The sequence below is a fragment of the Schistocerca nitens genome, chromosome 1 (assembly GCF_023898315.1).
Source record: "Schistocerca nitens isolate TAMUIC-IGC-003100 chromosome 1, iqSchNite1.1, whole genome shotgun sequence".
In the NCBI taxonomy this organism is placed as follows: Eukaryota; Metazoa; Arthropoda; class Insecta; order Orthoptera; family Acrididae; genus Schistocerca; species Schistocerca nitens.
The window spans coordinates 1,029,262,598-1,029,334,686 of NC_064614.1; the positions used below are offsets into that span (position 1 = coordinate 1,029,262,598).

Here is a 72,089-nt window from a genome sequence, read left to right on the forward strand (position 1 = left end):
CTCTGCATATCAGTGTACTGCATTATTTACAAGTAGTTTGCAGGTCTGTAGAGTTTTTACTGCGACCTCAAGCACGTCAGGGTGATTGTTTTGTATCAGCGTAATAAATATACTATCAAGTCTGTCCATAAATAAAGTGTTCCGAAATAAATAAAGTACACTCTTTCCTCTCTTCAGCAGCCCAGCACAGGCTGAGTCTTTTCCCTGCCATTTTCCCCTCCAGACTGCCATCTTGGATTACGTCACGGGAGGGGCGATGGCGCCCTCTGATGGCAGTACTGTGTACTAGGTCAGTGGACTCCAGAAGTCATGGTGGACACACTGGGTGGCAGTACTGCCTCAAATTGTTTAAATAAAGACTGCCTGAAAAATAAAGACTTATGTCTATCCTATCCAGCACAGGCTGAGTCCTTTTCCTGTCAATTCCTAGGAATAGGTAGCAGTTGGATGACTTAGGTTAGCGGAGGTAGCTCAAGTAACCTGTTTTTCCGCCGTTTTCTTAGATTAGTGGATGTAGCCATGGTGTGTTGCATTGTCCTGCTGGAATTTGAACTTCCACTACTTTCTGGGGGAGGTGGGGGATTGGGTTAGGTTTAATTAAACAGTTAATCAAATTGATAGGAAAAGTGTACCTGTATCTGCGAAGGGGGGGGGGATGGGTTGGAAGTTTCCTTGGGGGAATGGTGCGGGAAGGGGTGAGGGGGACAATAGGTTAAGGACCTGTCAATCAAATTGATAAGAGTGAGAGGGGCTATTCCAGTAACCCAGACCTGAAAGCGTACCTGTAGCAGTGATGGGGAGGTGGGGTTCCTGAGGGGGGAGGAGAGTGGGAGGGGACGTGGGAACAATAGGAACAATAGGTTAAGTGCCCTCCAATCAAAAGGAAGGATCCTTTTAGCTGAACAATAGGTTAAGGAAGTGTCAATCAAAGAAGAACAATAGGTTAGCCCCTGAGTGCACACCTGCCCTTGATGTAGGCAGTCCTGACTAACAAAATTGGGTTTGTACAAACTTTGCCCTACTACTGATGGCGATGACAACAGCGACGACGCTGAAGGACGACAGTGGCAGCATCGGCTGCGGCTGCGACGGTCACCAGCAGACAGCATTGGGCACCAACAGCAGGCAGCGATGGGCAGCAGCAACAGGCGTCAAGGATCAGCAGCAGGCAGTGGCGGACACCAGCAGCAGCCAGTGATGGGTAACAGTAGTGAGCAGCAACACGCAGCAGCAGCCCCCGACGGGCGGCAGCAGCAGTCGACGGGGGGAGCTTCCAAAACGCCGATTTTGCACTTGCGAGTAGCCCAGGCAGCGAAAATCCTCCAGCTTGGAAGTCATGGGAATCCACACCACAGGATGTCCGGGGCTGGCACTATTTATCGCTTATATATCTACGATTAAGGCTGCTGGCATCAATCAGAGAATGCCGAAATCCCGAGCCCACAGATGGTGAGTTGGGCAGCCCATAGCAGCTCTGGCCCGCCATGCGACCCAGAGACGTTAGGTGACGTAAGGGGCCAGTGGCACGTTTGAAACTGCCGCTCCCATCTCCCAACAAGCGTTAAGCCCCCATTGTTGCTTCCTTTTGACATCCAGAGCCTGACCCACGCGCTACTCAGTGTGTACCCGTGGTCTCTGTTGAAATTGTTGCTGTTCATTCTAATCTCAGCTGCCTCTTTTATAACAGAGTCCCAGTGTGACACATGAGCCAAGACACTCGTGTTCTCAGACTATTTCGTGACCGTTTTCGAGTCAATGCCCACCTGTGGCCGACTTGGCGAGCACCCTTTACTTAATATGTCTCTCGTGCTCGGTACAATGGTTTGCAACTGTGCGAATTGTCTGGCCTATATAGATACTGCCGCACTCGCAAGAGACACCACATACACGAAGCACACGAACAGCTATGTCGTCTTTAACAGGGCACAACACATCTCGTATCTTGAGGCAGGCCAGAACACTGGTCTCAGGCCATGTCTCTGCAGTACACGTCCTACCTTGCTGCTCATTGTTCCACAGTATGCCAGGAAAGCGGCCGGCTTAACTTCTTCTGATGATTCACAAGGCGTCCTTCTTCGGTGACACCTGAAAGCGTTTGAAATGTCTCTACTGATGTAGCCATTCTCCCTAAACGTGTGGCACAGGTGCTGCAATTCAGACTGTAGGTAGTCGTCATCAGAAATAATTTTGGCTATGTGTATTAACGTGTTCAGAATCGCGTTCTTGTGTACAGAGTAGTTAAAACTACTGGCGTTCAAATACCGATATGTGTGCGTGGGTTTCAAGTACACTGAATGGCCAAGCCAGCGTCCTGCCACCCACTCAACTAAAACATCTAAGAACCGTTTTGCTTCCTTAGGTATGTCGATGTCACCTCATGGTGAAATACACTGTAGCAATTCGTGGATCACATGAACGGTGTCCGCACCAATATTAAATTTACCATCGAGATGGAGAAGGATGGCAAGCTACAGTTGGTAAATGTTTTACTTGAGCGTTGTACCGAGCATTAGAGAGATATTAAGCAAAGGTTCAACGAGTCCGCCATAGCTGAGCATTGCCTCGAAAACGGCCACAAAATACAGTTTGAGAACACGAGAGACTTGGCTCATACTTCAACATACAGGGACTCCATTATAAAGGAGATGGATAAGATTAGAACGGGCAGCAACAGTGTCAACAGAGACCAGGGGTACACACAAAGCAGGGAGTAGGGAGGGCTCTGGATGTCGAAAGGAAGCAACGACGGATGCTTAACGCTTGTAGGGGGGCATGAGCGGCAGTTTCAGATGTGGCGCCTGCCCCTCGCGCCACCTGACGTCACTCGGTCCCGGGGCGGACTGGAGCCCCTATGAGCTGCCCAACTCACCTTCCTCACACGCGTGATTCCGGCCCTCTCAGATTGGTGCAAGTGGCCGTAATCATAGCCGTACAAGCAGGAAATAGTGCCAACCCCGGCAGTTAGTAGTTTTTCTCCTGACCACAATGGCAGGCCATCGAAAGCTCGAGAATTTTATTCGAATTGATGCAACTTGAAAATCGAGAAGAGGTTATTCAGAAATGACGCCTCGAAAGACTGCCAAGAGACATATGTTTCCCCTACAGTGAGGATGTAATGCGCAGTGTGAGACTTCTGAAAAAACTGCGCAAAAAATCACATCTGCTGAGTTCGTTACCATTTTTGAAACGATACATGTGACAAGGAGGTAGTTGCTCACGTTGCTGTAGTTAAGCACCACATGCTACAGTGGAAAGAATTTTGAAGAGGATAAGTCACGCCATACTGAGAATAGAGGATACGGCAGATAAGATATGAACTTGATCTTAATGCCAGAAATCTGTTTGATTGTCATCAATTTTTGTCATCAACTCTGTCGCTATTCCACTGGGAGTAGGTGGACGTAGCGACAGCACGACAACAGTGTGCTAGTTAGTGCAAGACAACGTCTAAACAATGGAACAAGTTTGACTACTTAATCATGGAGGAACTGACATGGCCCACAGAACAGTTGTTAATCTCTCCAAACATGAACTGGACGACGGCTCTGTGGCAGCGCTGAGTCAAGACCTTAATTTTTCACCAATCCCACGGCGTCTGCCAATTTTGGAGATTGTTAGCGGAATATAGGAGTACATTAGGCATCTGTCGCTCGAAGCATCTGAGGACGTGAGACTAACTGCCAGACATATACTATCGAAAGCCAAGCTACCAAAATCAAATATTAGCCAGAAGGATCGACGTGGCGTATGCCTATTGCATGAGAACGAGGACCTGGTTGTCTTGCCACCCAACAAAGGAAACGTCGTCGTGGTTCTGAACACCGAAGACTACCACCTGAAGGTGCTACATTTATTAGAAGATGATGCATACCGGAGGCTTAGTCACGATCCGACATAGGCCATAGTCAGGAACAGAGAAGTTATTAAAGGAATCTGGTTTACCAGATGAAGTAATGAAGAAATTAATGCCTCGCGTCAACAGATCTCTCAGGCTTTATGGACTGCCGAAGATACATAAGAAGCATGTTCCTCTTAGTCCCATTGTTTGTGCAATCAGCTCGTTCACGTACAGACTGGCAAAACATCTTGAAGGATTGTTAGTGCCAAAATTGGGTCACTTTGAACTCGCAGACATTTCTTGAAACGCACAAGAAAATGAAAATAGGTCGAAACGATGTAATTGTTAGTCCGGACGTGGTGTCACTTTTTTACGAGGTTGCCAGTACAACACATGCTGGATCTTTTGGCCCAACAGTTTCCACCCGGAATTGTCAAATTCGTCCCTCATGTTCTAACGACAACGTATTACTTGTAGCGCGACGAATATCAGGAAACAACGGATGACACAGCAATGTGTGCACCACTGTCTCCTGCAGTAGCGAATTTCTTCATGAAGCACTTTGAAGAGCAGCCTCTGACCTCTGCGGTGTTGCTTCCTTCTTGCTACCCTAGGTTCGTTGATTATACCTTCCTTATATGGTCTCATGGCGAAAATAAACTGCAGCAGTTCATGCATCACATGAAAGATGTCCATCCCAACGTTAAATTCATCTTCGAGATGGAGAAGGATGGCAAGCTATCGTTCTTAGACGTTTTAGTTGAGCGGAAGGCAGGAGGCCGGCTTGGTCATTCAGTGTGCAGGAAACCGACGCATTCTGATTGATGTTTGAACGCCGGTAATTTTCACCAGCCCGTACACAAGAAAGCGGTCCTGAACACGTTAATAAACAGATCCAAAGTTATTTCTGACGACGACCACCTCCAGTCTGAATTCCAGCAGCTGAGGCACATGTTCAGGGAGAACGACTACAGTAAAAGAGACATCGCAAACACTTTCAGGTGTCACCGAAGAAGGACGCCTTGTGAATAGGCAAAAGAAGCCAAGCTCGGGGCTTTCCTGTCATACTGTGGGGCAACGAGCAACAAGGTAGGACGTGTACTGCAAGACATGGACTGAGACCAGTCTTCCGGCCCGCCCCCATGATACGAGATATGTTGCGCCCTATTACAGGCGACATAGCTCTTCGTGTGCTTCGTGTGTATGGTGTCCTTTGCGAGTGTGGCAGCGTCTATATAGGCCAGACAATTCGCACAGTGCAGTGAGCACGAGAGACATGTCAAGCAAAGGGAGCTCGCCAAGTCGGCCACAGCTGAGCATTGCCTCGAAAACGGTCACAAAATACAGTTTGAGAAAATGAAAGTCTTGGCCCCTTGCGTCTACATGCTGACACTCCGTTATAAAGAGGCGGCTAAGATTAGAATGAACAGCAACAATTTCAACAGCTACCATGGATACACACTGAGTAGGGCGTTGGAGCGGAATTTAGATGTCGAAAGGAAGCAACAACGGATGCTTAACGCTCGTTGGGAGGCGGGAGCGGCAGTTTCAAATCTGACGCCAGCCCCTCGCACCACCTGACGTCATTCGGTTCTGCAGCGGGTTGGAGCTGCTGTGAGCTGCCCAAGTCACCTTCTGTCATTCTGGCCGTCGCTGATTGGTGCCAGCGGCCGTAATCGTTGGTATATAACCGGTAAATAGAGCCAACCCCGATCACAAAACTCAGCCCTGTGATCACGGAGGCGGAGGGGTTGGCGGAACTGTACGCCCACCCCACCCTGGAAATCCGCTCTGCCCACCGTATTTACAACTCCTCTGGCCCTACCTTCCTCATGCGTATCTTTACTGACTCCGCTTGCTCCATCGATCACCTCCCCACACAGGGAGCCCTAATTTTCAACCGCCACCACCCCACTGACCCGTCCATTCCCCTCCTCAATCCTACCGCTGCCAGCGCTGTCTCCTGTACAGAGACCACCTCACCCAAAACTGCATGAACCCCCCCCCCCCACACACACACCTGTCCCCATTGTAAAACCACCCCCTTCCTTAAACAGTGTCCTAACCTCGCCTCTCCCCCTTCCTGCAACACGTGCAAAAAAAGCCAACTCCACATACTCCTCCAAATGCAAAGCATCCCCTTTCGCCCCATTTACCTGCCCATCCACCCCAACAATTCCCTCCACCCTCGCCCTATGGCAGAAGACATCATCAGTTCCTAACCATCACCCTGCACAACATCCACTCCTTCCAGCACCCACATACCCTCCACCAATTTCCCTCGCTGCCCACTCTGTTTACCATTTAAATACCTACACCAACTACTCCCAAAACCAGGCCTACTTTACCTTCACATGCTTAGACACCCTCATTTAAGCCCCTCTCTCCTCGCCTTGTTTCCTTCCCCCATCCCATCACCTGGCGTATCACCAGTCTCCTCTATCTCAACATTTGCTACCACCCTGCCAACAAATACCTCCTCATGCACACCCTTTCCCAGCACCAGGTCGACTCCTTCATCCTTAATGAAACCCTCCAACCTCACCATGCTGTCTGCTCCTCTCCCTATCTCCTTCACCACACCAACAATCCCCTTCCCGTCGCCTGAGGTGGGGTCGATATTGGCCACCTCAAGTACCTCCCTGTCAGACCACAACCCTGATCAGTGACTTGACTGAACACCTTCTCCTCAGCATCATTTTTCCCTTCCTCACCATTACCTGTGCCGCTATCTATATCCGTCCTGCAGCTCCTCTGCCATGCGACTTCATTTTCCATGTTGACCATACCTTCTCCACCTATGTCATTGCCACTGACCTCAACAACCAAATTCGTAACCCTGCAATTCTTTGGCAGTGGCATCAGTTCCTTGCCACCCTCCATGGTGGCCTTGTTCCTCTCACACAACACACCCATCCAAGAAAGTAACTCCACCCCAGATGTTATCCACGCCTCCCCAACCTAGTTGGTCGTATCACTGTGGACATTCTCGATCCTATTGGTAGTGACGACCTCCCCATCCTTCTCACCATCTCCTCTGCCCGTGGCCCCCCTACAGCCCCCTGCCCAACTGCCTCTCCAAAGTCCTTCCATGACTACCACCACACCAACTGGGATGCCTATCGGGAATCCATTGCCTCACAGGTCGCAAGCCATCCCCTCACCTTTCACCGTCCCGCTGACATCACCCATGCCTCTTCTTTCCTTCAGAAGACCATCAGTGATGCTGTGGATGCTTAACCACCCTACGCTTCCTCCACAGGCCGTCCTTCTTCTTTGTGCATCCAGAGGCTCTACCACTCCTTCCTCTGCACCCATGACTGGGATGCACACATCTGCCACTGGAAATTACAGCAACACATCCGGAACCTCCTTTCTGCAAAGAAACACAGGCACTGGCGCCAGACATGCACACACCTCAACTCCAACCTCCCTGTCAAATCCTATAAGTACTGGTCAGTCTTTCACCACCTTACTGGTAGCCATCCCACCCCACATTACCCTATTCTCCAGGACAATCCCCCCTTCCCTGACAACCTCAGTAAGGCTACCCATTTTGCTTTCCACCTCTCTGGGGTCTTCTCCATTCCTGATGATCCCCATACTGATTACTCCCTCTTCCTCACTGTCCTTGACTACACTGATACCTCTGTCCCACCACTCGCCCCTAGTTTCCAGTACTTGGATCAGTTACCCCTCTCAGCCATCAACACTCCCATCACCACACACAACATCACATTTGTCCTCCGCTCCAAACGCAATGCCACCACTGGTCATGATGGCGAAACCTAGCACCACCTCAAGGAATCTCCACCCCCCCCCCCCGTCCTTCCTGGCTGTCCTTACTACCCTGTACAATGTTCTCCTCTCCACTGGCTTTTACCCAAAGCTGTGGAAGACTTCCCGTGTTCTGCTGTTCCCTAAATCCAACAAACCCCCCTCTGATACCTCTTCCTGTCCTCCCATCTGCCTCACCTCCATTTTCAGTAAGGTCTTCAAAACCATCCTCTCCCACCGTATTCACCACCATCTCCTTCCCATTACCCAGTATGGCTTCCGGCCTTCCTTCTCATTTGACAACTAGCTCCTTAACCTTACCAGTCTTCTCTCCCTCCAACTTAACTCCCATCATTCCACTATCTTTGTTTCCCTTGACCTTCAGAATGCCTACAACTATGTCTGGCATCCCCAGCTCCTCTTCAAACTCCAGACCTATGCTCTCCCTCTCAATTTCGTCTGTCTTGTTGCTTCCTTCCTCTCCTGTCGTCCCTCCTATGTCACTCTCCACAATTCCAACTCCCATACTTTCTATCCCTCCACCAGCGCGCCCCAAGACCCCATCCTTTCCCCTCTCCTCTATGTACTGTACACTGCTGATATTCTCAAACCTCCCCAGCCTATTTATCTCCTCCAATTTGCTGATGACACTGCCTTCCTAGCCCTTTATCCTACCCTTCAATGGTCCCAACGTACTCTCCAAACCCACATTAACCTGTTCACTACTTGGTGCAACCAGTGGTTCCTTCATATCAACCCCTCCAAGACCCAGGCGATCATCATAGGCCACACCACCTGCTCCTTCTGCCTCCACGATTTCTACCTAACCATTTATGGCCATCCTATCCACCTCATTCCTACTCTCAAATACCTTGACCTCACCATCGACCGCCACCTCACCTAGACTTCCCATCTCTGTTCAATCCAACACAAAGCCCACAACAGACTCCACCTCTTGAAACTCCTGTCCGGCCGGACATGGAGACTGCATCTTTCCACCATCCTTCACACCTAAAAATCCTTGATCCGCCCCATCCTTTGTTATGCCAGTGTATCCTGGATTTCCATCCCTCCCAGGTTCTAAAAAGCCCTCCAAATCCTAGAACACTATGCACTCTGCCTCACCTCTCATAACCGCCTTCCGCCCCCACATGCATCCTCTACAACCTCATCCCCTTCCCCCACCTTCTCCTTTTCCTTGAACACATCTATACCCTGTATATTGTCCACTGACTCGATCTCCCACATCCCCTGGTGTCCCCCTTCTCTAGCCCCCAGCTCATTGCCACACCTTTACCGTTGTGTCTCACCCTCTCCCCATCACCACACCCTCCATCTCCTTTGCCAACGCAACTTCCAGCACCTACTCCTCCCAGATGATGAGCTTTGCCCTGACATCTACCCCTCCTACCAACTCGAACCCCATCTTCCTCCTGCCTCCTCCTCAGGGCTCCCTCTCCTAACCAGCTTTCCCCCTCCTACACCTCCTCCCTCTCCCATGCTCCCCTTCAGTGTCTCTGCACTCCCTCCTTCCTTGTCTTTCTTCTTCATCTCCCGCCCTGCCCGTCTCCTGCCTCTTGGTCCACCTCCTGCCCCCTTCTGTTTCTTTTCCTCCCACCCCCCAGCCCCCCACCACACTTTCCTCCCCTCTTTTTCCTTCCTCTCTAGCCTCCAGTCCCTCTGCAGGTCCCTACCAACAGTTTTTTTTTTATTCTTCATGAGTGCTCTGTCATTTCCAGAGTTTTTTTAAGTGTCTTGCTCTGTGTGATTTTTATCCTGTGCCCAACTTTTAACTTGTGTTTGCTTCCAATGGTATTTAAGTGCACTTTGATTTGCCAGCTGTGTTCTTTTAACTTTATATCGACTTTTTAACTGTCTGCCAGTGCCTGTCCCCATCTTTGTGTATATTTTAACTCCCATCATCTCCATTTACTGTGTTTTCTTATGTCCCCCTTTTGATGTAATTGCCCTTCTGTATTTTTGTAAAGCCAACTGGCTGAAGAGCAGTGGACTGTGGCACTGCCAGCCCTCTCCTGCCCATATGGGGCAGGGGAATGAAATTACAATAAAGAAAAAAAAAAACAACCCTGACAGTCAATAGTTTTACTGCTGACGACGATGACCGAGCTAGCCATCAAAAGCTCGAGAATTTTATTGGAAATGATACGGCTTGAAAACCGAGAAGATTTTAATCACACATTCCACTGTGAAAGACTGCGAGGACACAACTATAGCAGCAGTTTTCCAGGCGCCATATTTAACTACGCTGGCAAATTTGCTTCAGATCTTAACACATAAACATCACAGTGAAAAACCGGTTTTCGTCTTCTGGAAGATGTATCGCAGGTAAACATTATCACTGTTGCTGTTTACTGCTCCCCTAATTTTTTCTTCAGATCTTAACAAGTAAACACCACAGGGAAAAACCGGTTTTCGTCTTCTGGAAGATGTGTCACATGTAAACATCGTGATTGTTGTTGTTTACTGGTCCCCTAACTTTATCTTCAGAGTATTTCTGCTCACGCTAAAGAGGAGTCTTGGTTCAACTTTATAGGAAGTACCAAAAATTAGTTGTGTGTAGTGACTTCAATATTAATTTTTATTCATTCTTCATTACTAGACGGGCATGCTGTTAGTACAAGGGTGAATGGCTATTCAGACCATGATGCACGAATTTTAACACCAAAAGTTTCTTGTACTCGAACAAATGTGATACATAATAACAAATTATGTAGAACAGCTAATCTGCCAATGGCATTATAGAATTTCTCAAACCACGTTAAGGAACAAGAGGGCCGGATGTTTATAGTGCTGATGACGTAGATGACAAATACGTATAATGCTTTCCTTAACACATTTCTCATGCTCTTTGCTTTCCATTAGAACGTTCTAAGCACAGTAAAAAGCAGCCGGATAGCTGACTAGTGGAATAACGATATTATGTAGCAAAATGCTGGAATTATATAAAAATGATCGAAGTAGTCGCAATCGAGCTGCAGTAGCCCATTACAAACAGTACTATAAGGTGATTAAAAATGTTGTTAGGAATGCGAAGGGTATGTGGGTGCAAATAGAACAGCTAATTCACAGGATAAAATTAAAGTCATCTGGTAAGCTGTGAAGAAAGTGTCTGGTCACCAACACAAAGTCAAGGATATAAAGTCAGTATACAGTAAACATGTTTGTGTTACTAAGATGCCAGATATATGTAAAATATTTAACAGTCGCTTTCTGAACATAACTGTTGAATTAAACTGAAACTTAGTTTCTACAAGGAAACATATAACTCTCTTGGAAAGTGCCTTGCCAAGACTGATATCTGAAGTACTTTTCTGTGATACTGACAATGGGGAGACTGAGTCAATAATTAAAACACTGAAAACTAAGGACTCTCATGGACATGATGGTGTATCTACCAGAATACTAAAGTACTGTGCTGCATATGTTAGTCCTGTACTTCCTTCAGGATTGGTCAGTTTCCTGAAAAATTAGAGTACTCTGTAGTAAAGCCACATTATAAAAAGGGAGAAAGGGATAATGTAGGCAATTTTACACCTACTTCTATGCCGCCAGTGTTTGTTAAAGTTAATCAAAGGACCGTGCATGTAAGGATAATTGATCATTTCATTTCCCATAATTTGCTGGCAAATGTACAGTTTGGTTTTATAAGTGGTTTATCAACTGAAAATGTTATCTTCTCTTTTCTCTGTGGGGTATATTATGGGTTAATAAGAGGTTTCGAATGCTAGGCTTCTTCTTTGATTTAACTAAGGCTACTGTGTTGGTTACAAAATATAGCTCCAGAAGTTGGACCATTATGGAATATGGGGAGTAACTCATAATTGCTTCACAAAAAATGGCTCTGAGCACTATGGGACTTAACAGCTATGGTCATCAGTCCCCTAGAACTTAGAACTACTTAAACCTAACTAACCTAAGGACATCACACAACACCCAGCCATCACGAGGCAGAGAAAATCCCTGACCCCGCCGGGAATCGAACCCGGGAACCCGGGCGTGGGAAGCGAGAACGCTACCGCACAACCACGAGATGCGGGCAATTGCTTCACCTCTTACTTTAACAACAGACAGTAGAAGGTCATTCTTCACAGTATTGAGAATGCCTATGATGTGAGGTCAGAATGGGTGCCCCAGCGATCAGTGCTGGAGCCAATCCTATTCTTTATTTATGTACATGATACGCCTTCTAGCATTACAAGTGATTCTAAAACATTTCTGTTTGCTGATCACACTAGCTTGGTAGCAAAGTATGTTGTGTGCAATGTTGGCACTGATTCAAATAGTACAGTTCAAGACATAAGTTCATGGCTTGTAGAGAGCAGACTAACGCTAAATCACAGTAAGACTCAGTTTTTACAGTTTCGAACACACAATTCAGCAAAATCTGAAGTTCTAATTGCATAGGATGGGTATATGATTACTGAGACTGAGCACCTTAGATTTATAGGTTTTCAGACAGGTAGTGAATTGTAATGGGAAGCCCATATTCAGGATTTTGTTCAAAGTCTTAATTCTGACATTTTTACTGTTAGAACAGTATCTGAAATAAGTGATAGATAGTTCGGCACAAAAAGTAGTCTACTTTACTTATGTTCATACGCTTATGATATGGTATTATATTCTGGGGTAGCTCTTTACATGCTCAAACGGTATTTTGGTTCAGAAATGGGCAGTTCAAGCAATAAGAGATGTAAGTTTGCGAAACTGTTGTCGATTCATGTTCATTAGTCTGGATACCCTGACACTGACCTCCCAATATATACGTTCATTACTGTCGTTTCTTGTTAACAATATCAGCTTATCTCTAATAATCAGCAGCTGTCACTCAGTTAATATTGGGCAGATATACAGCCTGAATTTGGATCAGACTTCATTGACTCTTGTGCAGAAAGGCTTGCAGTATTCTGCCACATCCATTTTCCATAAGCTACCACAAGAATTCGAAAATTTTGCAAGTAATCCGCATGCTTTCAACTCGAATCTAAAAAGTTTCCTCATGGGTCACTTGTTCTATTCTGCTGAGGAATTCCTTGAAACATTGAGCTGATTCCTAAGTTATATTTTTAATCGCGGTTTATGTAAACAGCTCGACGTGTTTTTAGGATTCATAAACATTTTATTTTATCTGTTATTACTTTTCTTTGCAATTTCATGTACTAACACATTCTGTGACCATGTAAATTTGCTCCTAAATTTCGTCCTACAGAACTAGATGCCTAAAATAAAAAATTACTAAATACCTTCTCTGAAAACTACCTAGAAAAGATAGTTCTGAACACCGCTCATGATGGAAATACAATATAATGGCAACAAATAGACCTTGCCTCTGTGAGGATGTCCACATCGAAACTTGTATCAGTGACTACTACACAGTTGTGGCAACAATGTTTACGAAAGTACAAAGGACTAAAACAAGCAGGAAGATATAGATGTTCAGTAAACTAGAAAAGAAATCAGTAATAGAGTCTTTCAGCACAGAGTATGAGCATGTACAGGAACTATGGCTCACGTTTAAAAGAATAATTTACCATGCACTGGATAGATAAGTACCCAGCAGAACAGTTCATAAGGGGAGGGACCCTCCATGGTGTACCGTCACTGTAAAGAAACTTCTACAGAAACAGAGATTACTGCATAATAGGAACAAAACAAAGCATAGGGCTATAGGTAGAGAGATTCTGAATGAATCGCATTTGGCTGTCAAGCTAGCAATGCATGAAGCCTTCAGTGACTACTGTAGCAGAATATTGTCAAACAATCTTTCACCAAAGAAATTCTGGTCATATGTAATGGCTATTAGTGTCACCAAAGTTAGTGTCTAGACCCTAGCGAATGAGACAGGAATTGAAACTGAGTGTAGCAAAGCCAAAACTGATGTGCTGAACTCTGTTTTCAAAGGTTTCTTTACAAAGGACACCCAGGAGAATTGACCCAATTTAATCCTCATACCGTTGAAAAGACAAGTGAAACAAGTATTAGTGGCAATGGTGTTCAGAAACAGCTGAAATTGTTAAAACTGTACAAAGCTCCATGGCCTGATGGAACCCCTATCTGATTCTATTCTGAATTTGCGGCCGAGTTAGTCCCTCTTCTAAGTATAATGAATCGTATATCCCTCCAACAAAAAACCACAGCCAGTTCTTGGAATAAAGCAGAGGTAACACCCATCTACAAGAAGGGTAGTAGAGGTAATAGGGTAGTAGAAGTAATACACAGAACGTCTGCCCAATATCATTGAAATCTATTTGTTCTTGAATCTTAGAACGGTTTCTGAGCTCAAACATAATGAGATATCTCAAACAGGCTGCTCGATGTCAACCAACATGGATTCCAAAAACATCGATTGTGTGAAACCCAACTCGCATGCTTTTCACATAATTGAAAGCTTTGGATCGAAGTATGTAGGTAGATGCAGTATTTCTTGATTTCCAAAATAAATTTGACTCAGGACTGCACCTATGCTCACTGCCAAAAGTATGATCATTTGGGGTATCAACTGACGTTTGTGACTGGATTGAGGGCATTTTGATCGAATGGATGCAGCTTCTCATCTTGGATGGAGAGTCATCATCAGGTGTATAAGTAACTTCAGATGTGCCCCAAGGAAGACTGTTGGGACCCTTATCATTAATGTTGTATATTAACAGCCTTACAGACAATATTAATTTTGACCTCAGGCTTTTCATAGATGATGCAGTTATCTAGAAAGAAGCTCCATGAATATTCAGTCAGATCTTAATAATATTTCAAAGTGGTGCAAAGATTGGCAACTTGCTTTAGTGGGTGCGCTGCAGTATTGACTGCCCCATTGCCGAATTTCACTGCCTTGTGATGTGGCAGCTCTAGGTATTTGTTTATCTGACCCTCTTTCCCCCTCCTTCCCTCTACCCTCTCTCTGTGACTCAGAGCCCTCAATACTGCATTGTCTCACAAGGAAAACGCTAGTGGGGCACTTCATATTGTGAACACCTGTTTGTGTTATACTCGTTTCTTTCTGACAATTTTGAATGTTTGTCCCATTCAATTCAGAACCTGGGGTTTTCTTCAGAAAAGAGAAATGTCCAAACTGGAGTAAAAAACCAGCCTCTAAAGCAAAACAAAAAATAAGCACAGTAAATTATAAAAGTTTCACCTAGTATCGCAAGCTATTCAAACATTATTTCTGCTGGCCGCTGTGGCCGATCGGTTCTAGGCGCTTCAGTCCGGAACTGCGTTGCTGCTATGGTCGCAGGTTCGAATACTGCCTCGGGCATGGATGTGTGTGATGTCCTTAGGTTTGTTAGGTTTAAGTAGTTCTAAGTTCTAGGGGACTGATGTTAAGTCCCATAGTGCTTAGAGCCATTTTGAAACAATATTTCTGACAAAATTGATGCATTTTTCAAGCTTTTTGAAACTGATATGAAAGCTATGATAGCATCCAATAGCAAAAAATGTACTGACAACCTTAGAACAAACTACAAGGATACTAGAGGTTTTAAAGTTACAGACAAATATGAAATGATGGCACTAGATGGTGTTTTATTTTTGATCTGTATAACAGAAGGTCAAGATGTATATGTAAAAGAACTGTGAGTGTCAATGATACATGTATGGATATCCTGAGGGCCACAATGAACATAAACATTTAACTGATTCCTAAAGAAACTATACCTTATCATAAAAGATGGGGTAGTGAATATCACACATGCCTACTCATGGACACCGGTGTCCACTTGTAGTTTAAATGTTCAAAAAATGTAAAACTAAGCACTTCACAAAAAAAACCATATTATTGTATGACTAATATCAATGAGTCACTGATGGAATTGGCCAACTCATATCAGTACCTGGGTGTAGCCCTCTGTGGGGATATGAACTGGAATGTCCAGTCATGGGTAAAGTGGGTGATATAATACAGGGAAAATGCAACCACCTTACAAAAGAGATTGCTTAAACATAACTTATGCAACTGGTTCTCAAGTATGTGGGACTCATATCAAACAGGACTAAAGGCCAATTTATACTGTCCATCACAGCATTATCACGTCACGGCACCATCACATTGAGGTGTATTCACACTATCTGTCATGTCATGGCACATCAAGTCAATTCAAGTCATATGATCTCTTCTCGCATTGCTGGCCTCAACTGTTCTTCTTGCAGGAACTGCGATCTTTGCAAGATGATTTTCAACTGATTTTGTGGACTAAGTGCACATACACAATGCGGTAGCTTATATCCATGGGTTCTGGAGTCAAAATTTGTATGAAAATGAGATTTACTTTACACAAATGGTTCACAGCTTGCTTATAGAGAAGGGAGACAGAAGTTCATAACGACACAAAGAAAGTGAGTGGCTCTGGAAAAATGTCATTATATGGCACAGAACGGGAATTTCACACCTTATACAAGGACCTTGAAGAAAAAGATTCTGCATTTTACGTTTTAGAAATTTGGAAGCATCAGTTTTTTATTTCTTACATCAAATTGCAATAAATACAAGGAACATGGTATCATGAGCTGCCATCACATTCTGTGTACATTTGGTTTAATGTTAAGTTTAGTTGCTAGTCCAGTACAAATTTTTGTGCAGTAGTCATGTCTTCCTCAATCGCTTCCCTTGAAGGTATATAGGTTTTCTTTATATGTTGCATTTGGCTTGTAGCAGTTCAAGTGCCTTATTTGTACTGGAGTTAGCTAGTGAAACCACATAAATATTGGTGAATGTTGCTTGCAAAACCGTTTCACACAAAAATTCAGAGAGCTGCTTAAAAATTAATAGCTACAAATACATATTGATACAAACAATTTGCAGTGTCTGAATGTTTTCAGAGCATTTCTTTATGTAAAAATGCAGTTCCACATTTTTCACTGTAAATTGCAGCCATGTTCTAATCCTTTTCGTAGTGAAATGCTAAATACGGTAACACTATTTATAAAAATCCACTTTATAAATGTAGAAGAGGGCAAGTAATTTAGCACACTCGTGTCGTATAATCCAGACTGCTTTCTCATTGCTTCAATTGATCTGTAATAATTTATTATGAATTTCAACAAAAGAAATAACGAAACAAAACAATTTAAAGCAAATAACGAACAACAAATGACTGATATCAAAAGCGAAAACCAGGATAAAACGAAATATGGAAATCATCCTGAGGCCGTGTATCAGGAGGAAATGTGCTTGTGGGTAACATGATCAGAAATGGATGGATGACGTCAAACGTCAAAACTTTCCTCCTCAGAAAACCTGATGGTGCCATGATGTGATGCGACAGGATAGCCAGTGTGGATGCTCCCATTTGAAATGCATTGCAGAATGTTTTGGTGGGACAGGATGTGACGTGACATGATGTGTGAACTGGCCTTAACAGAGGTTACTGAACATGTACAGAGGACAGCATGAATGGTCACAAGTTTGTCTGATCTGTGAAAAAGTGTCTCAGAAATACTGAAAAAAGGAACTGTCAGACTCCTGAAGATAGACATTAACTATCCGGAGAAAGTCTACTAACAAAATTTGAAGAACAGCCTTTAAATGATGACTTGGAATATACTACAACCTCATACGTATTGCTCACATAGGTATTGCGAGGATAAGATTATAATAATTGCTGCGCACATGGAGGCATGCAAACACATCAACGGGAGGGGAGGTACCCACTTCCAGGTGCTTCACAGTGTTTTGCAGACTAGAAGTGGCAAAAAATAACGTAACTGATAGAAATAACCAGTTACTGAGAAGTAACGGTTAACTGTGATAACTGCTCATCGTATACTACCTGTTATTCCAATGACTGCCAACAGTGCATCGCACCATCTGTTGAGCAAATATTGTACTACACTTTTGCGTCAACTCATCAAAGATCTAACTACGAAGGAGAGGGATAGACCATTTGGAGGGTATTCTATAGGTTGCGAAAATAACTGTGAGACTGCATGCCGTCTGTTGATAGAATGTGTACTCTTTCGTGTGCCCTCGCTACTTTGAGCACAAACAATTAAATAAAGTTACTGTCAGAGCAGTGGCTGATAGGAGTGGCCATACAGGTATTGCACATATATGGTCGTTCCCTTGAGCCATTGCACTATTTGTCAGTTTAGTTTGGGCAGGTAGTACAAATACAGTTACTATAAGGAATTCGAGTGATGGTGGAAATAGCTCTCAGAGATCTGTATTTTCTCTGGCAGTTATTATATTTGCTCACAGGTCTCGTTCTCTGGCAGTTAACATACTACCACTACAGGTAATCTGGAAGCTGATAACTGAGTAACTCTGTTGCTGTCTCCAGTTAAAGGTCGTAGACCCTGATGATATTTCCAGAGACAATAGTTACAGGGGTGAACAAATATTTTAGTACTGCTACAGAACTAGCCGCTGGCCATCAAGGGCTGGGGGTTCGAGAGAGATGACAAATAATGGGATTCTATTCTGTCCATTTCTTGTAGGTCTGGAATAGATGTATGTTACATTTTAGTTTTGACAGTACTTGGTCACAATAGTCAAGATCAGATTTCTGCAAATTCGTATTCCTCACACAATGCTATTAATTCAGACACACAACTTGGTTATCCAAACAAGAATTAGAAAAAAGAGTTAAAAGGTATTGTAATGACGTTTGAGGCGTTTAAATCTCTTACCCTTATGGGGTTAAGGCAACCAATTATCCAATAGAATTCTGTGTACAATAATGCCAAATATAAGAGATACATAACAAACGGAAGGCTTGGAGAAATGTAATTATTCTCCCACAAAAAAATCAAGACCCTCACTGTAAATTAGATTCAGTTTTCGTTCCTCAGACCGAAACATGAGATGATTAGCGTGCATGTGGAATATGTCAGAAAGTATAATATAAAACATTTGGATATAATTCTTATTATCCTCATCATTTGCCAGGAATATATTTCAGTAAACTGGAACTGCTAATATTTACAGAATTAATATGCTATCAGAAAGAAACACTTATGCACTTTTAATAAATTTATCATACACAAAACACCTGATCTTGACTGTTGTGACCAAGTGGTGTCAAATCTGAAATATAACAGAATTTTTACATAAGCTGGTCTAACAATCCCTGTTAAGATATTCATCTATAAAGTGGAAGGAGTTGTCTATCAAAAAGTCTTTCAAATCTGTTCAAACCACACTTTATTTGAAACCAAGTATTTAATGGTGACTTGCTGGCAATTTACTGAAAACGTGTGTTCCTTAATATTGGACCCCTTTTTGGAACAAGGTAAGGGATTTTAGGTCTTCATGTAGATTGTTCTTATTCCTAGTATTGATACTATTCATTGAGTTATTTGGCTGGAAATACTTTCGAGAAATTTCATTAGCAAATAGATAACTGAGAAGCAGTGGTCAGAATACCAAGTCCTTGAATATGTTTCTACACAATGTACTTGAATTTACACCACAAATGATTCTTATTACATACTTTTGCAGGCTAAAAACTTTTGCTCGGTCTGATGAATTGCCACAGAATATGATCCCATTATGACATAATAGAATAAAGTATGCAAGGTTTTTTTAATACTCTCACTGCAAATACAGATTTGTTTAGGTGCTTCAGCAATTCTGTCCCAACTGAATTTGTTATTGAGTTGTAATCCCAGAAATTTAACACTGTCAACCTTTTCAATCTGCATATTGTTATATGTTATACCTATGCTGTAGCTGAAGAAATCGAGCAGTTTTCCAAATCTCACATAAAACTTGGCTTATCGTACTCACACTTACCCAAATAGGACTATCTTGTACAGGAGTATACGAATCTGTCACGCTATGTATATGTTTGTGTTGTATTACAGTACTTCCATCATACGTCTCCTGATAGGTACTGTTTGGAGGAGCGTAAAAGCCTGGATGTTGTTCCATCAAAAAATTATGCAATGCACAAGTTGCCATCACCACTTTCATTATATTCTCTGGTTCCAAATTGATTTGAGTATGGAATATACGAAATCTGGATGCAAGTATTCCATAATAATTTTCGACAACGTGTCTTGCTCTTGAAATGTGGTAGTTGTCAATTTCTTTACTAGCTGAATCTAGTTGCATTTGTCGAAAAGGCTTCATAATATTAAGTGTAAGAGGAAAGGTGTCATCAGCTACAAAAACATAAGGGTTATTTTCGAAATTTTCTTTAATGTTGCATGGCTCTGGAAGTTTGAGCTCATTACTCTCTAACTTTTCATAAAATTTAGTATTCTGAAGAACGCCTCCATTAAAAACACGTCCATTAGTTCCAAAATTCATGGGAAGGATCCGATTGTTAGCATCCACTATTGCAAGAAGTACCATACTGTGTCTGCCTTTGTAGTTGAAGTAAAAAGATCCGGAATTCGGTGGGGGAACTATGTCTATATGTTCACCGTCCATGGCACCAAGACAATGTGGGAAATTGCATCTGTCTTCAAATGTCTTAGCAATAATTTTCCATTTCTCAGCCGAGTCAGGAAACTGAAACAACAGCAAATTAATAACATTTTTTTACAATGTGGATGTGTATTGGTGTTGATTGCAACAGGCTTCATAAATTTACTGTTATAAGCAAAATGAAAATAACATTTAAAATAACACAAAACCAATGCTTGTTTAAAAAGTTTGGTTATAAAGAAAATAAGAAACAGAATTTTAAAATACTACAGTGAAACTATCTGTTTAATAGTTTTTAAGAAGGTTTGTGCTGCTTTAATCTTATTGTTTTGTCTTATTTTAAATTATATTCCTGATATAAAAAATAAAAACAGAGTAAATGACTTTTAGGGTCTAATAATATGATTATTTCAGGATAGAATCGATGATGTCGCTCCACAGACACCCAGCAGTGAAGAACCTTCAGAGACAAACGAGAGTCCTCAAAATTCCAAAGAACTCCCGATACCACCACCAAATTTGGTAAAAAAGAGGAAAAGTGTGGAACTGACCAATGACGTTCTGCTATCAGTGAAATCGATCATTTTAAAAAGCCTTCACCCCAAGATGACAGGTATGATCTACTGGGAAAATCTATTGCAATGAGAATGAGGACACTGGAAAAACGCCAGGGTCTGATTGTTGAAAAAAGAATCAATGATCTCCTATACAAAGCTGAAATGGGAATGCTTAACATGCCAACGAGTTCATACAGCTCCAAATATCTAACCAGTCCCAGCTCAAGTACGTGCTCACCAAATCCCACCGCAGCTATTTCATATGATCAGTTTATGCAACAAACAGCGCCTGCAGATTTCGTAACCAATCAAGAGCTTCCACTTCCACACTCAGCAGCTACTTACTTAACTACCTATAATAATATTTGATTTTTGGGCATTTTTAATTTTTCTATGGTTTTAATTGACGAATAATAGCAAATTTTCAATTATTTTTGAATTTCATGTATTATTCACAACTATGCTTCAGTTGAAATTTTGTCTTTGAATTGTAAAAAGAATTGCTCAGAATAAAAGAATTTAAAAAAAATGTGTGTATTTATTATACATACCTGAAGATACACTCGTTTCAGCACATTGTATATGGCATCACATGTCTCTGGAATTATTTTGCCAAGAGTTTGGGGTGATATTATAGTAGAATATTTGAGACATTCATACGATCGACCCGTTGCAAGAAACCTCAGAGAAGCTGTCAATCTTTGATGGGAAGAAATAGAAGTTCTCATAACTGTATTTTACCTTTGTATTAAAGGAGTCACAAGCGACAATAGGTTTTGGTAGACGTCTTCAATCATCCGCAAATAATTACGATAATCTGAAGGTTCTGAACATAGCTCTTTTACTAATTTCGTATCAGTGTATTCATTTCTCTTTGTAAACAACTCTTTACACCACGTTTTTTGTTTTTGCTTCCTTTTACACTTCGCGGCCACTAACAAACCGACTAACCCGGTCGCGTCGTCTTCTTGTCTCCTCGCCATTTCTCGACTGACTGAGTTAAAATCTTCCGGTTTACCGCAGCGTGTGTGTGCTCCAGCCTCAACAGGTATATCTTTGGTATACCTGTGCACTGTGCAGGTTTACCTGATAGGTGTGTGGGGGAAGCCTAACAGACACATCATTGTGGTCCAATACCACTCGGAAGTGACGTCAAAATGACGTATACGCAAACGCGCTGCACACTTGTCGACTGATCGAGATCTGTGGTCGAATCGAGTTAGCGGGAAAAGCGTCTGCTTTGTTCTTCACTGTCATACTGACCTTGTATCTTGAGTGGTTGTGTTTTCGCTATCGAGCAAAATGTCTCAGGTGTATGAAAACATCTTTCGTGACGCGCTGAAAGATTTCAGAGTTTCGGAGGATGGCCTGATTTCAGGTTATTGTAATTCGTTGGAGGAGGTAATAATAATTTTATGTTAGAATTGGCTGGCAAAAATATGCGCCTTAGAAAATAACTTTTTTTCTGCTGCCAATTAAGATTTCATTTTAATAAATTTTATATGTCGCTTTCCGCGATCTGATTCCAATTTTTAAGTGAGTTTTTTTATGTATTATGCAGTTTTTTCTTTGTTTTCGTTGTGAGGTGCTGCATTGTATTGTTACATTACCTTTACTGTAACATATACACGTGGAATATTGTAATTAATGATCGGTGTTTAGGAAGTTAATGGCAACTTTGTTTCAAAATTCGCCGTTTGTGAGTTCGTCATCTATGTATTACAGTAAGAGAAACTGAACATTGCAGCAGCTCAAGCGCAAACGTCGTCTCGAGTAAATGGCATAATTTAGAAGACACACACATGAAAATGGGACTCAGGGCCTGGGAACAATCATGCAAAAGGAAAATAAAAAGCAGTATATTTGCAGCTAATGTCATTGCCAGAGCGTGGGCTCTGTATTCCACATAAATGTATCCTGCATTTTCCCAGGAATTTTTCGTAGTTCTTTCTAATTGCACTATCAGCTCCAGTGCATAATTGCACAAATCCATTACTGCTGTTTTCTTTGTGCTGGCACTGAGCTGAATTTCATTGAGGTACTGAATTCAGAGATTAGCTAGAAAACTGTCTATGCAGGGATATGGAGCTCTGTAATTCAAATGACTGTAAGATCCTTAGTTTCTCACCAAAGTTTCAGCAAGGTCAGTGACATCAACTATGAAACAACTTTTTTCATCAATAGCACTGTAATGAATGCCACTTTATGCAAATGTTGCAACATGACCACGTTTGGCCTCCCTACTGAATTCTGAGCAAAGGTGTATTGTTGATGGATGCTGAGTGAGAGCTTTTTGTTCAGGATACCATTGCTCAGTAATAACTGTCCGCTTAATTAATACATGTTACGATGTTTCAATTATTACCACTGCTTAGGTGGCTGCTTAAGTATGTGTGGATAATGTTGGAACTCTATTGGGATTCCTGGATTATATTGGTAGACAGTCTGTCAGGATCTAAAATTTTCTCAGCACCACACTGAAATTTTGATGATGATGTAAGCTGTTTTAGTCTTTAGAAATACTCGTTGGTGAATATGGGTTCTCATAGGGTATAGAACGTTATGACACTTTGAAGCCCTCAAAGTTAAACTTCTCTTACAGGTGTTCTTTCACATCTACACTCTTCTTATTGCCCTGCTAGATTTTATTTTAATTTCTTCTATTGATCTGGCTTTTACTGGAGATAATGATGATGGGAGTGAGTTATTAAGTCATTTATTTATTTTTCTTAGTTTTTCGTCTCACAACATAGGACTTGGGATGAGGCAAAATGTCTTCTGGAGATATTATCTCAGTTCTTCTACTGGATAGTGTTGACTTCTCGAGGAGGAGAAATGTTGAGGTCTGCATCTATAACCTTGTCAGGAATACCAATAGTAGAAATAGGTGGCAAATTATTTTTAAGTTTGGAGTGTATCAGTCAAATAAGCCTTAAAAGCGCTCAATTATTTCTGTTGGTGATAAGGAGGAATTCTGGCTAACCAGCCCAGATCGTGATTGATTTTGCTATATTTGTCATTAGATAATTTCCTGTATCATACAATAACTTAAGTAAGACTTCAAGACAAGAAGTCATAGCTTATGGCTTGTATGATGTGGCAGAGTATGCAAAATTATGCATTTTTTTTTTTTCTTATGATGATTATGCAGAATCATAAGTTGTGGTCCTTGAGGGGAGTGTCTCATGTATGTAATGGAAGTTTCATGAATTCTGTGAGCAATTCGTCATATCATGCTCTCTTTCCCAGGTCTTTGTCACAGATTTCAATCCCTTTGCAAATTAATGTGCCAAGATGCTTGCAGATTTTGTGATTAAGCTTAATGGATGTTGTATTGAAGTAATGTAGTCACAGGTCTTTCTTCCGCTTTTGTTAAGAGTTTGACAGCCGAAAACTGATATTCTTCAATTGTAGGAGAGAAATCATTTTGTAATTTTTACAAAAACTTTTTCATGGATGAGTAACCAGTTTCAACTTTTGTACTGGATAGTTTTGATTGGTGATTGTCTTATTCTTAGTATATACAACCTGGAATTCTTAGTATGCATAATTATAATGCTTAGTAAAGCTTTTGTTGACATAAGGCAAGGCGTGCTTGAAATGAGGTTAACTGAAGCACTGATCAGTTAACCCCAAAACTAGGTCATTAAACTTCATGTGCACTTGGAAAATATTTTTCATCATCATAATCACAACTGAAAGAACATTTTATGATCACAGTTTTAACTGAAGTCAACAGTAACATAATTTGTGGTCAGTGCATAACAATGGAATAAAAGCAAAAGAGCAAACAAATGAACTCCCAATTTTGTTAACTCATCCATTATTAATAACATAACACTTACTTACCTTAGCTGTCAAAAACATCAGATGTGATGAAAGGCTGTGTACATTAAGTAACTGAATTTTGTAAAGCCTAAAATTTCCCTCTTCATTCATGTTTCCCAGTTAGCCTTAAGTGTAGTTACCCTCAGTTTATGCTACTGGTCACTTTATACTCAGGTGGAAACACTTCTCGATCAGCTGAAAACTGTGGGGTTTTCATACTGCGTGAGAAGTAGTCGTTTTAAAGAGCCTTCTTCAGATGTTATGAAAAGTAAGTGAACTGCTGCATTAATTACTTTCTGTGTTTTACCATTTTAGTTCATATATGTATACTTGAAGGAAGAACTTAGTTTGCTGGAATTATGGATAGTATATATAGGCTACTTTAAATGGACATTTCTTTCTAAGCTGCACTAACAATTGATGGAATTGACTGTTTTTGTTATTGTTAATAGTTGTTGTGATATGCAAGACAGAATTGTATTAATTATTTTCCTCTGTGTTGACTTGTTTGTCATTTATCCATTTTCACAGCCATACACTCAGTAATTTACACACTTGCATTTGATAATAGGCCGATTAAAATTATTAGTTGGTTGACAATTCCTGTCGGAGCTGGTTTCCTCCAGAGTGCTGAATGCGTCAGGTCCAAACTATCTCTGTTCGCCATTTCCTGACTGCCACAACAGCTGATCAATCCACTTCCATTTTCTTGTCTGACTTCCTTTCTTGATGTGTTTGAACGCCATGCAATCATTTGCTGCCTTCAACAAGATTGGCCTTAAACAACATTTTCAGACAGTAGGCATAACTATGTATCCTTACAATATCTTTATGGTGCTAGAGCTAGCTTTCACAACGTAACATAATGTGAAAGGCTGATCTGGTTGAAGGTAGCACATGATCGTTGGGACCAAATAATCTTACATTAGTGTAATGTAGAGTGGTGGCATAGTGCAACGGATAAGAAACATTCCTGATCCATATAAAGTTGTGGATTTGAGTCTTGACAGATTCTTTCATATTTTTTATACCAAAATATTATCAAAATTACTTCATTATTTTTATTTAGTTAATAGGTTTGGATGCAGTTTTATTTCTAACACTCTGCTGTGTCATTTTTGACATTGTATTTACTTTTTGATTCCTTATATTTCTTCTTCATATCATTATTTAATTTGAAATCAGCTTGTCACCTATAACCTGTAACTGAATACAAACCAGGACTGCTCATTAGTTGGTAATTTGGCAGTCCATGCAGCTTGTGTGAGGACAGTTTCAGGTGCCATAATTAATGAAAGGAAGAAATTAGTTTGCTTTTAGCATTGAAATACAATTTTTTTTTTCTTGAGTTTGCTTATAGAGAATAGCTTCAGCTAGTTTCCTGCCACATGCTTAGTGTTGGATGTTTCACCATCAAGCCAGGCCAGGCAACAGCATTAGGTGTGAGGCTCTGCTGCGACTGCCCGTGGTCAGTGTATTAATTGTTGTGAACAAAGTATGATTAACAGTTCTTCTGTAGAATGCTGACAGCCATTTTCTAGGATATATTGCACATCATGTTATGGTTAGGCTATCAAATGAGTTTAAATTCTGGGCTATAAAATGTCGTATCTGCCACAGTTATGCCATTGGTCACTCCAAAACCAGTTGTCAGCAGAGCATGCCATATTCATGTTATTTCATAATGGCCACTTCCAACACTGCACAGAGTTACATGTATACGTCTCCCATCCTTTCATAATCCCAACCTGTGCTCTGCCTCTACTGAGCTAAACCTACTTTTTTTAACATGAAAATTAAATTGAACAGCACTTGCTGAGTGACCTGCTCTGTTTGTTGCCTATAATACAGCAGCAGCCGGTGTGCTAACACTTTAGCAACAAGTGACAGATGCCAACTAACAAATAATTTTAATGAATCTATACTGCTGTGTTCATGTTGAAATGGTTTCTATGGTTTTTGATAATTGTGGTGTTGATATGTAAAACAGTAGTCAGCTCATTGCACCTATTGACAGGCATGTTTAGCTTTGTCTTCCTAGTTAAGTTTATTTTTTGTAATTCCACATTTATAGTAATTACATTTTTCTACATAAGTGTTCTTCACATCTCCTTTGTTTACAAAGAATATTAATTCCACATTTATTGGAACCACAATAAAGCACTTCAGTTGCCCGAAATCAGTATGGTATCCTCATTGCACATGGCAGACAGTTTTCTTTGCTAGATACAATAGGTGTGACATCCTGTAAAATTTTGCTCCAGTACTATGTAAAGTAGATAGACAATCTGCTTCCATCAGTTCAGAACTTTGACAATACCTGTCAAATGAATGAAATGTTTTCTCACATTGTATTTAGTTAATTAACAATAACATATGTGAATTATTTAACAATAACAATGTTTTTTTGTCTGTGAGAAATATATTAACTGTTCCAGGTAAAACAAAGCATTTCTTCAAGCAAATGCAGGGACATGTCCCTATCCCCTTTTTTGGTTGTGCATTTGCAGTGGAGAGTGTGTGGTCGAGGCACTGTGTTTTGGGGCCAAAATACTATAAAAGTAAAGACTCTAGTGTACCTGAGCACTTGGTAATATCATGCTGTGTTAAGATATACTTACTTTCCATAAAACAAGTTCGTTACAGGGAAAGTTTATTAAATAAATTTTATAGTAGTTCTTTACCCTCTTTAGGAAGACCATGTGATTCCTCACAAGAGATTGAGGATCATGGATACTAGAAAATCCAACTGCCCAGCAACTTTAAATATGAAGTGTATAAGGGTGTATCCTGATTACAGTATGCACTCAGCAACTGAACACAGGGATACCAAGGCAAAAGTAAGTATCCAGTTTGGGTTCTGCTTGGAGAAAATTTTACATGATCAGTTGACGGTATACTTTAAAATCTGTTGTTTTTAATGCTCTTAATTAAATAATTGATACATTTTTGTCTTACAGGTTCTTGCAAGTCTACAGAAAGATTTGGCATTGCCATGCCCGCCTAAGAGCTATCTACGTTATTATTTGACTGCTTCCCCAGCAAGTGCACACACACATGCTACTGAAAGTGTTGAAGCAAGTGGGTACATACATCCTTCACTTGTAAAGGAAATCAAAAACTTAGTACTCAGTGGCATGACATCTCTCAAAGTCATTAAGTTGGCCTTAGACAGATTTGTTGAAATCAATTTCACTGGGACACACATACCAGGTCAAATGAATACTACCTTTTACCCCACAGAGAAAACTATTTACAGTCACGTTTATTGGACCCTTTATGGTACAAATAAAGTATTGTTTGACAAGACTAGACTGCAGAATCAGGTTGATGAGTGGCACAAAGACTCGAGCAATCACATGATTTATTATAGACATTGTACGGGAGCCAATGGAGAAGTGAAACCATTACTTTTTTGCTATCAGAGCAGTTGGCAGAGAGATCTTTTGAAGAAGTATGGGGGTAGTTGTTTGTTAGATGCAACATACAAAACAACAACATATGATATTCCTTTATTTTTTATAGCTGTGAAGAGTAATGTGGGCTACTTGGCTGTCGGTTTTTTTTTTCATTCAGATTGAAAATGCAAGATCCATTCATGAAGCACTAGACATTTTCAAGGACTGGAACAAGGATTGGAATCCCCTCTATTGGGTTACTGATTTCTCGGAGTCAGAGATAAATGCAATTGAGCAAGCATTCCCTCAGACAAAAGTGTACTTGTGCCTTTTCCATCGAAAACAGGCATGGGGAAGATGGTTGAAAAAAAAGGATAATCTACGTGTACCAAATGACATGAAGACATTTCTGGATATGTGGCAAGAAATTTCAGAATCACCAACAGAGAGAGAATTTAGAGATCGCGTAGAAGAGTTGCGAACGCATGAGGTTTCTCAGAGAAACGAGCGTGTATGGCCATACTTTCAACAGCAATGGCTAACGGTATGTGAAAGATGGGTGAAAGCGTATGAGGACAAGGGCAGATTTGCAACTATTGACACTACAAATGGAGTTGAAGCCATTAACAAGATTGTAAAACATTTTTTCCTAAAACACAATTCAGACAGGACCTTAACTGGGGTTACTAAGGTTATAATAAACCAGTTTCTTCCAAGCCTAATTAGAAAGTACTGTCTGCAGAATTCTGCCATCAAAGCTTATAACAAAGATGTTCCACTGTTTTTGCATAAAAAAACAAACAAGTTTGTGAAACATGTCATGCAGCGATATGCATCGGCAAAATTTGAGTTAACTGCAAGATCAGTGAGTAGGAGATCGGATGGTTCATTTTGTGTGGAGAGTGCAAAGTCCAAAAACTGTAATTATGTTGTAAACTTTGATATACCAGATTGCACATGTGAAGATTTTCGGAGATATAAATACCCATGCAAGCATTTCTGTGCAATCTTTATTTTTTACCCAGAGTGGGGTTTTGATAAAATGCCAGAAAGTTATAAGACTAGTCCATTAATCTGTCTTGATGAAATGTATGGAGTGGGCTTTAGAAGTGGCTCTTCAGTAATTTCGTATGAAGGCAGTAGTAGTGACAAAGCTGTTGAGGAGGCAGTTGAAGCAGCTGAGGAGGCTGTCGAGGTTGAGGAGGCTGTCGAGGCAGCAAATACAGATGGTGTTGTTCAAACCCAGAATATTCCTTTGCAGCAGTTTGAAGCAAAGGAGCTGTGTAAACAGATTTATAATCTCACATACAACTGCAGCAACAGCGAAACATTACAAAAAGTACTTGAATCACTGAGCAACTGTGTGCAAGATTTGCAATTAGCAAATCCTGAAGTTGGTGGTCTCCCATTGGCAGTGCCATCAACTTCCAAACAATAGCGAAGAACGATGCCAAAAGCCTTACAAGATCTGTCTTAAACACATTATAACTTCCCATTTGGAGGGTAAGAAATGACGGTTTATTTGAATTTTAGATAGCTCTTTGTCTATGTAAAATACAAATAAGCTCCGTCATTTCTGATCCTCGAGATGGAATGCTATGAGGTCTTTATGTTGGTCTCTGCTTTTAAACTTTGTTGCACATTTGAATTTCGAAGTAGCAGTAGATAAAATATTGTAAAAAGGATAGTTGCTACATTTGTGTGTGTGTGTTTGTGAGTGAGTGGTGTGCGCGCGCGCTTTTGAAAAGGCCCTTGTTGCCCGAAAGATAAGTCCGACAGTCTTTTTGTTGTGCCTTTCTGTGACTCAGCATCTTCACCATTTGGTGAGCAGCAACAACTATCCTTTTCATAATATTGTTACATTCCATCCTGGATTTTTCGTTGTTCATCAGAGAAAAGATTTTTCTGAGGAATTAAACTAGATGGTAATGTAGAACTTGCAAACTTTTTAAAATATGAAGTAAAAGATTTTAACTTTAAATTAGGTTAATTCAAATATGGGACAATGTTGAGAATTGAAAAGGTGGAAAAAATAAATAAGATATATCTTAGTGGCATTGAGATGTCGTATGACTGATGGAGGAAAGATTTTGCATTTCTTTTTCCAAGTAAGAATGCACTTGCTCTCACTTGCTTCAATACATGTCTAGTGATTCACGTGAAACAGAGAAAAAGATAGACTGCCCTGTTAATGAACATGAGATTGCCCAGTATCACTCTGACAGAAGAGTATGGTGTTTCCTTGATATGGTATCTGGTCAGCAATGTCATTGGGACCAAATGAAGTAAGTATTGACTTTTTTTATTTGCTTTGGAAGCTTAATGTGTATCAGTTACTTACATATTGGGTATCTACCACCTTGGTTCTAATGTTCTTAATAACTTTGCAGAGTTACTGCAGATGCCACACAGAAGCAATTACTGTTACTGGAATACCAGTAATGTTTATTAAATTCAGTTGTAAAGTAGTTCTGGGCATTGCAGCTGGTGAGCAATGTCATTGGGCACCAAAAGAAGTGAGTACTAAATTTTGGAATTGTGCCTTGAAAACATGTGTATCAGTTGTCTTCATGTTGCATAACTCAATTACTTGTTGTTAATTTATTTGTTAGGTTCAGTTATGATGGATTTCTGGCCTTCAGTCCATGGGAAAATTCACACCAGATTGCATCAAGACTGTTATATTCCAAGGATATCTTGGAAGCTTGATAGTATTCCTGAACGAAAACAATCCATATAGTATTTCACGTGTGTATCAAACTGCCATTTGTTGTGGCACATAAATGTTTGCAACTTGATTGTAATTTTTGAACAGTTTCTCAACAATCCAAGAATTTCTTGTAATGAGAAGCAGACATTGTTGCTTGGGTAAAGGAAATACAAATCACGGTCAATATAACTACCTTATTAACTTTCCACAGAGAAATATTTTTCACTACTGCTACTTAAAAATTCAAATGTGTGACAAAGTTTGCTTACAGAACTTGGCATAAAGATCTCCCTTATTTGTATTTTTTAGGTAGCTCTTATTGTTTGATCCTTCAAATGGAATGCTATGACCTCCATGTGATCTATTCCTTAGTAGTTAATTATCCATTAAGGCACAAATATATGAACATTACAATGAGAGGGGTCTTTATGCCAGGCCCTGTAAAAGTAATGGCATCTTACTTAATATTATTGTTGGGAATTTGATGGCACAGCTGTGGGGAGACCACAAATTTCAGGGTTTGCTAACTGCAAATCTGGCACACAGTTGCTGAGTGATTCAAGTACTTTCCATAATGTTTCACTGTTGATACAGTTGTATGTGAGATTATAAACCTGTTTGAACAACACCTTCACTTCAAATTGCTGCAAAGAAATGGTTACGGTATCAGTGTGATGCTCTATACGTGTTTCCTCAACTGTGTCCTCATTGCTACTGTCTTCATGTGAAATTACTGTGGACACACTTCTGAAACCAAACCTGTACATCTCGTGAAGACAGATTAATGGGCTATTCCTGCAGCTTTCTGGTATTTTATCAAAACCCCACTCTGGATAGAAAATAAAGATTGCACAGAAATGCTTGCATGGGTATTTATATATCTCAAAATCTTCACATGCGCAGTTTGGTAGAGCAAAGCTTACAACATAATTAGTCTTTGAACATTGTACTCTCCATACAAAACATTGTCCAAGTTCACATTCACTAATCTTGCAGTTAATTCAACTTTCCCTGGTGCATATCACTGCATGACATGTTTCACAAACTTGCTTTTTTTTAAAAAAAAATGAAAAAACAGTGGAACATGTCTGTTATGATTTGATGGCAGAATTCTGCAGACAGTACTTTCTAATTAGGCTTGGAAGAAATTGATTTCTTATATCCCTAGTAGCCCCATTGAAGGTCCCATCTTTGTTCCATTTTAGGAAAAAAAATGTTTACAATCTTGTTCATGGCGTCAACTCCACTTGTAATGTCAATGGTATCAAAATTGCCCTTGTCCTCATAAGCTTCCACTCACTTTTCATGTATCAATAGCCACTGCTGTTAAACTTACGGTGATGCATATTCGTTTCTCTGAGAAGCCTCACTATCTCTTCTGTATGATCTGTAAATTCTCTGTTGGTGATTCTGAAATTTCTTGCCACATGCCCAGAAATCTCTTCATGTCATTTGGTATTTATTCAGCCATCTTCCTCAAACCTGTTTGACTGAAAAGGCACAAGTAAACTTTTGTCTGAGGATATGCTTGATCAGTTGCGTTTGTCTCAGATTATAAGAAATCAGTAACCCAGTAGGTGGGATTCCAATCCTTGAAAATGGCTAGTGCTTCATGAATGGATCTCGCATTTTCAACTTGAATGAAAAAGAAAACCAAATAATCCACATTACTCTTTACAGCTATAAAAAATAAAGGCATATCATGTGTTGTTGCTTTGTATGTTGCATATAACAACTATCCCTGTACTTCTTCAAAAGATCTCTTTGCTAACAGCTCTGACAGAAAAAAGTGATGGTTTCACTCCTCCATTGGCACCTATACCATGTTTGTAATAAATCATGTGATTGCTTTATTCCTTGTGCCACTCGTCAGCATGATTCTGCAATCTAGTCTCGTCAAACAATGCTTTATTTGTACATTACAAGGTCCAATATGTGTGAATATAATTTTTTTCAGTGGGGTAAAATGTAGTATTCATTAGACCTGGTATGTGTGTCCCAGTGAAATTATCAATAAATGTATCTAGAGCCAAATTATTGGCTGTATGATGTCATTCCATCGTGCACCTGAATTTGTATTTCCTTTACAAGCTATTGTTAGCATGTGTGTGTGTGCTGATCTGCTGGAGAAGCAGGGAGATAGTGTTTCAGCTGTCTTTGAGACAGTTAAAGGAGGTGCTTTAGAAATGAGTGTCCTGATTGATATGAAAAACAGTTTTCAAATTTTCTGTACAAACTATAAACAGTTCCTCAGTTGATGATTGTGGAAGAGATTGCCATAGCCACAGTATTGATCCACTGTCAGGTGGTAAACCTAGGATTTCCTTCCAGTATGAGCCAAGTGAAGTAAAACTGTGGTTGGAGAAATGTTTTATATTCTTAAACTGAGTATTTGTAACCCATTATGGTGGATTGCAGTTCATGTGTCAACACTTAAAAATGTTTAGTTCTTCACTGATGACACTTGATACAATTTCAATTTTTAAGGCTATTCTGTGTCAAGTTAAATTTTGAATTATCCATTTAAGCTTATTTTTTGCTGTTTGGCAGATGGATTTATGTTCATGTAATATTTTTAACGTTGATTGTAGTAAGGTGTAATAATATGTAAATGCCCAATAAAATAGATTGATATTTATATTTTTTGTTTCTGTATAATTATTCTGTAGCTTGGTGACCTGAGTTGTGTGTGTGTGTGTGTGTGTGTGTGTGTGTAAGATATTATCATTTCATGGGAAATGTGGCAATAACAGATCAGAAATTGTGTGCAGAATATACCTAATTATCAACACCTGTAAGCAGCTAAAGGTCTGGATTTCATTATAATTTCATTCTTAGAGAGCTGCAAGATCACCAATGGTATCTGTACAGATACCAGCTTCATATAAATTAGTAAGGTTTTTACTGACTATTATTCACCAAAGCCGACAAAACAGGCTGCATTCAGTAGTAGTACTACATAATGGTGATACTTCAGTACAACTTTGAACCCTTTAAGTGGTTTAGATCAGCAGGAGCAAAGTATATTCTTCAAGGTATGTTTCACATGCAACTAAGAAACCTTTGCCTTGAATGTCATGTGATTTTGGACTCTGCTGCTAAGTTTTCCTTTTAGATTTATTAAATTTCATAAAGAGGCTTCTGTTACAAACACTAGAAATCCACATAGGTAACGTGTGACTGATATTCCTTATGTATCACAACCTTATTTCAGTTTCACTCTGTTGTTGCTGGTAACTGTTGTGATGGAAAAGTTGATTTGTGCCACATTAAGGAAGATTAAGAAAAAAGTCATTTACAAACTCGTGAAAAGGAGGCAGGGTTCCCCAAAAGTATAAAGGTTGCCATAAGCAGTCACTTTTGTTGGATTAAGTTATTTCCATATCCTTTCTGGATATTTCAGCCAGCTGCATCCTATTGTAGAGATAGACTAACCAAAAACCTTAGTGTTATATGAACAGAGCAGGAAAAACTTTATTAAATACACAAAGGACTGGTAACTACCTTCATGTATGGACCACTTTTCTAAAAATACACTGTGTCAAGGCATTCAGATTGTACATATTCTTTCTGAATATTTTTATTGTAGCAGGAAGAATGGGGATTGTTTAACTCACCTTTACCCTAAGGTACATTAGATTGTGTATAAAATTCATCAAAAGAGTAAATACGGGCTCTTACTTAAACTGTTTATTATAACAAGAGAAATCAGAGTACAATATTATAAGAGACAGATGAAGACTAGGTGGGGGATAGACTAAGAGAATAATTTCACAGGGTGATGAAAGACCTGCACCCAATCAAGGCACCTGGAGTAGACATTCCCTCACATTTGTGGAGATCCTTCAGACAGACAGCCAAGTCGAACTATTTCATGTGATATGCAAGATAAGAGACAAGTGAAAAACCTTCAAGTTTCAGAAGGAAGTAATAATTCCTATTCCAAGAAAACCAGGCACTGAAAGTTGGAAATATTACAGAACTATCAGTGTGGCAAGTCATGGTTGTAGTTTGACACAAATTAAGTAAAGAATAGTGGACAAACTGGTAGGTGCCAACTGACCTCAGGAAACATTACTTTGGTATCTGGGAAAAAGTAGCAATACGTGAGGCAGTATTGGTCCTATGAAAAATCTTACAAGAGGATATAGAGAAAGCTTTTGACACTGTTGGCTGGACTATACACTAGGAAATTCTGAAGGTAGCAAGGATAAAATACAAAGACTAAAATTTGCACACTGATGTAACAGTATGTGTAAAGACATGAAAAGTGTGCAGTCCTTGGGAAGGGAGTGAGACCGGGAGTGAAGTATTGTAGAAGGTGAAACCATGACTTGCAGATGTATGTTTAAAGGGGTGTTGTTCCTGTTGCAGAGGAATTAATTTAGTGTACAATCCTTACTGTGATTTGTATTACCAATGTTTTGAGGGGAATGGAAATATTAAAGTAACGGTATACAAATTCAACAAAGGTTTTTTAACTAATGAGTATCATCTTCAAGCTCTGATTCAACATGCATTTAAAATGCTTGGCTGTATATCATGGCACTGTCTGTAGCTCTTGCCAGTTCATTACACACAATTCGAAGATTCAACAGTGGAACGAAAGACCTGACATAAAAGTAGTGTTCATTGAGCGATTGGATATGACAATTGTTCTATCCTGACAATATTTTACATATAAATTATAGCCATACGAGTTGATTATAAATTGAATTGGGTGTACACAGGTATGATCAACATAATAAACCCATAATAAATATCACTGGTATCTTTAAGTACTCATCTTAGCAACTGAAACGGCTACACATCTATGCTGATAACTGAAGCCATGTTTAACATCCTCAGATGTATTTTACTACATTAGATTCAGTTCTCATTCTATAGACCCAAAAATGAGATGGGTTTCTTGGATATGGAATATGTCAAAGTACAACATAAAAAACAAAGACCATCTGAATATAACACTTCCCTGATCACATGTCAGGATACTTTAAAGATATGTGAATACATAACAGATAAACTGGGACTGCCAACATTTACAGAATTAATACACTCAGAATGAAACAGTTATGCACTTTTAACAAATTTATCATACACACAACACCTAATCTTAACTGTTGTAAAACCAAATCTAAGACATTTTTACTTAAGCTGGTCTAACAGTCCCTGTTAAGATATTCATTTATAGAGGAGCTGCCTGCCTAAAAATCTTTCACTCTGTTTAAACTGTGCTGTTTCTGAAACAAACTTTTTAATGGTAGCTGGCAATTTATTGAAAATGTGTGTTCCCGTAAACTGGACTCCTCTTTGGACCAAGGTAAGCAATTTTAGGTCTTATTGTTCCTAGTATTTTACTATGTGCTGAGCTATTGTCTGGAAATAAACATGTTATTTGCAACCAATTTAAGGGATAAATATACTGAAGCATTGGTTAGAATACCCACTTCCTTGCTCAGATTTGTACATGATTATATGGAATTTACAACACAATTGAGTCTTATTACATGCTTCTGCAGTCTAAAAACTTTGCTCGGTTTGACGAGGTACCTCAAAATATGAAAGCAAATGAAGTAAGCAAGTTTTTTTTTCTCATGTGCCAACAAAACAAACTTAGCATCTGGCAATTTAACAGATGAGGTCATTACTGTAGACAGGAATAAACAACAGATTCAAGATGGAACCTTGAGGAGCACCACATGTAATTACTTCCCAATCAGACGAAGACTATTTGCTTACTCTGCATGTATTTGCAGTGACACCCTTGTTTCCTTTTAGTTAGGTCAGACTGTAACCATTTTGCAGCACTGCCAGTGACATCACAATATTCTAATTCTCTTGAGAGAAAGCTGTAATTCATAGTCAAGGGCTTTTGACAGGTCACAGAGAATGCCAGTAGCCTCTAACTTGTTTTCTTATGAATTATTCCCACTGTATGTGCAAATACCCTTCTCTATATCAGTAAGCATAAGGAACCCAAACTGTGACTTGGATGATATATTGTTTGCAGTCGGATGCTTAAGAAGATGCTTAGACACAACCTTTTCAAATATTTTTGAAGACGCCAGCAAAAGTGAAAATGATCAATAATTTGATAGTATCTCTTTAACGCTCTTCTTGTACAGAGGCTTAACTTAGGCATATTTTAGCCAGCCTGGAAATGTTCCACTGATAAGAGATTGATTACACAAATAATTTGAGGTACAACTCAACTCACATGAATACACTTTGAAAAACTTCACTAGAATACTTTAAGGATTTTATGATGGATGCTGCTACTTAGGGAGAAGTGAGTGTCATTTCCATTTTACTGAAGTTATTTGTAGGGAGTGGTCTCAGATGTTCAATTGCACTGTTAACTGAACCTGATAACTTGAAGCTGTCAGTAACAACAAAGTACTGCACCTATTTAAGAAGTTTGCAACACTACATGCATTTGTTACCAATGTCTCATTTACTTTAATTTGAAGTGTTACTGGAATTTTCAAAATTCAAAACCTGTATGTATCACAGCATCAACAACAAGTTTAAATAACACATGGCTTTATCTCAATAGGAAGTCAGACTGCTACTTAATTTACAGATGGCAGCAGAAATGATTTTCTTTCAGTGTTATCTGTAAGGCAAACAGTAGCCTGTCTTCCTAATCACAGTTAATGTAACATAGCTGTTACTGTAGTCTCTTTAAATTTGGTCGTCTTGTCAGACTGTAGTGTATCAGATTATCTTATCATTATTTACAGGATACCAGATGCATTAGTAAAACAAGTGTTTTCTGGAGACAATTTCTTAATCAAAACTGTGTAGCACAATAAATACCTTACATCTCTCAGTATTTGAACATCTGAATCAAATCTACAGTTACTCTGCATTATGTGGTGCAAAATGTAAATGTACTGTAATACTGGAGGGGTGCAGAACTAATTTTTATATGCTCTCACAGTAAGAATGGTTACAAGAATGCTTTATGGAAAGCTTCATAGCGTTCTGTTGTTTGTAAATTTTTAGTAAAATTTTCCAAAACTGAAGTCACAGCCACATGAGAAGAAAGTCCACATGACCTGGATTCATATACAAAATGAAATATTTCATTCAGCTATGAATTGTGCATAGTTAAATTGCCAGGAAAGTGGAAATAATGTGAAAGGTTTAAGACAAAACTCTTTGTAACACAGCCTGTCATTTACTCTTCTTTCTTGCTGAGTGAGCTATGCACCCCATAGCAAACTGCCTTGTTTCTTATGCGGTCAAGTTATTTACCCATTCTTCTTAAATCATATATAGTTTTTGTATGACACTGCATGGCACAACACACAAGTATTCTTACTAATTTAACTGTGTGATAATGAACACAGGAAGTAGTTTTTAAAGAATTTTATGTTGCCCTTGGAGGTTTCTTTCATGATCCTTTAAGGCCGCTTTTGCATGATCAAAATTCATTTGTATGATCATTGAAACTATTATTCATATAAAAGATTAACTGTCCTATGTATAGCCAAACAACTACCCCTTAAATGTATAACAAAGCCTGCTTCTTCTGAAAAGTTGTTTTCACAATTAACTGAGAAGACGACAAAAGGCATTAACTTCCCGTGACGCATAATTTAGAAAACATATATATATATTTTTAACACAAGTAACAGCTGTTGGTAAACCAATATTTCATTATAACTGCACTGGAATCTTACGTATCCCAGGAAACGAAAATTTATAGCCTTATCACGACACTATTCTTAAGTTTGTTTTTTCCCCCAGTATGAGCATGCGTACTCGACAACAAATGCTATTTCTCGTAAGCAATGGCAATGTTTAGCTTCTCTCAACGGTTATACATGATGGTTTATGGAATGTGTAACGGAAATACTGCATTTATTATTTAGGTGTATAACATTTTATGCTACCTATTTGGTCCTCGACAGAATAAGCAGATCAATCACAGCATGGTCAAGAAACAGGTAAAATCCGATAAGCTGAGAATCCGTACGATTTATTTACTTCTACGTAATTTATAAATACATTTCCATTTCTCCGCTACAGTGTACGTGCGATAACAGCCACCTTTCTTTCACATTACGGTCACATATCAGCGAATCACACTTGTTTCAGGACGATTCAGCAGACACGCACCGACGTTTTAACATACACTCCAGTGTGGTCCGAAAACTTTCACGTAACTCGACTCGACCACGGATCTCGATACTCGACAAGTGTGCAGCGCGTTTGCTTATACGTCATTTTGACGTCACTTCCGAATGGTTTTGGACCACAATGATGTGTCTGTTAGGCTTCCCGGTGTGTGGCGGGTACAGAGGTAGATGTATATATCGATGTCTCGTATTTCGCGATACTATCGTTTATGGAATTGTGCTTTCTTTCCTGTTTTTTCCTTTTCCTCTCTCGTTCTCCTTGGATGTGGAATGGTACTTTCGTTAGCTTACCGAAAAGAGTTTTTTGTGACTTATTTGTTGTGTGAGTAAGTGACTGATTTTTTTGTTTTCTGTGATTTAACCAACAATATTTTGAACGTCTCTCGTTTCTGTTGTGATTGACTTCTTGTAAATACTTCGAATATAAGTATAGTAAGGTAGCTAGTATAAAAAGCGGTTTAGTTGGAACACGTTTTATAACGATTTTAAAAGAATGATGGCTTCTTACGGTTTTCCTGTATTTTGAAATAATACTTCATTTAAATAATTGTGATACGTGAGTGTAGGCCGACATGCTGCGTGAGTGGTGTATCTTAATAAACCTGCAGCACAGACTGTCGCAGTGCAGGGAGAAAAGTTGTAAGATATTCAGATTGGAGCTTTTGTGTCATTGAGGCTACCTACGAAATTTTTGCTCCGAGCTAATGCATTAGGAATGCTGAAATCGCGTAGTCTAATGTTTTAGTTTTGGCAACGGAATAAATTCAACAGTAGTTTAATAAATTGAAGCACCCTCCCCGCCCCCCCCCCCCCCTCTCAAATGCGTGGTAAGACGGGTCTGTAGCATATTTCGTGGTGTTTGTCACATAATTTGCAATGAAATACTCGTCGCCGACATCTCTGTTAGCCAAATGTGTTAGAAAATTTACCGAGCTGGTTTGGTTACTGTCACTAAAAAGGCTAGCACGTGAACACCGAGCTACTAGTTATTCTATAGGTCAGTTTGTTACTGCAACATTTTATTTACATTCCTTGCTTCGCCAACTTAAACTAAGTAATGCATGTCTTCTTCCTTCTTTTTAATTAAACACATTCTTAGTGCTCGATGTTTAATACTTTTTTTTCCAGGAGTCTTATTTAACAAAGACAGTCAGCTTTGGTAAATGGACACAAAAGTTTTGGTCATGTTTTAAATAGTTCTCACTTTGTAGTGTCTGTCAGTAGCAGACGTACATCCTTTAGTGTTGAGATGTTAGTTCAGTAGTTTGGGTGGTACAAGGTGTCACAGGCAGTCTGCAAGAGCGCTACCTTGGTATCTAGGGCGTAGGCTTCTTACTCATTTTGAAACATTTGTTACCTAAATGATTTGGTGATTCTTTAAAGTGGTGGGTTTAGCATTGCCAAGTACAATGGGAAATACTGTGGATTTAGCTCTCATTGCGCACATTAATTTGGGTGTTTCGCTGTTCAGCCGCGCGGGATTAGCCAAGCGGTCTAAGATGCTGCAGTCACTATGTTCCTGGTCCCGGCGGACGTTCAAGTCCTCCCTCGAGCATGGATGTATTTGTCCTTAGGATAATTTAGGTTAAGTAGTGAGTAAACTTAGGGACTGATGACCTTAGCAGTTAAGTCCTGTAAGATTTCACACACATTTGATTTTTTTTTTTTTTTTCTGTTCGTGGGAAATTGTGCTGCTGCTTTAGTGCAGTGGCAGTTTTGGTGTTCCACTGAATCAAGGAGGGTGTAAACCTACACAGAATGTCGCAGAAATAGGTTCAAATCTCTCCTTTGTTCTCTTATACAGATGCTGCACAATATACTCATGATAGTTTATCTTTGGTCCAAGGAAGAAGAATGCCTGTGGTGGATTGCTGGAACTACATACAATTTTATATTGCCGAGAAATTGTAAATGCTTAAAAAAGGGATGTAATATTTAGGTCTGTTCATCTAGGATTCATCAGTGGACACAAATGAAACAGTTGAAGAGAGAATCTGTACCATGCAGTAGAAAGGAGAGCAAATGGAAAATTACAAGGTGAAAAAGATGTGTAGAAGCTGGCACCTTCTAGATTCCTGTTTAGATTAGATTAATACTAGTTCCATGGATCATGAATATGATATTTCATAATGTGGAACGAGTCAAATTTTCCAATACGTGACATAATTAAGTTAATTTAACAACATAATTATGTTAATGTAACAACTTTTTTATTTTTGTTTTTAAAATTTTTTTGTTTGGTTTTTCTTTTTTTCTTAATTTATATCCAAAAATTCCTCTATGGAGTAGGAGTTGTCATTCAGAAATCTTTTAATTTCTTCTAAAATACTTGTTGGTTATCTGTCAGACTTTTGATAGTATTTGGTAAATGACCAAAGACTAGTGGCAGTATAATTCACCCCTTTCTGTGCCAAAGTTAGGTTTAATCTTGAATAGTGAAGATCATCCTTTCTCCTAGTATTGTAGTTATCCACACTGCTATTACTTTGAATTGGGTTTGTTTGTTAATAACAAATTTCATAACAGTATATATACTGAGAAGCTACTGTGAATATCCCTAGATCCTTAAATAAATGTCTGCAGGATGATCTTAGGTGGACTCCAGCTATTATTCTGATTACACGCTTTTGAGCAATAAATACTTTATCCCTCAGTGATGAATTACCCCAAAATATGATGCCATGTGCAAGCAATGAGTGAAAATAGGCGTAATAAGCTAATTTACTAAGATGTTTATCACCAAAATTTGCAATGACCCTTAATGCATAAGTAGCTGAACTCAAACGTTTCAGCAGATCATCAATGTGTTTCTTCCAATTTAATCTCTCATCAGTGGACACACCTAAAATTTTTGAATATTCTACCTTAGCTATATGCTTCTGATTAAGGTCTATATTTATTAATGGCGTCATACCATTTACTCTACGGAACTGTATTTATTGTGTCTTATCAAAATTCAGTGAGAGTCCATTTACAAGGAACCACTTAGTAATTTTCTGAAAGACATTATTGACAATTTCATCAGTTAATTCTTGTTTGTCAGGTGTGATTACTATACTTGTATCATCGGCAAAGAGAACTAACTTTGCCTCTTCATGAATATAGAATGGAAAGTCATTAATATATATTAAGAACAACAAAGGACCCAAGACCGACCCTTGTAGAACCCCATTCTTTATAGTTCCCCGGTTTGGAGGAATGTGCTGATCTTTGCATATTATGAGAACTGCTTATTTCAAACTATATGCATCATAATCTGAGCTATAAATTTATCTGTGAAGTTGGTATGGCTGCATAACATGTTAAGCTGGGAAGCCAAAGACGATATTGTTTTACTCATAGTGTTAGTTCTGCAGGCCAATTTAAAAGTACCCTTATAAATTGTTTTGTATATCAAACAAAAATTTTTGGGAGTAAAATTGCCTTAAATTCTCATAAAGGATCCACACTTCGAAGTAGATTTCACAAAAAAACTAATGGAAGACAAGAGGTTTCTTTGAAAATTAGGAAATAATCCTATCCCAGCTTTGAGAGACTTGAGAGACAAGACATGTAGCTTAACTGTTCAATGAAGAATGTTACTGTAGCTAAGAATCTCTAACTTGGTCATCATCATCATCACAAATTTTGACACACACACATGGCTTATGGGGCTGCTAAAGGCCATTACTACATACCTAACATACATAGGATTCTACATATGAAATTTGAACAGAATCAGTGATGATAGGGTGGGGATTACGTAGTATCGCGTAGTGTGTGTGTGTGTGTGTGTGTGTGTGTGTGTGTGTGTGTGTGTGTGTGTGTTTCCTATTTGAAAGAGACATATTTTTCAACCATCGTATGTATCAACCTCCATAAAGTGCTGGCAGCCAATGAAAAGTAATCTCTTGCTTTGAGTAACAGATGTTTGAGTAACAGATGACCGTTCATGATGTGCTTTCCTCAAGATTGCATCATTGCTTATACAATGGCAATAGACTATTGACAGATGAACCAGATGTCCTATCATTGGCAACATATTGAAACACAGAAATGTCAAAAATGTTGCCCACTCTGTATGATCTTCCTTCAGACGTGATGCATGTTGCAGCTCTCAACACTTGAATTGTTTGTTGAACTTTGAAGGCATACCAACACATGCCTATTATAGGTAGCCTTTTCTTTCAGTCTTTCTCAGTGTAGGCTAAACATCCAATTTGATGGAGAAAAAGGAACATTTCAGAATGTGTACTGTACTGTTTACTTTTACTAGTTAACTTACAGTGAACCATCTAATGATGCATTTTTAATGTAGGCATCTTCACAAACTATATAAGTTTAGTAGTATCATGGCGTTCAACATTCAGAGCATACATTTTAGCTCTCTGTTGTAACTGTTGCGTTCAATGAAAATTGTGTGCGTTTTTGAGGTTCACGTGCTTATAACACCGCCGCCCAACTGAAATCTTGGGTCTGGTGATAGACTGATCTTTAGTGTAGCCTAAGTTGAAAGGTGACGATTTGGTTGAGAGTCAGAGAAGCTAATGAATGTGAAATACAAATAATGGCAAGGGGGGGGGGGAATTCAACATGTAACTTTTCCCCTGTGTATGCAATAAATATGTTTAATGTGAATGATAACAAAAGCAAACACACTATCTTACCTTGGATGTAGAGTTGTAGACAGGAACGCTGTAGAAGTAACTCCAGGTGTGCCCCAGATAGGTGGATTGATACACTTCTTATTCATATTCTATATTACTGTATCCTGGCAGACCGTGTTCATTGTAATCTCAGGCTTTTTACCGGTGACGGTGTTAGTTGTAGTGAAGTACAGTCTGAAAAAAGATGAAATAAATACCGTGTCAGATTGTGATAAGATTACAAAATTGTTCTAAGATTGGCAAATAGTTTCAAATGTTCAGAATGGTGAAATTGTTCAATTCACAAAATGAAAACAAGAAATACCCTTTGATTACATCAGGATACGAATTTGGAATATCCACTTAGGCTCAATTGTAGGTAAACCAGTTCAGTTCATTGGTGGGACAAAATGTAGATAGGCGGCAAAGGAGACTACTTACAAATCACGTGTGCATCCCATGATAGAATATTGTTAAAGTGTGTGGGAAGCATACCGAACAGGACTAACAGGGGACATTGAATGTGTGAATGTATACAAAGCGTGGTGGTACAGATGGTCACAGGTTTGTTTCACTCTAGGAGGCTGTCAGAGAAATGTTGAAATATATGATTTGGCAGCCACTTGAAATAAATACCGTGTCAGAATACGATAAGATTACAAAATTGATTGATAGACACCAATTATCCTGGGAAAACCAACTGAAAAAGTTTCTAGAACCAGTATTATGGGAAAAATCTAGAGGTAGGTTTAATTCCCCTACATATCACTCCTCTTGGGACTGTGAAAATGAGATTAGACTAATTCAGGTACCTCTAGAGGCATTTACGTAGTCACTCTTTTCCACGCCTTGTCCGTGATGTGACTGAGAAGAAACCCTAACATTTTGTACCATGTTAAGTATGCTTTCGGGTGGTTGACAGCATTTATATCTAAATTAAGATGACCGAATCCTGAAAGTGACAGATGGTCTAAAAGAAAACACATTTGTGGAATAGCACCTGATTGAATTATGCTATTTAGTGTTGATAATGGACAGTTCTCATCTAAAGAAACTTTAAGGATAAAAGCCAACAGATATTCTGGTATGAGAATAGAATTTAGTGCTATTTATATTCAGGATTTCAACTGTTAATTTTCTTTGTGTAATTTCTAAGCCGTGTTTACACTTAATTCCGAAATATGTTTTTGGTCACAACATTGTTTCAAACCAAGTTGTAACGTGTTTGTAACCAAGTTTCTTGTTCGCGCCCTGTCAACATTAAGTAACACACATTTTTACATATCTGGTCACATTGTCTGCTATACTGAACTGAAGCAAACCTTTCCCATTGTGTGTTCATGTTGAGAAGTATGCTATGACAAATGAAGAGGATAAAGTTGATATTTGGTGCTGCATTGATAATACTCAGTGGTGTATGGAAAAGATGTAGCAATTGTTAGCGGTCAAAAGCATAAGATGTGGCAGGAATAACATGCTGTGTGAGCTGAATTTAGAAGAGTTAAATTTTTCGTAACTCCACTACAATGCTAGGTGGTGACCTGAATTTGAGTGTGTAGTGAATACAGTAGGGACACAAATATGGGGAGAGCAATTCCTGTGAAACAGTCTGCTGTTACTCTTCAGTTTTTGGCAAATGAGAGATTCCTGTAAAAGCTTTCTAGGTCCTATATTTATTTCATATTTCAAAACCATCCATATCTTATAGTACCCACAGTTTGTGAAGCTTTGTCTGAAGGTTTGAGAGATTATGTTGTCATTCAGTTATGTTACTGGCTGAAACATATTCTATTGATCAGAGTTTTATATGTAGATTAACATTGCAGTAACTTCCATTTGACTGATGAAGTTGTGTATTTGTAAGGAATGCAACTATCTAGACTTGGACCTACTACATTCCGATTACAGTAACTCACCATGATTTGCCAAACCCAATTTCTTTCTCTGCAATGTCACTGGTGGTTCATGCAAATGTGGCAGGATCTGCAGTTTGTATGGTTGTAAGTGCTCTGATAGTAGTGGCAGGAAATTTTACAATTGAAAAGGGTCATTTAGAATTAGCTGCTTTCCGACATTTCCACTTGACAGCCTGTCGTATGCTGATGTTGGGTGCTAAGGAAGGAATTTGGATGGAGATGTATTTAAGTATGTTTCTGTAAGATACCTCAAAAAATATTGGACTTGTGACATCATGGGTGCTGACCTGGAGGGAAAAATTTCCTGGCAGATCCGTTTCCATCTCAGGAAACATCATAAAGCCGTATCTGGGAAGACACAAGATGCAAAAGAAAGAATTTTTAACTATGATTGTCAGCAGACCACTCCTGCCAAAAATCAGCTATTTGCCATCAGACTGTCTAGGGCAAGAACAGTTGTAGAATATACATCTGTATTATGGCCTCATTATATCATGTCTTCTGAAAATGAATGTTGTTGCAGCCTCAGAAGGTAAAAACTATCTAAGCAGTGTGTCTGCGGATGCAGCTGTGGAACACTGTTTTTTCTTAACAGCATATTACAAACATAGATAGTCCCTTGGTAACTGAAAAATGTGTCAATCATTGTTGTAAAAGATGCTTCAAACTAAGTGTGATCATTATGTTACAAGGAAATACGAAACTATTAACAATATTTGCTTTAGCTTACCAGCTGAGGATAGAAATATAATTTGTCTTAAATAAATGTGCTCATTTTGTGGCATGAGTGCAATTACTCTTAGACAATGTCTTTAATTGGCTTTTTTGTTACAGGTGGCTTGTGCAGCACAATCTCTCAGCATGGCAGTGAATACACAATGTCCCAGGAGGAATGGTAAATATTCATGAATATTACAGGCATATTCATTTGAAGCACAAAATAAAAAGGAAACTTCGTATGGGCATATGCTTCATTGTGGATGGTTTCAGAGATATAACACATTTAATGCCCAGGGTGGTTATAATTAAAATTTTCTTTACTTGACCCATTATAGATGGAAAAAGATTTGTTGTTTGGGTACCAACTTTATGTAGATGACATTAAGGTTCTGCACTGCAGGAGTTATGGTGTTAGTTGTTTTAGTGTCATGACTTGCTGTTAAGGCCAGTATTCGTACAATGATGTAGGGTTGAAACACTAGAATATTGCATCCCAGCACAGGTCCAATTCACCAAAAGTTGCTGTGGCCTGCATGGCATGATGGGAGCGTTAACGACAGTGTATGTTTGTGGTGGTGTTATTACCCTAATCAACCCTTGTAGTGGAGATGGGAGGGAGTAAACCATCCGTCGTTACTGTAAGCTACTGGCAAATTGTTGATTTTGGCAGGAGTGGTCTACTGAATTGGAAAATTATTAATCCTGTTTTAAACAGATTTATTTACTGCTAAACACACTGACATGTAAGGGGTGTGGGAGTTTAGCAAATTACCCCTTTTTACACAGTCATACAATTTCCTGTAGATTCAACCAGAATTCTTTCTCAGGATCCTTCCTCAGGATCCTTCTCTAATTACGCACAAGCTACAGTTTCTATTGGAGTTCAGTGCTCAGTCCCTTACTCTGTGAATACGGAGAGATCTTCCTCCTGCCAAAGGATTTAAGAACAGGATTTGGAAATTTGAATTGACTGGCGATTTGGGAATTGCTCATGGGGGAGGCCGATGGTCAGTTGTGCCACAAATGATTGAAGAAGTTAATGTTGTCATGGCTGAGAATGCTGGACCTGAAGTGTGCGATCTTAAATCAGTGCATGAGATGTGTCAAGGCAGCTGAAGGTTTCATGTGCCACCATTCAGAAACTACTTTGAACAATTGTGAAATGGTATCTATACAAAACGAACTTCATATTACCCACAAACTTCTGCTACATGATGCTGACATTAGAGTAAAAGTTGCTTTTATATTTCTTGCAGGGATTGAAGATGACTGGAATGTTTTGTGGAGTGATGCGCACTTTATGCTCTTTGAACAATCATAGTTATCGCGTTTGGGGATCGTCGCTGCCAACGAACATTCATGAAGTTTACCTCCATAGTGCATGTGTCACTGTGTGCAGTGGCTTCACACAACAGTTCTTTGAAGAATTTGGACCCCAAGGACCAAGCAGCATGAACAGCACACATTACTGTGATATGCTTCGCCAGCATGTGATCCCTGCTCTATGGAAGAGAGGTGCTGTGGACTAGACTGGTTGGATACATGATGGAGTTCCACCTCGCATTGCTTGGAAGGTCGCTCGGTCACTCCGTGTTTGGAGAAAATTAAGTCATTGCCTAATCATTCCAAACTTCATGGCTGTCAAGATCACCGGATTTGAACCTGTGTGATTTCTGGCTGCAGGGTTACCTGAAGGACAGGGTTTATCAACGGAATACTTGAGTATCGGATCTTCCACCTGGGATGCACTGTACAATCAATCAAGTAAGGTTTTTTTATTTTTTTTATTTTTTTTTTTTTTTAGACACCACTCATTTTGATATGATGAAAATTGTGGGACACAATCTGAAAAGAGTGATAGAAATAATGTTTTCTGACTGAGAAACATGAATTAACGAGTAGTTAAATTAATTTCCAATGGTTTGTAAGCAACTTATTCATTGCAGGGTAAACCCAGTTGACGAATGGCCATGATAACTGTATTCAAACATGTGAAGCATCTTGGTGATTGGAGGGCAAAATCGGAGGAAGAATGGCTATGACATGTACATAGTTAAACAAGTAAGTTTTCTTCAGTGTGTAACGAGTAGCACAAAATTTTGTGTAGACTATGATGAAAAGCTTACATACACAACTGGGAAATAATGACAGGAATATTTCTTAGCTGAGTGAATAATAGGGTGGTCACAAGAAATCATTATTCAAATGTTTATTGTGGAACCACAAAAACTTTCCAGTTGCGTAGAAAATGTTGACAGTTTCACCACAGCTTTATGAAATCATCAATCTATGCCTTGAAAGGGACAGGTTTTGTAAAATTGGTATTTCTAGCAAAAAGTCTGCTTTTCTGTCATGAAACAAGAAATTCTTCCTAGAACCTGATGAACGTTACTCATCTTGCAGGAAATTTCAGTGTATTGAAACTTTATTTTCATCACTTTTCTGCTAAATATTTTAAATTTAGCAGTTTTCATGTAGGGTCATGCTACATTCTGGCACTAAAGTGAATTAGGAAATCCTGTATTAGGACGGCCAGAACATAGACATCGATCCTCCCAAATCTAATACAAGTGTACTGACAAATGCTCTACCATATTAGATTTATACCTAATGTAAAATACTTGTTTGCTCGTTCATACATACATGGTACAAGTTAGCTTCGTAAATGAAAAATATTTAAACGTTGTTGATGGCAGCTCTTAACACTTAACTACTGCACACACCACACACAACTGCAGATATGCCAGGCACTTAAATGTGATTTGCAGAGTATCCATATAGATGCATGTAGATGTAGACCACAACTGTGATCCCACAGTTCTATTACATCTCTATGCTTGACTCTGCTCGGTTGAGACTTAGCACCCATATGATGCATGAGTTACTGAACTCATGGATATAAGATATTAGTACTACGTACTACAGATATTGTGCGTACTGTAGTGTTAAAAGTATTCTGCCATAATATTTTTTGTCCTGAATTGATCTCTACTGAGAATTCTGTAACTAATCTCTAATTTTATATTGTGCAATATTTTTAACTGCCTTTTTAAGAATATATATTTTAGTTACCTATTTTGTCTTTGAGGCATTCTGTTACACAGTTTTAGGTGATTATGTAAAATTCTGTGGCTCCATAAACTTTCCCAGTGTAGTAATTGTTTGTATTCATATCGGGTCTCCAGATGGAACATCTCGTAATCTGGACACTATTTTGGCTGTCCACCTGGCCTCCATCTTCAGGTGATTAGGTTGTAGCACTATCTCGCCGGAACTGAAATCAGACACGGTGGCTGCTCCTTTACACACAAACCGTGGGTCTTCCACACGTGCGCAGACATAACTGCCCTCTAGTGACAGGCACAACAGCGGACCAGTGGTGAGAGCTCGTGGAAACAATAAATAGATATCAAACACTATTGACAGTTTTTGAAGACCCAAGACAAGGCCCGTAGTTTCTTAATGTCAAACAGAACAGGGTTCCAACTCTTACATAAAGGGTACCCCTTATCTCTGTTTATTATTGTCAGAGCCAGATATCAATGGCTTCTTTCACTGCACAGTCCCAATACTGCGACGCAGGGGCAGCCACTTGTCTCATCATACATTTTATATCCTTCACTGGAACATCCGCCAGTGCAGATTTTTCTGGCTGAAATAAACTTATGTAGCGATGAAGCTCCATGCAGTGATTGTGGAAAAAAATGGTTCACATGGCTCTGAGCACTATGGGACTTAACATCTCAGGTCATCAGTCCCCTAGAACTTAGAACTCCTTAAACCTAACTAACCTAAGGACATCACACACATCCATGCCCGAGGCAGGATTCAAACCTGTGACCATAGCGGTTGCGTGGTTCTAGACTGAAGCACCTAGAACCGCTTGGCCACCAGTGGACGGCAATGATTGTGGACCTTACGAATCGTTTGTGAACTATAGTGTTTCCCGCAGTGGCAGAGAATCTTTTAGACTCCAGGCTTTCTCAAACCCTAATCGTCCTTCACTGAGCCCAATAGGGCTCTGATCTCAGCTGGTGGTTGGAATACACTTTTAACATTAAATTTCTTGAAAATTCTGCTTATTTTTGAAGATACGCTCCCCGCAAAAGGTAGGAATGCCACCGATTTGCTTGTATCTTCTGTTGGTTCCGGCGAAGGTCCTAGATTGTTTCCTAGATTATTTTAATTTTTCTGCATCCCAATATTAAGTTCATTGTGGAAGCTGAAAAGGATGGAAAACTGATGTTTTTAGATGTTTTGGCCTACAGCAGGGATGATGGGACATTAGGACATAGTGTTTATCTTAAGCCCGCACATACGGACTGGTATCTTCGTGGATCATGTCATCCATTGTACCAGCACAATGGGGTCCTACGTACATTGGCAAAAAGAGCTTACACCATCACAGGTGCAGATAGTTTTGACACTACAACTGGACCTTTTAAAGGCTGTATTTAAGCAGAATGGTTATACTGACAGTCAGGTCTGTCGTGGTCTACAGAGTGGACCTTCGCAGGAACCAACAGAAGGTGCAAGTGATTCCTATCTTTTGAGGGGAGCATATGTTCATAAAGGGGTAGAATTTGAAAGAAATTTAATATTAAAAGTGTGTTCCATCCCGCTGCTAAGGAGGATCATTTTGGTTTGAGAAAGCCTGGAATTACAAGATTCACTGCCATTGCAGGAAAGACTATATTGGACAAATGATTCATACGGTTCAGGATTGTTGCATGGAGCGTCATCGCCGCATAAGTTTATTTCAGACTGAAAAATCTACAATGGCGGAACATCGTCTTACTGAAGGACGTAAAATGTTGTACGCTGAGACACAAGTGGTTGTCCGTGTGTCGCGGTATTGGGATTGTGTAGTGAAAGAAGCCATTGAAATCCGGCTATGTGACAATTATATAAGCAGAGATAAGGGATATCCTTTAAGTAAGGGATGGAACCGTGTTCTGTTTGACATTAAGAAACGTGTCAATAGTGTTTGATATAGATTTGTTTCCACGAGCTTTGACCACCGGTGCACTGTTGTACCTGTTGCTAGAGAGCATTATGTTCGCGTATGCATAGTGGACCCACGGCCGGTGTATAAAGGAGCTGCAATGGTTTTTTTTATTTCAGTTCTGGTGAGATAGTGCGACAGCCTACTCACCTGAAGATGGCAGCCAGGTAGACTGCTGAAATGTTGTGTCCTGATCACAAGATGATCTGACTAGAGACGTGACATATATACAATAGAAAATGTTACTTGAGGTTTTAAATTTTTTTAAGTCCAAACTGGCTATTGTTCTGTTACTATGTGCATAACTATATATATATATATATATTTTTTTTTTTTTTTTCAGACTGAAAAATCTACAATGGCGGAACATCGTCTTACTGAAGGACGTAAAATGTTGTACGCTGAGACACAAGTGGTTGTCCGTGTGTCGCGGTTTTGTGTGTATGTTTGTGTGTCTATCGACGTGCCAGCGCTTTAGTTTGGTAAGTTGCATCATCTTTGTTTTTAGATATATTTTTCCCACATGGAATGTTTCCCTAATGATGTGACTTACCGAATGAAAGTGCTGGCAGGTCGATACACACACAAACACACACACACACACAAAATTCAAGCCTTCGCAACAAACTGTTGCTTCATCAGGAAGGGAAAGACGAGAGGATGTGGGTTTTATGGGAGAGGGTAAGGAGTCATTCCAATCCCGGGAGCGGAAAGACTTACCTTAGGGGGAAAAAAGGACGGGTATACACTCGCGCGCACACACACAAATATCCATCCACACACACATATACACACATTGCTGTATATGTGTGGATGGATATGTGTGTGTGTGTGCGCGCGCGCGAGTGTATACCCGACCTTTTTTCCCCCTAAGGTAAGTCTTTCCGCTCCTGAGATTGGAATGACTCCTTACCCTCTCCCTTAAAACCCACATCCTTTCGTCTTTCCCTCTCCTTCCCTCTTTCCTGATGAGGCAACAGTTTGTTGCGAAAGCTTGAATTTTGTGTGTATGTTTGTGTTCGTTTGTGTGTCTGTCGACCTGCCAGCACTTTCATTTGGTAAGTCACATCATCTTTGTTTTTAGATATATTTTTCCCACGTGGAATGTTTCACTCTATTATATGAGACATAGAAATTTGTTCCCTAGTGCACAAAATAGACCAGTAGATGTACACAGTTGGTGGTGTTAAGCCGCATACACACTGAGCCTGAAACATGTTTACAAAACATGTTTCCGGCAGCTTGATGTGGACACCATTTGGAAACATGTTTCGAAACACAGAAACATCTATCCATAGCAGTGTTCGTACAGATCAAAGGAAACAGTGTTTCAGGCTAACTACCACTTGTCACCGCTGCACGGCGCTAGCGTGCATGCATGCGTGCGTGCGTGTGTGTGTGTGTGTGTGTCGTCAACTGTTAAGTGGTGTTGTGTTTACTGTAGTGTCGTTTTTGCTTTATTTTTCTAAAATAATGGAGTGTTCAAGGCAACAAATTGTTGATTTAATTGCCATGTACGGGGGAGAAGATTGCTTATGGAATGTCCGGAGCAAGGAATATAAAAACACTGTTAAAAAACACGATGCACTTGCGACAATTGCAGCAGCTTTTGGCACGGGCAAGGGAAGTGTAGAGAAAAGATACAATCGCTTGTGGTTGCTCATAGGCGCGAGGAAAGAAAAATTATTTCCAGCAGACTATCTGGTAGTGGTACAGACACTGCATATGACTTGAACTGGTTCGGCTATGGGCTGCTGCAGTTCTTGGACGATGTACACGAGCCGAAGGAGACAACAGATACTGTGGAAAATGAGGTACAAAAATTATGCTTTTTTGTCTTTATTTGTATTTTATAGTACACAGTCACATTCACCCATAGTTATTTTGTCACGGTACACTTCCTTGTGGGCTTAAAAAATAATTAGCAAATTTGTAGTGGACTGTTAAGGCAGCCAGTCCACAGTGAAGTAGCCGAAAGGGCACGCGTCAACTCACGCCGTCTGGCGTTAAGTCTGGAACAGGATTCGTAATGAATGTGATAAAGAAAAGAACGTAGCTACTAGAACACTTAACTTTTATATCGTCCTTTGGTATACAGCATTCTTGATGATACAAGTGAGACTCTTTAGATTCATGAAGTAACTAATGGCGCCTTGCTAGGTCGTAGCCATTAACTTAGCTGAAGGCTATTCTAACTGTCTCTCGGCAAATGAGAGAAAGGCTTCGTCAGTGTAGTCGCTAGCAACGTCGTCGTACAACTGGGGCGAGTGCTAGTAAGTCTCTCGAGACCTGCCTTGTGGTGGCGCTCGGTCTGCGATCCTGACAGTGGCGACACGCGGGTCCGACATGTACTAATGGACCGCGGCCGATTTAAGCTACCACCTAGCAAGTGTGGTGTCTGGCGGTGACACCACAAAATTCATCTCGAATTTGTTTATTCATGGAAGCAGCTTTCCTTGGTATATTCTGTGCTGAAATGAAAACTTGCTCAGTGTCATCTTGTCTCCACATTCCTGGAATCAACTCACCGGTTTGTAAATCGTAGGAATCGAAGCTTCCATGTGGGGTGTACTGGTTCCTCACCTCAGCATTTCGCCTTAAAAAATTGTGGAGACATACAGCTGTAAGTGTGACAGTTTTTGCCTTTTCCGGTTGTAGCAACATAGGTTTTCTAAACACACGAAAAACTGAAGCCATAATGCTGAAAGTTTTCTCAATAGCTATTCTGGCCCTTGAAAGTCTGTAATTAAGAACTCTTTCTTTTGAACCTTTAACATGTTTCCCCGGGTAGGGTTTCATAATGTTTTCATGTAAGGGAAAAAGCATCGTCTGCTACAAAAATGTATGGTAGGGCCTTGGTGCCACCTGGTAAGCATTCAGCTTGTGGCAAGTTAAGTTTCTTTTTGTTAATTAACTCATTTATGCTCGTGTTTTTGAACACACCACCATCTGATATTCTGCCTTGGCAGCTGATATCTGCGTACAAAAAGTTGTAGCTGGCATCGACGACAGCAGACAGCACAATGCTGAATGAACCTTTTAATTACAATATTCGCTTCCACTACCAACAGGGCACTGTAGCACGATATGTTTCCCATCAATTGCTCCGACACAATGGGGGAACTGAAGAATCTGTGAGAATAAACATGCTGTTTCACTCTAGTCGTTTTCAGTTGCAGGTATCTGAAAGAAAGAAATTTGATTTCAGGTTTTCGTACATTTGCCATCACTGATGGCAGTTTTCAACAAATGGAATAAAAACTTCGTAAATAAGTCGCTACAGTCAAGTTTTTGCTTATATTGTCCGAGAGATTCACAGCACAACATTCAAAACACTACTGACAACTCATTGGCTGCCTTAGATGTGTGATGTAGGTACGCAGAACAAGCCAAAACTCAATGGCCATAGTTCGTGGCTCCAACTTAGTGCTTGGTATAGGCTTCAGTTCTAAAAATAAAATTTAAGTTTTAATTAATGTAAAACTATCTGCCTACTTAGTACCCAAAAACATGAAAGATATGAATGAAACATCCCCCCTTGATTGTAGCAATCTGAACGTTTTGCTTGTTTCCTTTTTGTTGTTCATTTACTATAAATTTCCTGCCATTGATTACCATCTACATCTATACTCTGCAAGCCACTGTGTGGTGTGTGGCAGAGGGTACTTTTTGAATAACTATCACTTCTTACCTTTCCTGATAGTCACAAATGGTTCACAGGAGAAACAATTCCTGGTAAGCAGTGTGAGTTTGAACCAATCTGTTATTACATTCATGGTCTGTTCTTGAGAGAAAATTACTGGGAAGCAATAGTTTGACTCATTTAGGAATGTACACTTCCAGAATTTTAACAGTAAAAGTCACTTTGTGGTGCAGTATTCCTCTCTTCTAGCATCCATCACTAGTGTTGAATGAGAGTTTCTGTGATGTTTTTGCACTCACTAAAGGAACATATACCAAAACCTGCTGCTCTCCTTAGGATCTTCTCTATCTATCCTATTGGGTATGGATCTCGAACTGATGAGCGAGGTGCAAATGTTGGTCAAACGAGTGATATGTAACGTATTTCCTTTGTGGTTGGGATACACTTCCTGAGAAGTCTTCCAATGAATAGGGCATTTGCCTTACTTAATAATTAGTTTTATGTTATTGTTAAACTTCAAATCACTCTCTATGCCTACTTATTGATATTCTAAGAATTCGGTTGCTTCTGGTAATTTTTCTTCAGCTGAGTAATCGTACAATACTGTCCACCCACGGTAGCTGAGTGGTCAGCGCGACGGAATGTCATTCCTGCAGGCTCGGATTCGATTCCCGGCTGTGTCGGAGATTTTCTCCACTCAGGAATTGGGTGTTGTGTTGTCCTAATCATCATTATTTCGTCCCATCAACGCACAAGTCGCTGAAGTGACTTCTTTTAGTTCAATAGACTTAGGATATGTATGTTATTACTCCCTGAAAATTTGAATACTCTACTCAAAGTGGTTTCGGAGATTTAAGGAAAAATGCAATGGAAAATATAAATTTTCGGGAATGGCTTCTAAAGTTTCAAAAGACTGTAACTCACCTAATATATATGCTTAATTTTATTTTTAGTCACTCAGAAGCACCCTGCACCATACTGTATATCATTCTCTTGACCTTTTTTTTCTTTCTGGACTCCTTAGTGGCCAAATGTGCTGAATATTCTGCTTTATCAATGCGAACCTTATCCATCTGTTCAAGTTCTCTGATGCAGTTTTCTCCAGGATTAATTCCCATAGGCTGTAGCACTTTCACCCAACCAACATTGCCATCATTAAAAGCAATAACAGCATGACTGACCCCCGCTTTAGTGTCTTCATACCAACAAAAGCATATTTGGGTAATCAAGTCCATGTAAGATTATTGAATGACTCATTGGGATTTTGAGTTTGACCATGCAGACACTTCTTCAGTAATTCAGGATTTGCCAGGTCTCTGTAAATAGGTTTTCTGACATCCATCACTGCTGCTGGGATGGAATGTTTATGGCTGTATGAACTGTTTGAGTACTGGGCATTGCGGTAATTGCACCATGAAACAGGTCCAGGAGGTCAGAGGTGGTGTACTGGTTTTTCATCAGTTGACAGCCTGTGGAAGAAGGTAGCCCATACTGCCTGCTTCATTTTCAACAGATCTTCAGTATTATTTCTAAAGGATATCCCATAATACTGCTGTACTTCATCAGTCATTTTGTCTGTCAGTCTGCCTCTTATGGTTTTACCATCTGAAAGCTTCCTGTCTCTCAAACTTCGTTTCAACTTCCTCAACCTGGTTCCCACCCTCTTCTGGGCATGACGAATACACACACGTAATTTAACCTTTATAACACAGCACTCCACAGCCTTCTACCGATTTTATTAGATCTTGTAGAATTGCATGTAAAAATTTTAACATTTTCAACCAGTGTATATTATATTTAAAATAATAAAATAAAATACTTCCCATGTGAGTTTATAAGTGATTTATTGGTTTATTCGGAAAATTGCAAATCTTATAAAGTGATAAAAATCAAAAAATGTGAAAAAAGGTGTTTTTTTTCCATTCCAACTCCCCTTAGTATTATAAGTTGAGCTGAGACTTTTCCATTTTATGTTCTGGGTGACCAGTGGAAATTTTTTAGGGGGCAAAGTTCACTACAGGTGAGGTGAAAAGTGTATTTTCTCCTATACCTTATACCTAGTTAACAAGCTTACTTTAATGAATATAAATATTGATTTTTCCTTGGTTTTGTGTGTTGTTTGCAGGGCAAAACCAACGGATGAATGGCCATGATGATTGTAAATTCAAACATGTTGTCCATCTTACTAATTGGAGGCAAAATGAGTTGCGGTAATAAGTAAGTTTTCTTCTGCCTTAAATAAGCACCATGTATTTGTGTATAAACTGATGAAAACTGTGGGACACAATCTGAAAATAATGATAGAAATATTATTTTTTGAATGAATAATTTTAATTAAAATGTAATAGTATTGATTTTCCATTTTTTAAAACATATTTCTTGTTGTTGCCCGAAACAGATACACACGGCCCTGACAACTATATGCGAACAAGTAAATCATTGTACTTACCGCAAGACAGAACTATGGACAAATTGTAGTTATCGTTCAACTGAACAAGTAAGTTAATTTTGGTTTTACGGGCATCAGACATTTCTGTAGAGACTGTGATGAAAACTGTGGGACACAATCAGAAAAAAATGATAGAAATATTATATTCTGAGAAAACAGTTCTACTTAATGATCATTACTGTTTATTTTCAATGGTTTTCAAAGTTTGTTTCTTTACAGAGAAAAACCTGTGGACAAATGGACATAATGACTAAATTCACACATTATCTGATTTGTTGGAGCACATGACATAATTGTGATGAATGTGTGATTAAAAAAAGTAAGTTCTTTTCTGTAAAAGGCACCAGGTAATTATATACGACTGTGATGAAAACTGTGGGACACAGTATTATGTGGAGCACTTCCGATGTACAAACATCAAAAAAAGTTTTGCGTCACCCCAGTTCCCAAACTCCTGAAGATAGATGTTGACTGTGGATACTATATCACAGACACAGTCCCTTTCTGTTCAGAAATAGCACTAAACCTGCCCAAAGATGTGAACAACCATGCATGAGCAGTGCCTATTAGGCGGAGGGGGTCCGACAGCCAATCAGTTCCAGTGATTCCACCAGGAAGGATGTACAAGGCACATGTTGTCTGTAGTTCAGTCATGCCTGGATGGTCAATACCACAGTTCGATCGTGTCCGCATTATTAGTTTGTGCCACGAAGGGCTCTCAACAAAGGAAGTGTCCAGGCGTCTCGGAATGAACCGAAGTGATGTTCGCACATGGAGGAGATACAGAGAGACAGGAACATCTTGTGAATGACTCCTTTCAGGATAACAACATCGCTTGACTAGAGCGGCCAGCATGTTCTCCGGACATGAACCCTATCGAAGCCTCGCTCAGGCTACCCAAGGGCTACTACTGCGGTGGATGACCACTACCTATGGATTATGGCTCAGCCTGACTGCAATGCAACCATGTTGAATAATGCTTTTCGTGTAGCCACAGGACGTCATGTTACGACTCACTGTCCATAATAGGCTGCAAGATGCGCGACTGCACTCCCGACATCCATGACAAGGTCCATCTTTGCAACCATGACATCATGCAGCGTGGTACAGATGGGCCCAATAACATGCCGAATGGACAGCTCAGGATTGGCATCACATATTCTTCACTGATGAGTGTCGCATATGCCTTCAATCAGACATTCATCGGAGACGTGTTTGGAGCCAACCTGGTCAGGCCAAACGCCTTGGACACACTGTCCAGCGAGTGCAGCAAGGTGGAAGTTCCCTGCTGCTTTGGGGTGGCATTATGTGGGACCGACGTACGCCACTTGTGGTCATGGAACGTGCCATAACGGCTGTATGATACGTGAATGCCATCCTCCAGCCGATAGTGCAATCATATTGGCAGCAAATTGGTGAGGCACTCGTCTTCATGGATGACAATTCGTGCCCCCATTGTGTACATCTTGTGAATGACTCCTTTCAGGATAACATCATCGCTTGACTAGAGCGGCCAGCATGTTCTCCGGACATGAACCCTATCGAACATGCCTGGGATAGGTTGCATAGAGCTACTTGTGAACGATGTGACCCATCAACCACTCTTAGGGGTCTATGCCGAATCGCTGTTGAGGAATGGGACAATGTGGATCAACAGTGTCTCGATGAACTTGTGGGTAGTATACCACAACAAATACAAGCATGATTCAATGGAAGAGGATGCGCTACTGGGTAAAATTTTATGTACAGGTTCCGGAACTGAGGTGATGCAAAACTTTTTTGATGTGTGTATTGTAAAAAGCCCATTAAATAAGGCTTGTGCTGCACACAATGCTATATGTTCATAGAATTAAACTTGATTCAACACTTGATGAGATGAAATAAAACTGATGACTTAAGTTAACAGTTTACCGTTTCTGTACTTAATTGGTGAGGCACTCGTCTTCATGGATGACAATTCGTGCCCCCATTGTGTACATCTTGTGAATGACTCCTTTCAGGATAACAACATCGCTTGACTAGAGCGGCCAGCATGTTCTCCGGACATGAACCCTATCGAACATGCCTGGGATAGGTTGCATAGAGCTACTTGTGAACGATGTGACCCACCAACCACTCTTAGGGGTCTATGCCGAATCGCTGTTGAGGAATGGGACAATGTGGATCAACAGTGCCTCGATGAACTTGTGGGTAGTATACCACAACAAATACAAGCATGATTCAATGGAAGAGGATGTGCTACTGGGTAAAATTTTATGTACAGGTTCCGGAACTGAGGTGATGCAAAACTTTTTTGATGTGTGTATTGTAAAAAGCCCATTAAATAAGGCTTGTGCTGCACACAATGCTATATGTTCATAGAATTAAACTTGATTCAACACTTGATGAGATGAAATAAAACTGATGACTTAAGTTAACAGTTTACCGTTTCTGTACTTAATGTCTGTCTAAGTAACTCATCCTGTCTACATTAAAAAAATAAGAAAAGTATGCTTTTGTAGTTATTTTAATATGAGATTTTGGACTCTTTGACACAGTTTCTTTCAAGCTAAAACAACATGAAATGCTTCCAGACGGCAATTTTGAGATCTGTTGCTATAGAATTGGTAACTCTTAAACGTGCAACACTGTTCTTGCCCAGTACACAGTTCATTTTGTTTCTCAGAGAACAAATACTTTTGCCCCCAGTCTCTGAAAGACTTTCGTACTAACAGCATGTTCGGAATATTCAGTATTAAATATTTCTTCCTTCCACATGAATATAAAGGATACATTATTCCTGAGATACATCTTCCAACAAATTTCCTATTACCCCAGATCATGTAATACTCAGATTGCCTGCCCTTAAGGCAAAACGGGCAACTGCATAGTTTTTCAAATGGGCAACAGATGTTACAGGTGATGCTATGGTGCTCATTGAGCTTGGGTTTGTTGCTGATTAGCGGAAGTCAGTGTGTTACATACTGAACACATTCATCCACAACCAGTTGTAGGTGCAACTTCAGTTTCTCTTGTGCAATTTTTCCCTGGTTTCCAGTCGATGAATGCGTATTTGTTCCTGTAATTCTACAAACTAAGATTATTTCTACTGTAGGGACACAGCATAAAATTACATTTGGAATAAATAAATCAAATTTGTGAAGAGTAATACTGTTTAACGATTCTCACAAGTTAGTGCTTATAAGCGAAGAGTATTGCAATAAAAGCTTTCTGATAATTAGTTAGATCTATGCAGTCGCATAATGTACACACTCGTTGCCCTCCATGCCCTTTTTTCTGATCATGCACACCTATATGGATTAGAGGAAAATGAACTCTTCTTAAATTCTTTAAAACTAGCTGTGTTGTCTGCTATATCATTCTGCAATTCTTAATTGCTATAAAAGTTTTGACAGCAGGGGCTGAGGTTGTCACTTTCACATTCATTTGCTGGAACTAACCTGGTTGCAACTGACTGTAAATTATCAGTTGCCTTGTTTCATTCCTATCAGTGTCATACATCACCCAGATGTCTTAAAGACAGAATAAAAAAACCAACTGCACTGTTGAAAGTGAGGTCACCACTAAGAAGATTGTTCTGTATACTTTTCAATAAATGTGGAATATCGTAAATAGCAAATACTGCACACCCATTTTCACGGAAATAAGATCTTTTAGGAATAACCTGTAAATGCTTGACCATACTTAAAATACTAGGTCCCTTTCTATGTTAAAGATAAGTGTTCTGCATTTTTTTCCAGTCTTCAGTTTCTAGGAGTATGGTCTCTACTGCAAGGGTATTCTAAGTGTGGATAAAATTGAGTGAACGAACATCAGTGAAAACAGAATTCTGTCAGCTGTAAATGGTAGGTGGATTTGAGCAAATATGATTCGTGAAAGTTCATTTCCTATCCACTGTACCTCTTGTTATTCCTGAAAAAGTTTTGAAACATGTTCTAGTTTCTTCTTCTATGCAACATTATCTTTGTAAATGAAATAAATACTGTCTATAATGTCATTTTCCATTTAATGCTGAGCTTTTTCACAGTGAGAGAAAATTTAGTTGTAAACGCAAAAAACCGAGTAAGTGGTGTGTTGCAGCATCAATTGATTGTCAGATTTTGGAATAATAGTGAAGATTGCTGGAGCTCCAATTCAGTGTTATAAGCATGCCGTCTCCATATGTTTCATGCTTAGGCACACATTCAGGTGCCTACATACTTACTTCCGTACTCAAATTTGCTTGCTTCGTGAAAAACAGCAAGCAAGATAATCCTATCTCAGTAACGAAGATTTATGCTGTAGCTGTAACTAGTGTTGTCATAGTGTATGACAATTATTACTGCAAAAATAAAAATAAAGTAAACAAAAGTAGCATTTATAGAATTGACACAGTATGTTTGTTGTTTCCTCAGTGTTTGTCGTTTCTCTCCAGTATGAAAGCTCCTTCCCAGGCACAAATGTAATGAACACTGGCGAATTGTCTGCAAGTGCTCATTTGCTTAGGTTTGCGTGTGCTTGCCGCTCTGAAAACGAGGCCCTATGATCCTTCTCTAATGTTCGTTTCTGTTTGCTATGCAACAGGCTGTATAAAACAATACTGATTTCATATGACAATATTTCAGTCGTTGGTGGCCAGTCATAACATACTTTTTAATTGAAATTTTTGCTACCATTTGACTGTAAGTTTCTGTTGTTATCTGTAAAATTGTTTTCAAGGAAAACATGAAAACTTAATGTTCTTTAAATTGTGTTGATCAAATGTTTTCACTTAACGTCTTGCACTTCATTATCCATGTGTTTTATTGGTTTTGTTTTCACCTTGCAATTAAAAATGACTCTACAGTCGACATTTTGATAGTGAAATAGGTAAATAATAAAAACTTAGTCAAATGGCAGCAATGATTTAATTTAAAATATTGCACTTCCTGTGGAGGAAGTGCAGTTACTGCTTCATATTGACATTTAAAACGACAAAATTTAGAGAGGATAGAGTGATTATGGACCTTTATTGGTACTTACTCATAGGTAGTATATTCAGTTTCCCAAATACAGACTCCCAATTGCATATATTTTTGACAGGAAGTCTATACCATATCATTTAAGAGAGTATTCAGATAACTGTTTTATGCAACAAACTGATATCCACATAACATCCATTTAAGAGGAGTTAGAACGTAAAAAAAAAAATTCACATTTTCGTATTTCTATCACATTATAAAATTTGCAATTTTCCGAATAAAATGATAAATCCCGTACAAACTCACATGGGAAGTATTTTATTTTATTGTTTTAAATATAATATACAACAGTTGAAAATGTTAAAATTTTTACATGCATTGCTTAAAGATCTAATAAAATCGGTATTATATATATATATATATATATATATATATATATATATATATATATATATATATATATATATATATATAACAGAGGGAAACATTCCACGTGGAAAAAATATATCTAAAAAGAAAGATGATGAGACTTACCAAACAAAAGCGCTGGCAGGTCGATAGACACACAAACAAACACAAATATACACACAAAATTCAAGCTTTCGCAACAAACTGTTGCCTCATCAGGAAAGAGGGAAGGAGAGGGAAAGACGAAAGGATGTGGGTTTTAAGGGAGAGGGTAAGGAGTCATTCCAATCCCGGGAGCGGAAAGACTTACCTTAGGGGGAAAAAAGGACAGGTATACACTCGCACACACACACACATATCCATCCACACATACAGACACAAGCAGACATATTTAAAGACCAGACATATGTCTGCTTGTGTCTGTATGTGTGGATGGATATGTGTGTGTGTGTGCGCGAGTGTATACCTGTCCTTTTTTCCCCCTAAGGTAAGTCTTTCCGCTCCCGGGATTGGAATGACTCCTTACCCTCTCCCTTAAAACCCACATCCTTTCGTCTTTCCCTCTCCTTCCCTCTTTCCTGATGAGGCAACAGTTTGTTGCGAAAGCTTGAATTTTGTGTGTATATTTGTGTTTGTTTGTGTGTCTATCGACCTGCCAGCGCTTTTGTTTGGTAAGTCTCATCATCTTTCTTTTTAGATATATATATATATATATATATATATATATATATATATATATATATATATATATATATATATATATATATATATAGAGGGAAACATTCCACGTAGGAAAATTATATCTAAAAACAAAGATGATGTGACTTGCCAAATGAAAGTGCTGGCAGGTCGACAGACACACAAACAAACACAAACATACACACAAAATTCAAGCTTTCGCAACAAACTGTTGCCTCATCAGGAAAGAGGGAAGGAGAGGGAAAGACGAAAGGATGCGGGTTTTAAGGAAGAGGGTAAGGAGTCATTCCAATCCCGGGAGCGGAAAGACTTACCTTAGGGGGAAAAAAGGACGGGTATACACTCTCGCTCGCGCGCGCGTGCGCGCGCGCCCACACACACACACACACACACACACACACACACACACACACACACACACACACACATATACAGGCTGTATATGTGTGGATGGATATGTGTGTGTGTGTGCGCGCGAGTGTATACCCGTCCTTTTTTCCCCCCTAAGGTAAGTCTTTCCGCTCCCGGGATTGGAATGACTCCTTACCCTCTCCCTTAAAACCCACATCGTTTCGTCTTTCCCTCTCCTTCTCTCTTTCCTGATGAGGCAACAGTTTGTTGCGAAAGCTTGAATTTTGTGTGTATGTTTGTGTTTGTTTGTGTGTCTGTCGACCTGCCAGCACTTTCATTTGGTAAGTCACATCATCTTTGTTTATATTGTGGATTGCTGTGTTATAAAGTTTAAATTACGTGTGTGTATTCGTCATTCCCAGAAGAGGGTGGGAACCAGGTTTGAGGAAGTTGAAACGAAGTTTGAGAGACAGGAAACTTTCTGATGGTAATACCATAAGAGGCAGTCTGACAGACAAAATGATTGATGAAGTACAGCAGTATTATGGGATATCCTTTAGAAATAATACTGAAGATTTGTTGAAAATGAAGCAGGCAGTATGGGCTACCTCTGACCACCTGGACCTGTTTCATGGTGCAATTACCGCAATGCCCAGTACTCAAACAGTTCATACAGCCATAAACATTCCATCCCAGCAGCAGTGATGGATGTCAGAAAACCTATTTACAGAGACCTGGCAAATCCTGAATTACTGAAGAAGTGTCTGCATGGTCAAACTCAAAATCCCAATGAGTCATTCAATAATCTTACATGGACTTGATTACCCAAATATGTTTTTGTTGGTATGAAGACACTAAAGCGGGGGTCAGTGATGCTGTTACTGCTTTTAATGATGGCAATGTTGGTTGGGTGAAAGTGCTACAGCCTATGGGAATTAATCCTGGAGAAAACTGCATCAGAGAACTTGAACAGATGGATAAGGTTCGCATTGATAAAGCAGAATATTCAGCACATTTGGCCACTAAGGAGTCCAGAAAGAAGAAAAGGTCAAGAGGTTGATACACAGTATGGTACAGGGTGCTTCTGAGTGACTAAAAATAAAATTAAGCATATATATTAGGTGAGTTACAGTCTTCTGAATCTTTAGAAGCCATTCCCGAAAATTTATATTTTCCATTGCATTTTTCCTTAAATGTCAGAAACCACTTTGAGTAGAGTATTCAAATTTTCAGGGAGTAATAACATACATATCCTGAGTCTACTGAACTAAAAGAACAACATAATGTTTTGTATACTTAAAATTATTTAGGATAATGTACAAAAAAGTACACAAAACTTTAATCCTGTGATTAAAAAATTGTATTTCTGAAAGCAGTGGCTGAAATGCAATTGTTGTGGGTCAGCAGACTCAGATCATACAGTTGAATGTCCTGTCAAAGTTTCCTGTCAATGGCTACAGTGGTTCTGAAATACAGATAAGCCAAGTCACTAAATTTATCATTGTCAGGATAGGGCATTCCAACTCCCCTTAATCTAGTTTTCTTGGCCTGGTATTTTGTTCCAAACAACCGTCATTGAATCTATGATCAGGTTATTTTATCCATTCCTTTTTTGACATCTGAAGAGAAGTCCTGCAGACAGTTTTTCTTCTGGCGTCATTTTACTGGAAAGACCCACCCATGGGGAGAGAGAGCTTCCTTCTATTTGCTAATGCATACAGCACTACATTTACGCTGAACTTTTCATTCCCAGAACTTCCAATGGGAACACTTTTAACGCCCTTTGTAGTGACAATAATATTTGACAGCATATCAAAGTAACCTGGTCTCAGATTTTCATTGCCCATATGGCCTAACAAATAGTCCTGCTATTTTCTGTGATGGGTTATACAATGCTGACACTCAAGTAGTTTTTGTCAAAAACTGTCGGACGTTGCTTCGCAAGACTTGCTCTGCTTTGTGACATAAACCCCACCCTCATAATCTTCATGCACCACCCAGCACTTGTTTGATTTCCACGGCGAATGTGGTATGAAAATTCATAGTTATTGCTCATGCCTTCATTTGGGTAATATATTGAATTACCAGGAAGCCTTGATTGTCTTTCTTTTGTGTGAACAACATGCTGATCCAACATCTGAAACGTTGCAGCTTCGTTCCCCAGGAAGATTGGCACGTAGAACTCACGTTCTTTATTATTTATCTGATATTGTTGTTGTCTTCAGTTCTGAGACTGGTGTGATGCAGCTCTCCATGCTACTCTATCCTGTGCAAGCTTCTTCATCTCCCAGAACTAACTGCAACCTACATCTTTCTGAACCTGCTTAGTGTATTCATCTCTTGGTCTACCTCTATGATTTTTACCCTCCACGCTGCCCTCCAACGCTAAATTTGTGATCCCTTGATGCCTCAGAACATGTTCTACCAACCGGTCCCTTCTTCTGGTCAAGTTGTGCCACAAACTCCACTTCTCCCCAATTCTATTCAATACCTCGTCATTAGTTATGTGATCTACCCATCTAATCTTCAGCATTCTAATCTTCAGCATTCTTCTGTAACACCACATTTCGAAAGCTTCTATTCTCTTCTTGTCCAAACTGGTTATCGTCCATGTTTCACTTCCATACATGGCTACACTCCATACAAATACTTTCAGAAACGACTTCCTGACACTTAAATCTATACTCGATGTTAACAAATTTCTCTTCTTCAGAAACGCTTTCCTTGCCATTGCCAGTCTACATTTGATATCCTCTCTACTTCGACCATCATCAGTTATTTTGCTCCCCAAATAGCAAAACTCCTTTACTACTTTAAGTGTCTCATTTCCTAATCTAATCCCCTCAGCATCACCCGACTTAATTCGACTACATTCCATTATCCTCGTTTTGCTTTTGTTGATGTTCATCTTATATTTTCCCTTCAAGACAATGTCCTTTCCGTTCAACTGCACTTCCGAGTCCTTTGCTGTCTCTGTCCGAATTACAATGTCATCGGCAAACCTCAAAGTTTTTATTTCTTCTCCATGGACTTTAATACCTACTCCGAACTTTTCTTTTGTTTCCTTTATTGCTTGCTCAATATACAGATTGAATAACATCGGGGACAGGCTACAACCCTGTCTCACTCTCTTCCCAACCACTGCTTCCCTTTCATGCCCCTCGACTCTTATAACTGCCATCTGGTTTCTGTACAAATTGTAAATAGCCTTTCGCTCCATGTATTTTACCCCTGCCACCTTTAGAATTTGAAAGAGAGTATTCCAGTCAACATTGTCAAAAGCTTTCTCTAAGTCTACAAATGCTAGAAACGTAGGTTTGCCTTTCCTTAATCTTCCTTCTAAGATAAGTCGTAAGGTCAGTATTGCCGCATGTGTTCCAACATTTCTACCGAATCCAAACTGATCTTCGCCGAGGTTGGCTTCTACCAGTTTTTCCATTCGTCTGTAAAGAATTCGCGTTAGTATTTTGCAGCTGTGACTTATTAAATTGATTTATCTGATTCCCCTTCCGAATATTGCTTCTCTGACACCAAATTCTTTTTCTACTGCGTGAGTGGCCTCTGCTTTATAAATCACCATTACCTTCAAATTAGCGTCATATTGTCTGCGGGAATCGTGAACCCATATATGTATGTCTCTCAACACAGTCACGGCTGTAATATGCATCAACTGTGTCTGCTACAATTTACAGTCCTTTTAGTGCAATTTTAGGCAAACTGAATGACAACAATGTATTTTCCTCTTTGCTCCCTACAGCTGAAAGTGCAGAAATTGTATCACTTTGGATTAACGCTATAGCCAACCACAAAAATAAAGTTCTGTAGAGCAGTAGCAGCTTCGCCACTTGTAGATACACACATTACATTTATTGTGCCTCATTTAAAGTATTCTGTGTGACTATTTTTTGTTAGTATTAAATTTTCTTCTGTAGAAATGTATACTATTGTTGTTTGTTCAGTTCCAAAGCGCCCCCCCCCCCATCCAATGATCAATTTGGAATAAAGTATCATCTTATAGGCAGGTAAATGCAGTATTCTGTGGCTCCATGAAATTATCTGGGTAATCTAAAATTTGCTTCACTAGGTGATCAGGTATGTTAAATCCCAGTGGAAGCTCTGTCAGACACTTCTGAATGGCAGTTTCAGTCAATACTTCAAGATGCCTGCCACGTTGTGCAACTAGAATGAGATTTTCACTCTGCAGCGGAGTGTGCGCTGATATGAAACTTCCTGGCAGATTAAAACTGTGTGCCCGACCGAGACTCGAACTTGGGCACACAGTTTTAATCTGCCAGGAAGTTTAATTGTGCAACTAGTATTTACAAAAACTTTTCATATTATCTCTTCTTTCCCAATAATATAATCCATTCCTCAGTTCACTATTTCTCTCCAGAAGCTTTATAGAAAATTTAATTTTCTGCATTTCGTTGCAGTTGCCTTTACAATATTGAATAAAATTGCTGGATGGTGTTTTCTTTTCTCATAAAAATATTTCACTAATAGGTTGGTCCACAAAACATTACAGAGATTATGTCTTTCTAAAACCAACTTCTGGCAGATTCATAAGTATTATTTGCCAGTTACAGGTAGGTTTCAGGTTCAGTTTTATTTGATTTACTTGTATTCTGTTCCACATCATCAGCACAGTTAAATACGTCACCCACTTGGGTGTTCGTACTACTACTGGCTCATGCTGTGTGACAAGCTCTGATTTTAGTTAGTGGTGTGTAGACGTAATATGAGTTCATCAACTTTTCAACTTCTGTTCATTGCCAAATTGTACAAAAAGTAGTGCCTTTCTCACAGCATCAATAGCAGATGTCAAAGTTACAACTACGCTGTTCTGTTCGCCAACTTTAACAAATATTTGCTACAGTGCCATCTTTTTCACAAATTTATTTAAAACTTGTCTCTGCAGCTACTAAAAATTGGTATTTATTTTACCATATACATTTTGTTCAATTCATTTTGGTTTGCTTTTAGATCTAAAATAGTTTTTGAAAATGCTTGTTATAGCATTTGGAGTGTCTAGACGGGCATTTTACAATAGTATACATGACTGTCTTACTTTTATTAATATGTTGGTTCAATTTGTAATGATCATTTCTTAATGCATTTATAAACTGAGTAACTTCTGAAAGTGCTTGCCATGATGAAAATAGTGGGACACAATATGACAGATAATGATTCCATGTTAGTAGAACTGAGCAAGTACTTTAAAATTTATAGAATAATGGTTGTTATACAAAGCTGCTCTTAGGTGACTTCTAATCACAGTTCATCTTGTTCCAGGTTACTGATGTGCCCTAATCATCAGTATGTAATTGCACAAACGTTTATGAAGATTCCATCAAGAAAAGAGCCTGAAATGAATGTGCAAAATGACCATGGAAAAATATATGGTCCAGTCACATTAACGTGACCACTGCCTATGTTTAGCATCAATGTGCAAGAACCACTCAGATGACAGGTGGCAGCACTAGCAGAGGAGGGTGTACAAAGCATGTCAAAGGCACGCAGAAAACAGTGCAGTCATTTTCATAATGTGAAAACGGAGCAATGTATCTGACGTCCAAAGAGGCATGATAATTGACTTTCTGTCCGAGGATGGAAGCATTTCTGTAACGGCTAAGTTTGTAAACTGTTTGCAAGTCACTGCTGTTAATGTATACCGGCATTGTAAATATGGTGCTCCACGGGCCTTAAATGGCAGGGATGAATGACAGTTTCAGGGATGTGTGTGGACAAATAGGTGTGCAAGTATTGAGCAACTGACTGCCCAGATGAACTGAGGCAAGCTAACACTGCATTATCAATGAATTTTCAGTGAATGTTGCTGCATATGAACCTCTGTAGCAGGTGTCTCACACATGCTGACTGCTATTCATCGGGATGAAGGCTGAAATTTGCACTACAGTACCAGAACTGGACACGCACTGATTGGTGCCAGGTGGTTTTTTCAGATGAATTGCGTTTTGTGCTCCATTGGACAGATGGCTGTTGGTGTGAACAGCACAGCACTAGAGTTGGCAAGGCTCCACATCTGTATCAAGAGCTTCCAGAACCTCATTGACTGTCTTTCTGCATGTCTCATCAGCAATCCTCACTACAGAAGGTGGTTATTTAGACTTTTGACTTGTGGTCACATTGATGTAACTGGACTTTGAATATTTGACATTTATCTACGAGGGCTGTTTTTTAAGTAAGGGCCGTTTGCGCGTATAGTCCCGTAGTTTGTGCGGACGCCGCAACAAACCACCGCGCCACTTGCCAGCATCCTTCCCACTCACACTGATGCAAGTTGCAGCTCTGTAGCTGACTTGTACGCATCGCTGTGCTACTTTATAATGTTTACGATTATTGAATCGCCCGCCGCGTGAGAGATACGATCAGTGATACGTTTTTTGACCGCGAGAAGCCTATCAGCTGCAGAAATTCATCGTCGGTTAACAGAAGTTTATGGCTTGAATGCAGTGAGTGAAGGTAAAGTGCGTCAATGGGTTAGAGAGTTTAAAAATGGCCGTCAAAACGTCCATGACGAAGAACGCTCAGGCCGGCCCTCTGATCACTGATGATTTGGTGGCTGCAGTCGAAACAAAGATTCGTGAGGACAGAAGATTCACAATTTCCACTCTTTCTTTGGAATTTCCACAAGTTTCAAGATCGGTTTTGTACAAAATTGTGTCTGAAAACCTAAACTTTAAGAAACTGTTCTCGGTGGATACCCAGACTCCTCACAGAGGACCACAAAGGGAAGAGATTTGCCACTTCATTGGACTTTTTGATTCGTTACGAGGAAGAAGGGGATGACATGTTGAGTCAAATTGTCACTGGAGATGAAACATGGGTATCCCATATCACTCCCGAAAGCAAGCGACAATCGATGGAATGGCGACACACAACCTCACCCGTCAAGGTCAAATCCAGACACGCTGTCAAAGCGCAAGATTATGGCAACTATGTTCTGGGACCGGCGCAGTGTTTTGCTAGTGGACTTTATGCCACGAGGAATGACAATCAACTCGGATGCCTACTGTGCAACTCTAAAGAAGCTCCGCAGAGCAATTCAAAACAAAAGGCGTGGCATGCTGACAAAAGGAGTTTTGCTCCTGCGCAATAATGCTAGGCCTCACCTCTCAAGACTCGGGATTTGATTGATTCTTTTGGCTGGGAAGTTTTGGACCATGCACCAGACAGCCCCGACCTTGCTCCTAGCGATTTTCACCTTTTCCGGTACCTGAAACACCGTCTTGGCGGGCAGTGCTTCAATGACGACGAGGAAGTGAAAGTGGCCATGAACTCTTGGCTGTCGGAGCAGGCGGCCGAATTCTTTGAAGAGGGAATTAAAAACTTAGTTGTACGGTATGACAAGTGCTTAAATAAACAACTATGTAGAAAAATAGGTAAAAGCGTGTAGAATTAGAAAATAAGTTTTTTTCCAAAAGTATTTGTATCTTTTTTAAAAATAAAAACGGCCCTTAAAAAACAACCCTCGTATTTAAATGCTGGTGGAGGAAAACACAGGGTCGAGAAAATATATATTCTTATATTTTGTGTACGCTGCCACTTCAATTTACAAACCATAATAAATATTTCATGTGTTTTATTTTTATGTACAATTTAGTGTCAACCTATTTTTCTACATGTGTATACCTGTCCCAGTAAACTAAGTTAATTATTCAACAGTAAAATTTTATTGGAGTCTGACACTTAACAAACTGACAGAAAAATAAAAAAGTAAATCAACAGCAAGAAGGCATAAACGAAAGTTGGTAGGCATGTTTCTACATATGAAAGATTTCCTGACGGAATGCCCTTTTTTAACCACTTACGTTGTCAGTTGCGTTTGTCATCTGAGTTATCAGCAGTTTCAGCAAATGATGTATGGGCTCCTGACCGTGTTTTTCTTTTTATCCATCTTTCCAATGTGGCAAAGGCCATTTAATTTTTTAGTTCATGACTTCTGTTTATGGCGTATTTTATAGACCTCCCTGTTTTTAGCTGTCTTCTCTTCCGTCAGTTGCGATTAACGTGTAGTCGTTATTAACTCCTCCCCTGTCTTCATGCTCTACGGTACTGATGTGAGTGCGTATGATCCTAGTTGTTTTTGTGTCCTAAAACAAGCAAACAAACATCTGAATGACTACGTCCATTCAAATTTAGTGCCAGGGGCACAAGTATGGTGCTGATAGTGCCATTGTAAGATTGCAGTTAAGGTTGGCTTTAAATTCATGCAGTAACAGTTTTGAGCGTTTGTTACCTTTCAAATTGGATGTGCTGAGTTGATGTTAGTCAAGAATGCCTTTAAAGCATCAAAGATGCCATTATCAACACTTCACTGAGTTTGATATGGTTGTGTAACAAGCCTACGAGAAGGCAGAATGTCCCTTCTGCGACATTGCTGAAAGACTCGGTGGGAGCATAGCCACTGTACATGATTGCTAGCAGCTGTAGTCACAAGATCATATGGTCGCAAGAAGACCCAGATCTGAACAGCCATGTGGTACAACTGGGGAGAAGACAACCATGAATGGCATATGGGTGTGCTGTATCGTACTGCTTCTGCAGCAGCAAATGGAGGAGCAGTGACACAACGAATTGTTACAAATCGGTTAGTTCAAGGACAGCTCCAAACCACAAGTCCTGTAGTGTGCATTCTGCTGACACCAAACCATCATTATTTTGTGACTTCA

The 72,089-nt window shown here is 39.6% G+C and overlaps 1 protein-coding gene and 1 long non-coding RNA gene across 10 annotated transcripts; both read left to right on the top strand.

Annotated features, from left to right (window-relative positions):
• The first annotated feature begins 21,829 nt into the window (after nucleotides 1-21,829).
• On the top strand, nucleotides 21,830-33,083 carry LOC126196798 (uncharacterized). 4 transcript variants are annotated; one of them, XM_049934595.1, is made up of 7 exons: nucleotides 21,836-21,958; nucleotides 24,560-24,653; nucleotides 26,824-26,975; nucleotides 27,079-27,225; nucleotides 27,346-30,068; nucleotides 30,174-30,299; nucleotides 30,396-33,083. In XM_049934595.1, exons 1-5 carry the CDS (start codon nucleotides 21,860-21,862, stop codon nucleotides 27,964-27,966), a joined length of 1,113 nt encoding a protein of 370 aa, XP_049790552.1. In that variant the 5' UTR covers nucleotides 21,836-21,859; the 3' UTR covers nucleotides 27,967-30,068; nucleotides 30,174-30,299; nucleotides 30,396-33,083. The 4 variants fall into 4 exon arrangements, with proteins under 4 accessions (XP_049790550.1, XP_049790551.1, XP_049790552.1 ...); XM_049934593.1 differs by lacking the exon at nucleotides 26,824-26,975 and having other exon boundaries at nucleotides 21,830-21,958; XM_049934594.1 differs by lacking the exon at nucleotides 30,396-33,083 and having other exon boundaries at nucleotides 21,830-21,958; nucleotides 30,174-30,374.
• A 5,814-nt stretch (nucleotides 33,084-38,897) lies between these two features.
• On the top strand, nucleotides 38,898-70,996 carry LOC126196844 (uncharacterized). Of its 6 annotated transcripts, XR_007539299.1 has the most exons (9): nucleotides 40,610-40,677; nucleotides 46,016-46,076; nucleotides 47,158-47,665; nucleotides 47,848-47,962; nucleotides 56,675-56,766; nucleotides 56,948-57,046; nucleotides 57,218-57,317; nucleotides 58,999-59,243; nucleotides 68,689-70,996. It is a non-coding gene; the product is annotated as an uncharacterized LOC126196844 (long non-coding RNA). The 6 variants fall into 6 exon arrangements; XR_007539283.1 differs by lacking the exons at nucleotides 40,610-40,677; nucleotides 58,999-59,243 and adding an exon at nucleotides 38,898-38,966; XR_007539288.1 differs by lacking the exons at nucleotides 40,610-40,677; nucleotides 58,999-59,243 and adding an exon at nucleotides 38,899-38,962.
• The last annotated feature ends 1,093 nt before the right edge of the window (nucleotides 70,997-72,089 follow it).

Bases quoted from the DNA above. Each gene is read 5' to 3' on its own strand.
- LOC126196798 (XM_049934593.1), top strand. From the start codon at position 27,923: ATGTGGGCTACTTGGCTGTCGGTTTTTTTTTTCATTCAGATTGAAAAT.